This window comes from Monodon monoceros, unplaced genomic scaffold (genome assembly GCF_005190385.1).
Source record: "Monodon monoceros isolate NGI ecotype Baffin Bay Population unplaced genomic scaffold, NGI_Narwhal_1 Super_Scaffold_21, whole genome shotgun sequence".
NCBI lineage: Eukaryota > Metazoa > Chordata > Mammalia > Artiodactyla > Monodontidae > Monodon > Monodon monoceros.
In genome coordinates, this window is record NW_021703778.1 from 117,392,601 (window position 1) to 117,464,689 (window position 72,089).

Consider the following 72,089-nt stretch of genomic DNA (forward strand, 5'->3'; position numbering starts at 1 on the left):
GAAACAAGTATAAAATTGGAGGGCTTGGCTTTAGATGGGAACACAAATTTAGGGGACAGGCGTAGATATCATTAGGTGGGTTGATGTGAGATGAAATATGTAGAAGTTCTTATCGCTTGTTTTCTTCTTTTTGATTTTTTTTAACATCTTAATTGGAGTATAATTGCTTTACAATGGTGTATTAGTTTCTGCTGTATAACAAAGTGAATCTGCTATACGTATACATATATCCTCATATCTCCTCCCTCTTGCGTCTCCCTCCCACCCTCCCTATCCCACCCCTCTAGGTGGTCACAAAGCACCGAGCTGATCTCCCTGTGCTATGTGGCTGCTTCCCACTAGCTATCTATTTTACATTTGGTAGTATATATATGTCAATGCTACTCTCTTTCAACAAGTAAAAGGGAAGGTCATAAGCTCTAAGTGAGCCTGGCAAAGCAGAGAGAAATAAAATATGTAATAGTCTTTTGGGATAACTTTGTCATAGATCTATAGTGGGAAGAGTCATTCTGATTTTAAGCTTATTTTTCTAGTCACTTTTGGTAAGAACAAAAACTGGGAATGATGAGTGTTGTTTTTTTCCAGTTTTTAGGTTTTATACAGTATGGTAAAGGAAGAAAGGGGCAAGTGAGAGTAGGATATTTGCAAGGGAGTGATTTGAATAATTAAGCATATAGTTTAAGCTGTGTAAGGGTAGGGGAAAGACAAAAAGGAGACAAAGGATAGTGAAATAAAATAGAGGTCTTTGCAGTGTCAAGAGATCGTTGGAGTCCATGTTCTACAGGAAGTAGTCTGAGAATAGAGGACATGATCATCAATGAGAGTCACCTTTCGGAAGAAGTGATCACAATAAGCACTTACCACTTAACGGCAATTGAATTATATGCCTCCTTCATTTGTAGCTGCTGTGTTTAATGTGGCTTAATGAAGAGTTAGAAACATTTGAAGAGTTCATTCTATATTCAGTATAATTATGCTTTTTATGCTGCCTTAGAAATTACCACAAACTTAGTGACTTAAAACAGCAGTTTTTTATTATGAAACAATTTCTGTACATCAGAAGTCTGGGGACTGCATAGATAAGTTCTGTACTCAAAGTCTATCTGAAATCATGGTATTGAATACTAAAATCATGGTATTGGCCAGCTGCATGCTCAACTAGGCAAAAATCTACTCCCAGCCTCTCTCAGGTTGTTGACTGATGTCACTTCATTGTGGAAGATTTCTTGGCAGCTTTTTTTTTTTTTTTTTTTGGTTCATTTTTCAAAGCCAGCAATAGAGTCTCAGACTTCTATACCATCTTTTAAATGAGTTACCTAATTAGATGAGGGCCATGAGAATAATTCCCTTTAGATTAAACTCATTAGGGTATTTAATTGCATGCAAAATCTTTTACTTTTCCCATTTTCTGTTGATTAGAAGCAAATTACAGGTTCTGCTTGCACTCAAGGTGAGGAAATTGTAAAAGGGTGTGATTCATGACTGAGGTGGTGGTGGTTACTTTAGGCTATATCCACCACAATAATGAATATGTTGAACTACACATTATCTAATTAAAGGTGCTCTTTCAAGAGTTTTGCTTTCATCCATGGAGGATTAATTGCAATGAGAATCACCCTGCTACTATAAAATAGTAGAAAACCCAGGGGAGTGGAGGAAATAACTGTTTTCAGACATTGGATCAGGCAGCCCATGTCTGTGATTCATGAGAGAAGAGAAATAGCAATATGATCCTAGGATTTCCATCAGACTACCTAGGAAGATTCCATCCATGCCTCAGAAAAAAGCAAGGGGAACCCAAGCATAACCCAACTAAGTTGGAAAGACGTTGTTTGTAGAGACTATAATTTTCAGGGAGGAATACCAGAAATGGAGGAGATTGATGATGGATAGGGCGGGACAGAACAGGAGAAAAGAAAGGAGAGTATGCCATGGAGACCTGCAGAAGGATCCCCTCAAGTATTTGGCTAAGTATTGACCAACCTTCCAAGGAAGTCAGGGATGGGACTACTAGAAAGTGATACCAAAACAATTCATGGCGATCACATAGGGCTGAGAACTGGAATTCTCATCAGCTAGAATAAAAATACTTCTTAATACATAGGGCATCATGTAGTGTGGTCAAAACGGTCACCTCTTGGTTACTAGACTAAACTAATCCCAGAGTAATATCTGCTCTGAAACTATCCAAACTGAAATCAAGTAACTAAAGGAAGAAATTGAAAGAATGTAAGCTAATTGTGTGCTAGAACAAAGTTCAATTATCTTTATAAAAAAAATACAAGAAAATCCAGCATTCTACATAGTATGACTCACAATTACTAGCATACAGTCAAGATTACTAGGTATATAAATAAGTAGAAAAATATGAACCATTAACAGGAGACAAATCCATCATTAGAAACAGACACAGAAAAATCAAAGATGGAATTAGTATACAAGAATATGAAAAGAGCACTTATAAATTTAATGAGTCCAAGGATTTAAAGTAAAACATGAACATGAAGGAATATGATCTTTCCTGTTCCCTTCCTTTACCCAACGACACTCTCCTACCAATCTTTCTTTACCTCTAGACCTAATTTATTTCAGTGGCAACAATTGATTCTAGTGTAGAGTTTTCCATAACACTCTTTGAAATATCATGACCTAGTTAGAGGCAATCATATCGGCCAGCCAAATGAGCTCAATTATGGATCAAGTGGTATAATCACACTGAGACAAGTTTATTTCACATGACAGTCTACAGGACAATATTTTCTTCTTAAAAAAGTTAATAGCACGCAAAATAAAAATTGAAAGTTATAGAATAAAAAACTAGAGAGATAACTCAAAGAAGTGGTGGACAATCCAACCATAAAAAGGAAGTTGTGTGAAAATTAGGAAAATTTGAATATGGACTATGTATTGGATGATATTAAGAGATTAATTTAAAAACTTTATGTAGGGCTTCGCTGGTGGCACAGTGGTTGAGAGTCCGCCTGCCAATGCAGGGGACACGGGTTCGTGCCCCGGTCCGGGAAGATCCCACATGCAGTGGAGCAGCTGGGCCCGTGAGCCATGGCTGCCGAGCCTGCGCGTCCGGGGCCTGTGCGTCCAGAGCCTGTGCTCCACAACGGGAGAGGCTACAACAGTGAGAGGCCCGTGTACCACAAAAAAAAAAAAAAAAATTATGTATTTGTTTTACCTCTAAAATGTTTTTAATGTGTGCATTTTTTGACCTAGCAATTCCAGCTCTAAGAACTGATCCTACAAGTACTTGCACAAGTCAACATAGATATACACGTACATACACATTTACATATACATTCACATAATCTTGGTACATCTGCTGCAATGAAATGCTATTCAGCTATTAACGGATAACAAGGTAGATTTGCATGTACTAATGTAGAAATATATGTTAAGTGAAAAAAAGTAAATTGCAGACAGAATGTATAAGATGATAATTTACTTTTTAAATATATGTGCATATTATATATTGGTTATATTATGTGCAGGTCATTGAGCATAGAAATAAACCCAAGATTTGTGTGGTTTACATTAGAGAGAGAAAAAAAAGCCTTGTCAACAAGATACATACTTCACGTATTTACGGATGAAATGGCATGGTATCTTAGATTTGCTGAGAGGATTCAACCATAAAATGACGAGAGGTAAATGATACAAGAATAGTTATTAAATATTGAATCCAGTTAATAGGTACCTGGTGTTCATTATATCACTTTCTACTTTGTGTATGTTTATAAATTTCTCAAATAAAACATTATAAAGGGGAATGTTGGGATAGCATATCCTTTTTTCCTAAAGTTTTAATTATTTCACATAATCTCTAATTTTTCTTGAAGCTGTGATTCAAAAGGGCCTTGTAGTTTAAACCCTCTTGATAGCATCCTATTATTAAATAAATAATAAGCTCACAAGTATTGTAAGCACACCTTACCGTCTTAGAGAAAATTTTGCAAACTAGTGATAACTGCTTTAGCCACTGTAGATAAGCCAGGCCAAAATCTCAGTAGCTAAACAGTGTAAGGTTTTTATTTTATTTTTTTAGAGTTGACTCAAATATTTTTAAAAAGAAAAAAATCTACATTATTGAAAGCCTTAATATTTTGCCCAAGTTTTTAAAATTTTCTCAATCTTATTTTGAAAGAAATATGCTGAGTGATAATAATTCCCTATTTCTAACAAGCAGGTCTTGTTCTTTTAGAATAGAAATTCTTCTGACTTTTTTTTAAACACACAAAGTTTCATCCACTGTGTGAATCAACATCTAATGCAAGTTGGTGATGGTGATGGGAGACTCTACACAGTTATTAATATATTTAAACTCTTTTCCTTTCATCAGTCATGGAAGCACTGAGAGGTTGTGAAGGATCAGGGGGAAGTTTTAGAAGCCAGGTCTGCAAGTGGCATATATCACTTCTGCCCACATTCTATTCACCGCAAATCAGTCTTATGATCCCATTCAACTGAAAGGGAGGCTGGAAAATTTAATTTCCTGTTTGCTAGAATCAACTATGAGATTTATGGAACCCCAAATATTCTCTTTGCCACAAGAAATAGTTGGTTTAATAAATACGTTCATATGTTTACACTTATAAACAATCCATTTAGCCTACTTTAAGCTATCAAAAGATAAACTGTCATAACAGAAGTACGAATGGAAAGCTTAATTCATGAATTTGATTGGCAGTAAATGCTGTTGAGCCATAGGCCAGAATTAAAAGCCACCATTCACGTATTCATGAAAGAATTATTGAGTGCCTAACATAAGGTACTACACTAGGCACTGGCAATGCCAATCAGAGATCCTGGAACCTAGGATCACTTATTCTGCAAGGGAAAATAAGAAAGAATGCAGGTAATCACAATAGCGTGTGCTCTGAGAACAGATGGAGGGAACACCTACTTAAATATTGGTGGGTCAAGGCAAATTCCACAATAAAAAGTGAGGTGATATCTTTAAACTGAACCAGACTAACAAGAAATGAGGAGATAAAGGGGTTAGCCAGATGAAACTGGGGTTTTCATGTGTACCCCACCCCTAGGCTAAGGGAATGGCATATGTAAAGCCTTGAATGTTGGCAGAGTGTCTGAACATTTAATAAGCTATAAGGACTCAATGTTTCTGGAGTCTTGTACATTGGAGAAAAACAAAGAGATGAGGCTGGAGAGAAAGTAAAGGCAGCTGGTTAATTGTTTATTAGGAGAAGGACGTAAATGAAGTGCAAATCTAAGTTACGGATAAGACCGGCTGTTTTCTAAAATTTTAATTCATTTCGTAGAATCTCTAATTTTGTTAAAACTGTGTCTTGAGGGTCTTATAATTTAAAATTTTTTGATAGTGTTCTATTAAATATCACCTTTTCCTTACATATCAGACCGTATTTTCTTAGAGAAAACATAGGATAGAGAGTTTACCTTTTTCCAACAAGTTTATAAAGATTAGAACTCTGTGCCTGTTCCTTACCAAAGGGAAATAAAATACAACATTTTTCAGTGAAAGTGATTCTACAAAAATCATTTCAGCTTCTCTGAAACAAGTAAATTCTGGTCTTTTACTAGTATTTTTCATTCAAACTTTTCTGTTGAGATTAAGAATTTGAAATTAATTTGATACAAAGCAAACAATATAATTTTATAAGTAGTAATCTTTGTAATACTTTAGGTAATATAATGATTTTCTATTAGATTAAGAATTTTTTTATAAGCCTCTTGGATTTTTACATAGTCTTGTAATAATGGCATATCTACATTTACATTTCCTGTAATTTCTTACCTGAACTGAAATCACATAACACACACACACCCCACATCTATACATAAACATACATAGATTGAGATTTTTTATCTCAGATTTTAAAATATCACAGTATGTTAAATATACTTTAAGTTTTTACTGATACTGCTTGATTTATAAATATTTGAGATTTACAAAAAGTAATGACGGTATAATTAGAAAATACCATACCATTTATAATATATAGTAAAAATGTTTAATTTTGTTAATTTTTAATTTTACTTGAACATGATTATTACTGCTTATTGTCAAGTGCAAGCAGTCTTAAATACCCCCAAAAGGTTTTCAGAAATTTAGTATCATCATGTAGTGGAGACATAAGTAGGTTATCCATTGAATGATGCTGAATATTTTTTTCTAATAGAGTTTTCAAGACATTTGAGAAGATGTGAGTGCCAAAATATGCCAGTGTCAATTTAGATGATATGTTACTGATAACTTTTAGAAAATATTTTTCATAATGTATTATAATTATGAAAATCAGATAAGCCAAAATTATACCTGACTTATATCTCTTGAGACATTTACAATAAAATATCGGCATGTAATATGTACATATAGTAAGTATAAATGCATATACAAACATATACTACATATATATATATATTTTGGGGGGGGAGGCTATAGTTGCTTTTACAGTGTTGTGTTAGTTTCTGCTGTACAGCTAAGTGAATCAGCTATATGTATACTTATATCCCCTCTTTTTTGGATTTACTTCCCATTTAGGTCACCCCCGAGCATTAAGTAGAGACCCCTGTGCTATACAGCAGGTTCTCATTAGTTATCTATTTTATGCATATTAGTGTATATATGTCAATCCCAATCTCCCAATTCATCCCACCCCACTTTTCCCCCTTTGGTGTCCATACGTTTGTTCTCTACGTCTGTGTCTCTATTTCTGCCTTGCACAGGTTCATCTGTACCATTTTTCTAGATTCCACATATATGCATTAATATATGATATTTATTCTTTTCTTTCTTACTTCACTCTGTATGACAGTCTCTAGGTCCATCCACATCTCTAGAAATGACCCAATTTTGTTCCGTTTTGTGGCTAATATTCCATTGTCTATATGTACCACATCTTCCTTATCCATTCATCTGTTGATGGACATTTAGGTTGCTTCCATGGCCTGGCTATTGTAAATAGGGCTGCAATGAACACTGGGGTACATGTGTCTTTTGGAATTATGGTTTTCTCAGGGTCCATGCCCAGAAGTGGGATAGCTGGGTCATAAGGTAATTCTATTTTCAATTTTTTAAGGAATCTCCATATTTTTCTCCATAGTTGCTGTATCAATTCATATCCCCACCAAAAGTGCAAGAGGGTTCCCTTTTCTCCACACCGTCTCCAGCATTTATTGTTTGTAGATTTTCTGATGGACATTCTTACCAGTGTGAGGTGATACCTCATTGTAGTTTTGACTTGCATTTCCCTAATAATTAGTGATGTTGATCATCTTCTCATGTGCCTCTTGGCTATCTGTATGTCTTCTTTGGAGAAATGTCTATTTAGGTCTTCTGCCCACTTTTTGATTGGGTTGTTTGTTTTTTTGATATTGAGCTACATGAGCTGTTTGTATATTTTCCAGATTAATCCCTTTTCTGTTGCTTCATTTGCAAATATTTTCTCCCATCCTGAGGGTTGTCTTTTCATCTTGTTTATAGTTTCCTTTACTGTGCAAAAGCTTTTAAGTTTCACTAAGTCCCAATTTTTTATTTTTGTTTTTATTTTCATTACTCTAGGAGGTGGATCAAAAAAGATCTTGCACTGAATTATGACAAACAGTGTTCTTCCTATCTTTTCTTCTAATAGCTTTATGGGATCTGATCTTTCATTTAATTCTTTAATCCATTTTGAGGTTTTTTTTGTGTATGGTGTTAGGGAGTGTTCTAATTTCATTCCTTTACATGTTGCTGTCCAGTTTTCCCAGCACCAGTTATTAAAGCAACTGTCTTTTCTCCATTGTATATTCTTGCCTCCTTTGTCATAGATTAGGTAACCATAGGTGCATGGGTTTATCTCTGGGCTTTCTATCTTGTTCCATTGATCTATATTGCTGTTTTTGTATCAGTACCATACTGTCTTGATTACTGTAGCTTTGTATATACTACATATAGTTTTAACAAAGAGTAAAATATACATTACTGTGTTGTTACCAGTTTTTTAAAAACTTTAGTGGCATATCACAAACATATTTTCATGACAATCAATATTAATCTATAACTTCATTTTATTGACCAAAAACGTTTCTATTTTATGAGGATGACTCATCCTTTTACTGATGTTCACGTAATAACCAAGTGATGGTCAAGCCTTATTCCTTCTCCAACCTCCATTCCAAAATGAACACATGAACACATTCAAATACAAGTTTTCAGTAGTTTCCTATTGCTTACTAAATTTAATTCAGACTTGAGATCTTGCCATTTAACAACAGAAAGGGAAGTTTATGTTACCTTTGTCTTATTATTTATAACTCAGTTTCCTGCATGCTTAGTATGTGTTGGAACAAATAATTTTGTGTACTTAATTTATTTTAATTCTCAAATCTATGGAAAATTTACTCTATGAAGTAATGTACCTGTAGTAAAACCTAGACTTTTTAAATTGGAATTTTGTGTAATTGATTAAACAAGAATACTTGGTGCAGATCTTTGAGACTGTATTCTGACAAAAGAAATATTCCACATCCACATGCATACTAAATATTGTACAAATTATATACCCTGATTCAGATCTCAGTATCCAATTCTTTCTCACTTTGAGGAATTTCTAGCAATATTTTTATCAGTGAGATTAATAGAGTATTCTCTACACTTCCAAAACCGCTTTGTTGTGAGCCACAAAATCTGTGTTCAGATATCCACTTTCTCCTTTCCCTTGATTACTGAACTCTTACTTACATCTGGAAATGGTTAAAATGATCTCAAAATACACATCCTATGTAGGCTTTATCTCCATCCAATATACTCTGGAATGTTATAGTTTTATGTAACATTGCCTTGGCACATATAGTAAAAGTTGGCTTAGCCTAATTCTAAGGTATAGAGACAAAATTCACATCCTCCAAACACTTTCTGTGACTTTGACGTGAGAATGCATAAATAAAAGTAAAGGAAAATTTAATTGCTGATTATATGATTTATTACATTATGGGTTGTATTTTCTCCTTCTAACCTAAATACATCCTGTCCTCATGAGTATCGTTCTGCCAATCCATTCTCTGCTACAGTTAGAGTTTTGTGTGATAGGACAATGAGAGCAGAATTTTAAACTCTCCCTTGAGGGGATGAATTATTTCTTGTTTGGAATCTGAGTAGAAATCAGATTGCTTGTTTTGTTGTGCCATCTCATTTCTTGGCATTGAACTTTCCTTTGGCAGCAATATATATCGGGGATATAAGTTTAAACCTCTTCCTGTCTAATTTAATGAAAAGTACAGTCATTAAAACTGCTGTTTTGAAGGTAAGTAAACTGATATTTACAACAATCAAAGAATATTCTTTCTAAGGCAAAATGGCAAGTAAACAGTAGATTGTAACCCAGGAATCCTATTCTAAGTCCAGTTCCTTTTCTGCTACAAAAAAATATGACCCTGTCTAGCATCCACTTTCCATCATGGAGCACTGGGGACAAAACAGATCCTCCTTCTTAAAGACTTAATGTCAACTTAATTTCAGGGATTAATGTTTCTCCTATTCAGAATAAATTAACTAGGCCCTTGGCTTTAGGCCCAGCGATTTTTTTCTGATTTGCTTTCAAATATGATCTTCACTGTAGTGGTCAGACTAAGGACTCAGTTCTTGGGACCAAATCCCTGATCCTTACCCCAGTTCTAGTAATAAAACTAGTATACTTATTCATCACCGTTTGCATTTAATACACTGTGCTAGGATAATTATTATGCATCTAATTATAATATCTGACAAGACATAAAACAAAGGAGAAATAAAAATTGCTATTGATTTTAAATGCATAAACTGTCTCAATATTCTCTAGGTCTCCAAATTCCTTAATTCGAAAACTGCTTTGCTGCTCTGCTTTTACCATTCATACACTCATTTGATGAGCATGAATGGAGTACTTGAAATTCTGGCATTGAAAGTCAGAACACATTACACAGGAGATGGAAAAGTATCTCAGACTTACACCCTTCAAATACCCATATTCTACCTACTCATAAAAAATGTTACCCTAAAAGTGGCATTCCTCACTCTTGCCTGCCTGCCTTATATTTACTGGGACATAAGCGATTATCTAGTTTTTCTTCTCTGGAATGACATATTCTACAACTCTGAAACTTTGTCTCACTGCTAAATCTCTGCTTTTTAAAAAAGAGCCAGACTATCTTACGTAAGTCCAAACTTTATGAATTTGATTTTTTGGCATGTGTTCCAGTACATGACTGTGTCACACCAATTTACTAGTACCTTTAAACCCAGTTCAAGTAGCAGAGATCAAAGAGTTGTCACCATTTTATTGGGTGGACCAAAGAGTGCCTTTGGTTTTTTAAATAAAAATAAAAGACACAGTTTTCATTTTCACCAAGAACTTTATTGAACAACGTATTCACCCGTTTGTTCCACTACCTTCTGCCATTTTTCAGGCAACTTTGTAATTCCATCTTCCCAAAATTTTTTTATCTTTTTGAGCGAAGAACTGTTCCAGGTGCCTTTTACAGTCTTCCAGGGAATTGAAATTTTTTCCATTAAGAAAACTTTGTAAAGACCTAAATAAATGGAAATCTGAAGGTGCAATGTCTGGTGAATATGGCGGGTGAATCAGAAGTTCCCATCCAAGCTGTAACAGTTTTTGCCTGGTCATCAAAGAAACATGTGGTCTTGCATTATCCTGACAGAAGATTATGCATTTTCTGTTGACTAATTCTGGACTCTTTTCGTTGAGTGCTGCTTTCAGTTGGTCTAATTGGGAGCAGTACTTGCTAGAATTAATTGTTTGGTTTTCTGGAAGGAGCTCTTAATAGAGGACTCCCTTCCAATTCTACCATATACACAATATCACCTTCTTTGGATGAAGACCTGCCTTTGGTGTGGTTGGTGGTGGTTCATTTCACTTGCCCCACAATCTCCTCCATTCCACATTGTTGTACAGTATCCACTTTTCATCACCCATCACAATTTGTTTTAAAAACAGAACATTTTCATTACGTTTCAGTAGAGAATTGCATGTGGTAATATGGTCAAGAAGGTTTTTTTCGCTTAACTTATGTGGAACCCAAACATCAAAGCAATTCACATAACCAAGCTGGTGCAAATGATTTTCAACCCTTGATTTAGATATTTTGAGGATGCCGGCTATCTCCCGGTTGGTATAACGTTGATTGTTCTCAATTATTGTTTCCATTTGATCACTATCAACTTCAACTGGTCGACCTGACCGCGGAGTGATGTCCAGCGAGAAATCTCAAGCACAAAACTTCGCAAACCACTTCTGACACTTTTGATCAGTCACAGCACCTTCCCAATACACTGCACAAATCTTTTTGTGTTTCAGTTGCATTTTTAACTTTCTTGAAATAATAGAGCATAATATGCTGAAAATGTTGCTTTTTTCTTCCATCTTCAATATTAAAACGACTACACAAAAATTCACCAATTTTGATGTCTTTTTTTAAATGCATGCTGATATGACAGCTGTCACATACAATCTAACAAAATTGTTTTGAATGAAGTTAAAGACAACTAAGTGCTACTAGAGCCATCTTATGGAAAAAAACCAGACTAACCTTTTGCCCACCCAATAATATCAAACAATTACCTACCATTTTAGTCAAAGGAAAATGTCCAATATTGTTCTAAGGTATTTGTAGCTCCCCCCAAAACCTATGGTGATTGGAAGCATCAACCTCTCTGATTAAGTTATATAAAATATTTTAGACTGAGGAAACCATAGAGATTAAAGCCTTTAAATTAGGGCATGGCACAGTCTTTTATCTCTACAGTCACATAATATTTCCTGAGGTTCATTAAAAGGAGTCTTAGGACTTTCTCTATCCATGATCTTCATGTATACAAGGAAAAGAAAGGAAACCTCACATGCACATTAATATATCCAGTGACCTAATTTCTATTCTCAGATTTTCTCCTGGTTCTCTGTGTCAAGTCTGTTAACCTCTTATGCCTCTTCTTCCATCTGTAAAATAGGACAATCACCACCTCCCACATCACAGAAAAGGCGGATTAATGAGATGTCTAAGAAATATTTTAGCCATTTAGAAAATGTGTCAAGGAAAGGTACATTTTGTAAAAGCATTTTTAAAAAGTGGTATTTCCTATGGAATCATGGAAAGACTCCTTTGCTGAAAATACAAATATAAAGTTTTTGAGAAAATGCTTAAGGTAAAGCTACTTTTTATAAGACAATCTTAACATGCTTATATTTTATCTGAAATATGGTCATTGACATCGATAAGTTCAAAATTTTAAAAACGGTTTCTGTTCTTTGAGTTTTAACAAAATCATTGAAAAGGAGAAAATATTATCTGAATGAAGGCTTTAATGAATGAATGAGTGAATAAAGAATGATGAGACAGGGCTTCCCTGGTGGCGCAGTGGTTAAGAGTCCGCCTGCCGATGCAGGGGACACGGGTTCGTGCCTCGATCCGGGAAGATCCCACATGCCGCGGAGCGGCTGGGCCCGTGAGCCATGGCCGCTGAGCCTGCGCGTCCGGAGCCTGTGCTCCGCAACGGGAAACTATATATCTTATGATCCATGAAATGATATTTAAAAAGCAGGCAAAACCCTGCTATGATGATGAAAGTTAAAGTCAGGATGGTCATTACTTTGGGAATAAGAAAATGTACAGTGTTAGGGAAGGGTATGACAAGGGCTTTTTTCTTTCTTTCTTTTTTTTTTTTTTGGTGCCAACAATGTTCCGGTTCTTTATATGGGTAGTGATTGCACAGCTATTCTTACTTTCAAAAATATTTTTAAATATTCTGATAATACTAATGTTTTAATGCATAGAAATTTGAAATTCATGAGTATTTATTGTAAGCACTTGAACACTTAAAAGTACTTGACACATGAAGTGAAGAGGTACTCAAAAAACATTGGTTGAATTAGTGAAGGTAAACTATTGGCTACCAAAAAGACTTTAAATGCTGACATCTCACTTAAAACTGTAGTATAGAACCTCACACAGAGAGCTCATTTTAAAAATTTATATAAGAATAATACTCTATTTCCAAAGAAAAGAGAGTCATTCAGGTCCCTTACATTAAATAGTTTACTGTTAAATGCTAAATGAGTCTCTCTTTCTTTAGAAGAAAAAAAGAATTCATTTGTCTCTTCCCTTTTCATCCTTATTGTCAATCAATAAATTTGCATGTTTGGTGTATAGACTCTAGTGTGCTTAAACAGACTAAGTGAATTGAAACTGGAGCTGGAAGATGGCTAGGATTCCATTCTCATCTGGGGATTAGCTACTCTCTTTTGCATAGTGCCTGGCACTTTGGGAATGCTCAAAAACTCTTAGTGGCTATTTTTGTTACTATTGGTAGTCATATGCCTTAGTTACATATTGTATATTGTCATTCCCACTGGGCCTCTTTTTCATTGGAATGTCTAATCCATTAATTTTAAGCACATAACTTCTTCATCCTTTCTGCCTTTTCCATTTTAAATATAGGAGGTGGAAAACCTGACTGTCTTACTGAAGGAGCATCACTTCTAGCATCCCTAGTACACATAGCCTTTTGTAATTTGTTGCTTCTAGAATACTAACCATCCTGTCTGTTGATGGCTGCCCTAACTCTTCTGCAAACTGAAACAGATTTATGCTTCACTGACAGGTGAGTGCAAATAGGAGATTTGCAGTTAGAGAGGGAATTTAGTTTTTGATTGGAAGTGTAGCTAATATTTCTAAGACAATTCTCAAGTGAACCAGATACTTTCAGAAATTGAAAGCTCTTTCTCTCCCTATGATTAAACTCCACAGGAGCCCAAATATCAGCATGTCGATTTTTTCTTTTTTTTTCTGACAAATGTATATATTAGAATTGCTATATGCCAGGCACTGTGTTAGGTGTTAAGGAGGTAAGAATCAAAAGACAATCTCTAATCACATAGCGCTTATGTTCAAGTAAAGAGGACAGATATTAATTTTAAATGCACACACACAATTACCTCTATAATAAATGTAGGGCATTACAAAGTGTTAAAATCAGAGATTTAAGTAACTGGGGAAACCAAAGAAGGTATTCAGGAGGAGGTGAAGAAGCTAAGAAAACCTAGTTAGCTAGGAGGGAAGGGAGTGGGTGGAATTATTTTAGGTAAAAGGAAAATAACATGAGCATAAGTCTTGTGGCAGAAGAGAGAGGAACTGAAAAAGGCCATGGTTGCTGACGTGCAGAGAGCAAAGGGAAGCGTGGGTTGAAAGAAGGCAGCATGATATGAATTTTGATTTGTGTACTAACAAAACTAAGCTTTTGAAGTCTTTGCAGTGTTTTAACTGTGGGAGGTGTGGTGAGGTAAATTTGAGAAAAACTATCTGGCAACAGTTCAGTTTCTTGGAGAGTGTGGAGTTAGAAAAAAGGAAATTAGGGAAATATTTCAAATTTTAATGACATCAAATTAAGTTTGGTATACACAGTTCCACAGCAGGAGGTGCTGTCATCCAGACAATGGTCAGATGGGCTCATATGTGGAAGTTGTTATTTATTCTAAGTGTGCTTGGAAGTTACTGCTGTGTGTCAAGCCCAGGGGAGGTTTGATCACATTTGTATTTCCATATGATAATTACAGCTATAGAATGGAGTTCCAGAAACTTGGATGATTGCCTTTCCTACTTTTACTTTTGAAAGATCCTGTACTCCACTTATGATTGAATGAAATATTCTCCAGATTTATTATTGTATTCAGACATATCTCATGGACCTGGAAAATATTCTATTTCTCTAAAATTACTTTGCACATCACTAATATAGTCTATTTAAATATCAAAGAGAATCCTATATCTTGCTAATTAATTCATTATTTTTTTCATTTACTAACAGAAGTTTATTCTGTGCTTAGTTTACACCAGGTACTGCTTTAGGCACTATGGATATAACAATGAACAACACTGTGCCACCCGGGCTTACATGACATTTTTGTTAAGAATGGTAAATAGATGTCAAACAGCTACATAGGGATTTATCTAAATATGTGCCATGAGAAAACACTGGATGTGAATCCAGCAAATAACAGGAAATAGTAAAACCAAGACTTGCTGTGGTTTGAGAGGGATGGGAAAGGGAAGACTTCTCTCAGAAAGTTGCATTTATGACCATACCTGAACAACTGGATTTATCCAGGGTAAGAAAGTTCCAAGCAGAAAGAATAAACATGTACAAAGAGCCTGAGGCAGGGAAAAGATGGAATAGTCATAAATCAAACAAACAAATATGATTACTTGTGACCGAATCTGAGGCAGGAAAAGAAAGTTGAGGCTGATGATGTGAGCAGAGGACCATGTGCCTTATAGGCAATGTGAGGGATTTAGGTGACATAATGATGGAAAGGCAGTGAGGTATTACAGAATTTTCCTAAATTTCAGTTTTAGAGATCTTTGGTTCAGTTTCAATCTTTGTCATTAATTGCTTGTGTAACCTTGAAATATTTATTAAACCTTCTAAGCCTCAGTTTCATCATCTGTGAAATCTAAATAATTATAGAGTTGTTTGTATAGAATTATTAGGATTAGTTAGAAAATGCATTTAAGTATTTAACTCTAAAAATTTTAACATATATTAAAGTCATAGCTAAATTCTATTGAAAGATTTTTTAGAGGGGTAGTATATAGATATGTTTGAAATTTTTATTATAATATCCGATGTTTTACTCAGAATGCTAACAACTGACATATCTATTTTTTAGCTCTAATCGATAAACATATATCCAGTATGTGGATATGTTTACAAATCCACGTTTGTAAAATTCATACAAAATCAGGTTTGGAGTATAAATTCATTTTTTACTTGGGATTGTGGATGGCATTTGATTAAATTAGAAAAAAATACAAAATTATATTAATGCACATAAAAAGGGCAAGAACAGAATACTACTGGGGCAGTTACTATGGTAAATATTTCCCGAGTATGTTTTGTTTGGTCCTAAATTCTAAAACAATTTATCTATATTAGAAATAAGTTGTAAACAATTTTGTCTATGTGACAAATCATTCCTGAAAAGTTAACCAGTTTCTTTCATTCTCTTAAAAGTTTTTCTGACCTTTACTTAAATAGCTCTTTGGTAAACCAAGCTAATTTTTTTTCCCAAATAATTGAACTTTTGTCATGTCTCTACTAGGAAAGGTATCATGCCAGATGTATTTGTGAATTGTGTTCTCATTTATCACTTTCTTATAATTGGAGAAAGGAATAAATTTTTGTTTTCTGTGACCAAATTGATGAAAAGCCTATAAAAAGAATTGACAAGGAATAGGGCTATTCAGTGGTCTGGAGACTATCTTGCCGTGTTTAGATAGGTCCTGTGTTTTATTCCACCCTGCATCCAAATAGGACTGTTGCCTGGACAAAATACTGGAGGAATTCATTAGTTTTACTTTTTAAAACATGGATGCACTAAGGTTTGTATGCACCTTTGATAGACAGAAATGTGTATGTGATATATCAGGATTATAACCAGCATTTCAAAATGCTCACATGGAATAAATACTGTATGTTTGTATATGTGTGTGAGTATGAGGAGGGGGTTGTGGTAGAGGTTGCAGAAGTGGAAGTGAGACCCAGAAAAAAAATTCATATGACATATTGTACTCATTATCACATCAGGTCTAATACTATGAACACTGTATTTTTAAAATCTTTTACTATAAAATTCAATATACATTTATGACTCAATATCTTATATATATTTATGTATTGTATATATACAAATACATATTCATATATATAATATTGATGAGCCTATAGTTGTATACAGATATATTTGTATGAATTTGCTTGTATCTTTGGTTGTTTTTCCCAGTTGTTTTAGAGATTGAGAATTTGCCTAACCTGTGTTAACCACATGTCCTAATGCCCAGCCTATGGGTCAGAGGTATACTTTCGATCTGTCTCCTTGTGCTTTCTCTATTCAGCCAAATGATAAGGGGGAGATGCAATTCTTTCAAGGAAAGCTAATTAGGTATTTTTATGACCAGTTAGATTAATGAACATATGCATTGCATACTATTATTAAAGTTCACTCAATGAAAGAGTCTCGGATTTTCACTTAAATGATAAATTTTATCCTTATATTATTTCCTAATGAGATTTATCCTTATGTCTGTGATTAGTTTGTAGTCTAGAATTTGGAGAGGATATATTGTTCCTGGTTGTAGGAATACTGGGAATGTAAAAGTAAGTGCTGATATCATGAAAATATTGGATGAGAAACACAGGTTATAAAATACCATATAAAATTTTCAATAATATCACATAAATGTTTAAGGTCATTCATGGAAGGTACTTGATAACCTCAATAAATGGCAATGTTAATCACAACTATAACAATAAAATACCTGATGTTTAAAGTGATAACGTTTAGCTACACCTTCTACTAGGTATTTGAGGGATAGATTACTGTTTGGAATCTCTAAAACTTACTCTAGTTTACACTCAAAGATTCTAGGATTAAAAAAACAACCAGGTTACTTGAAGGGACATTTTTTAAAAAACAGAACTAAGTAGAAGTCAAAACTTGAAACCACTGTGAACTTGAGGCCTAGACTAAAGGATGCTACTAACCTAGTTTCCATTTTATAGGACCTGAATGTATCAACAGTTTATAGCTTCATCTTTCTGCATATAAATAATGATTCATTTCTGGTTTTCCCCACCTAATGTGACATAGCATGAAAAAATTGGGAAGTGGTATTCTTGGTTATTGATTATAACCTTTTAATGATACCTCCAATCATTCTGTACTTTCTTAAGATGTTAGTTTCCTGTCATCCAATGCATCTAATATTAGATGCAATAAAAAAAACTGAGGGCAATCTATAGAACAGAGAATATTTTTTGAATCAGAAAGATGATCTTGTGAACGAATAAACAAATCAGCCAGTTTATAAGGCCAAAATATAGGGAACATAAGTGTTAAAGCTAGGCTGGTATAACAGAATTAATCAAGGAGGCTATTAGAAGGGCATGTTGAGTAAGAAGTAATAGTCACTTATCTAGAATGAAAGACCAGTCCAGAGTAAGGCCTTTGAACTCTAGACTCTTGTATTAATGTTCGTTACTTTTGCAATCATCTAAATTCATCAAACTTGGGATGCCATCTTGAAGGGGCAAGTCTCCGCTGGATACCCTTGGTTTCACAAAATCTCATGGTCTTTGTGTACTCGTTAGATAGCTCATATTCTCTATTATTACCCATTGCCTAGGAATATTGACTAAATCTTCTGTTGATCTTCAGATTAATTCCTTCTTTTCAGTTGTCCTAATTTCCCATCTTAGCTAGTATTAACTAGGTCTTTCAGATGCTGGAATTTGTGCTTCAAAATCTCTAGGAGATGTTGGAAGCACTGAGCTTACTGAACCGTTTATCCTCAACTTTGGTGTTTAAAGCTCCTCCATGAGGAGAATTGCTTCCATTCTACAACCAAAAAAGCTAGAAAAACTGAAAATCAGTGACTTTTTTTAGACCCATAAAAGAACTGAGGTCACAGGGAAATCACCACCCAAAACCTGGAAAATCAGTTCCACCCAGAGAGAGACAGATGAGACCTGTCTACCTAGAGAAGAAGACTCTGGAACCATAAACTAGCTGGGATGTTTAAATAGTCATTTTGATGAATTTCTGGAGGCTAAGTTTGGAGCAGCTTGAGTCAAACACTCCTGTGTTCCTAAGTTTTAGGGACCTCCTCATATCCATGAGCTTTACCTCCAGGAATCCCATCAGAATCTCACATTGAAAATCCAAGAAATAACCCTTCCTGTCTCTGGCAGGAGAGGACAAGTAATCCTTGTGAAATACACTAAACCTTCTCCATAAAAATGGTCCACTATCTAGTGTTGGAACATTATCCCAGCTGGGAGAAGGGAGTACCCCCAGCTCAACCTCCTTTCCAGGCTTCTTGTCTCATCTCATGGAAAAAACAAAAACAAAAACAAAGAAACAATCAAAATCATAGTCAACAAATGACAGGGCTTCATGGAAACAGATTAAAAACACTATAGCCAGGGAAGGTAGTAGAGGACTAGGAAAAAAAAAAAACAGCCAAGCCACTAAAAAAAAAAAAAGTGTGCAAATTTGATATCCCCAAGATACAGGCCCTGAGAAGCCATCTGACATTTTTTAAATTATAGAACATTCCTTTTTCCTCACACAATACCAACAGGCCTCCAGTATAAAAACAGTGGGTTACAGCTGAAAGAGCCACAAGACTCAGACTTTTTTTGAGGAGGAATTGTTAACACCCAAAGTTAAGGGACAAAAACAAGGACACTAGAAGAATTCAAGCCCCTGGCACCTATAGCTACAACAAGCTTTAAACATAGACCAGCTCCTAGCTAGATTACCATAAATCCTCAAACCAAATATCTGTCAACATCAGCTCTTATTACCTAATACAGCATGCTTGGGTTTCAACCAAAAAATAGCAAGGCATGCCAAAGACAAGGCAAAGAAAAATAGGAATAGATCATCAGGAACAGTCACAAATTGGAATTATTAGAGAGGAGATCTACCATAATCATGATTAAAGCATTTAGAGCTCCAAATGAAAAAGTAGATCAAATGTAAGAACTGATGAGTAATGTAGGCAGAGTGATAGAAACCCTAACTAAGTATCATAGGAAATGCTACAAATCAAAAACACTGTAACAGAAATAAAGAATGCCTTTGATTGGCTCTTTAGTAGATGGGTCACAACCAAGGAAAGAATCAGCAAATTTGGTAAAAGATAAGCAGAAACTTCTGAAACTGCATGCCAAGAGAAAAAAACTACAAAAATCAGAACACAACATCCAAACACTTGGGGATAATTTCAAAAGGGGCAACATACATGTAACTGGAATACTAGAAGGAGAAGAAAGAACAAAGCAGAAGAAATGTTCTGAACTTTCTAAAGCACTTCTAGGAAATTCTTTAATGAAGGAATCCTTCAAAAGCTTCCTAGAGTTTCTTAGGGAAATTAGCAACTTATAGTTCAGTGATTTCCACCACCCCTTCTGATACCTTGTGCCTAAACACAGATCCACTGATATTTTTTTTCCTTTTCCCCAGTTTTACTATTTGAAGTTATTCCAACAAAGAGTGACAATGTAGAATGCAGTTATGCTTTATGTTTGATGAAGAAAGTAGCACTTTCCAGACTTAAAAAATCTGTTTAAAATATCATTTTGCTATTTAGTGTTTTTTTGACATTTAAAATTGTGTAAGAACATGTTATATAGAAAAATGCAATTGGATAAATTGTTTCCAAATATAGCTGACCGTACAAGCTAGTATTAGTTGTAATGGCTGTGCTTCTAACTACAGAACTTAGTATGGCAAAATAAAGCAATATAGACACCGCTTACTTATAAGTCCTTTATTTTATATTGAGGTATAGTTGATGTACATTATTATGATTCAAAAATTTTAAAGGTTATACTCTATTTATAGTTATTGTAAAATATTGGTTATATTTCCTGAGTTGTACAATATATCCTTGTAGCTTATTTTATAGATGATAATTTGTACCTCTTAATTCCCTACCCCTATATTGCCCCTCCCCACCCGTCTCTCCCCACAGGTAACCACTAATTTGTTATCTATATCTGTGAATCTGTTCTTTTTTGTTAGATTCATTAGTTTGTTGTAGTTTTTAGCTTCCACATCTAAATCATATAATCTAGTATTTGTCTCTCTCTGTCTGACTTATTTTGTTGGCATAACACCCTCCAAGTCCATCCATGTTATTGCAAATGGCAAAATTTTGTTCTTTTTTTACATCTGAGTAATATTCCATTGTATATATACACCACCTTTTCGTTATTCATTCATATGTTTATTGATATTTAGGTTGCTTCCATATCTTGGCAATTGTAAATAATGCTGCTGTGAACATTGGGGTGCATGTATCTGTATGAATTAGTGTTTTTGTTTCTTTCAGACGTACAGTCAGGAGTAGAATTGCTGAATCATATGGTAGTTCTATTTTAATTTTTTTGGAAACCTTCATACTGTTTTCCACAGTGGCTGCACCAATTTATATTCCCACCAACAGTGTACAAGGGTTCCTTTTTCTCCACATCCTCACCAACATTTGTCATCTGTGTTCTTTTTGATGATAGCCATTTTGACACGTGTGGGGCAATATCTCATTGTGGTTTTGATTTGCATTTACCTGATGATTTAGTGATGTTGAGTATCTTTTCACATGCCTGTCAGCCATTGTATGCTCTCTTTGGGAAATGTCTATTCAGGTCTTCTGCCCATTATCTAATTGGTTTGTTTGTTTTTTGACATTTAGTTATATGAGTTGTCCATATATTTTGAATATTAACTCCTTATTTTTCATATCATTTAAAAATATTTTCTCCCATTCAGTAAGTTGTCTTTTTGTTTTTCTGATGGTTTCCTTTGCTGTGCACAAGCTTTTAAGTTTAATTAGTTCCCATTTGTTTATTTTTGCTTTTATTTCCTTTGCTTTAGGAGACAGAGCCAAAACTCATTGCTATGATTTAATTCAAAGAGTGTTGCACAAGATTTATGGTGTCATGTCTTATATTTAGGTCTTTAATCCATTTTGAGTTTATTTTTGTATATGCTGTTAGAGAATATTCTAATTTCATTATTTTACATGTATTTGTCCAGTTTTACCAATACCACATTGAAGTGATTTTCTTTTCTCCATTGTATATTCTTCCCTCCTATGTCATAAATTAATTAACCATAAGTACCTGGGTTAATTTCTGGGCTCTCTATTCTATTTCTTTGATCTCTATTTCTGTTTTCATGCCAGTACCATACAGTTTTGATTACCCTAGCTCTGTAGTCTGAAATCAAGGAACTTGATTCCTCCAGCTCTGTTCTTCTTTCTCAAGGTTATTTTGGCTATTTGAGGTTTTTTGTGTTTCCATATAAATTTTAAAATTATTTGTTCTAGTTCTGTGAAATATACCTTTGGTCTTTTGATAAGGATTGCTTTGAATCTGTAGATTACCTTGTGTAGTATGGTCATTTAAACACTATGAGTTCTTCCAATCCAAGAACACAGTATATCTTTCCATCTGTTTGTGTCTTCAATTTCTTTCATCAGGGTTTTATACTTTGTGAAGTACAGGTCTTTTGCACCCTTAGGTAGGCTTATTCTTAGGTATTTTATTCTTTTTGATGCAATGGTAAATGGAACTGTTTCCTTAATTTCTCTTTCTGATAGTTTGTTGTTAGTGTATAGAAATGCAACAGATTTCTGTATATTAATTTTGTATCCTGCAAATTTACCAAATTCATTCATGAACTCTGGTAGTTTTCTGATGGTATCTTTAGGATTTTCTATGTATAGTATCATGTCATCTGTAAACAGTGACAGTTCTACTTCTTTCTTTCCAGTTTGGATTCTTTTATTTCTTTTTCTTCTCTGATTGCTGTGGCTAGGAGTTCCAAAACTGTTGAATAAAGGTGGTGAGAGTGGGCATCCTTGTCTTGTTGCTGATTTAGAGGAAATGCTTTTAGCTTTTCACTGTTGAGTATGATGGTAGCTGGGGGTGTGTCATACATGGCTTTATTATGTTGAGATATGTTCCCTCTATGCCCACTTTCTGGAGAGTTTTTATCATAAATGAATGTTGAATTTTGTCAAAAGCTATTTCTGCATCTATTGAGATGATCATATGCTGGTCACATGGTTTTCATTCAATCTGTTAATGTATCACATTGATTGATTTGCAGATATTGAAAAATCCTTGCATCCTTGGGATAAATCTCATTTGATCATGGTATATGATCCTTTTAATGTATTGTGGATTCATTTTACTAGTATTTGGTTGAGGATTTTTGCATCTATGTTCATCAGTAATATTGGCCTGTAATTTTCTCTTTTTATGATATCTTTGTCTGGTTTTGGGATCAGAGTGATGCTGGCCTCATAGAATGAGTTCAAAAACACTTCTTCCTTTGCAATTTTTGGAATAGTTTCAGACGGATAGGTGTTAACTCTTCCCTAAATGTTTGGTAGAAGCAAACCTGTGAAGCCATCTGGTCGTGAATTATTTTTGTTTTTGAGTTTTAAAATTACTGATTCAATTTCAGTACCGGTAACTTATCTGTTCATATTTCCTCTTTCTTCCTCATTCAGTCTTGGGAGATTGTACATTACTAAGAATTTGTCCTTTTCTTTTAGGTTGTCCATTTTATTGCAGTATAGTTGTTTGTAGTAGTCTCTATAATCTTTTGTATTTCTGTGGTATTGATTGTAACTTCTGCATTTTCATTTCTGATTTTATTGATTTGAACCCTCTCCCTATTTTCTTGATGAGTCTGGCTAAAGGTTTATCCATTTTGTTTATCTTTTCAAAGAACCAGCTTTTACTTTCATTGATCTTTTTAAATTTTTTAGACTCTTTTTCATTTCTGCTCGTATCTTTGTGATTTCTTTCCTTCTACTAACTTTGGGTTTTGTTTGTTTCTCTTTCTCTAGTTCCTTTAGGTGTAAGTTTAGGTTGTTTATTTGAGATTTTTCTTGTTTCCTCATGTAAGCTCTTAGCACTCTAAACTTCCCTCTTAGAACTGCTTTTGCTGCATTGCATAGGTTTTGGATTATTGTGTTTTCATTTCTATTTGTCTCTATGTATTTTTTAAATTTCTTCTCTGATTTCTTCACTTATCCATTCTTTGTTTAGTTGCATATTGTTTAGCCTCCAGTTGTTTGTTTTATGCAGTTTTTCTTGTAATTATTTTCTATTCTCATAGTGTTGTGTTTGCGAAAGACTGATATGATTTCAATTTTCTTAAATTTACTGAGGCTTGTTTTGTGGCTTAGAGTGTGATCTATCCTGAAGAAGGTTCCATGTGCACTTGAAAAGAATGTGTTCTGCTGCTTTTGGGTGGAATGCTCTATACATATCTATTAAGTCCATCTTGTCTAATATGTCATTTGAGGTCAACGTTTCTTTTGATTTTCTGTCTGGATGATCTGTCCATTGATGTAAGTGGGGTGTGAAATTCCCCTGACGTTACTGTTACTGTCGATTTCTCCCTTTGTGTTCATTAGTATTTAGTTGTTCTAGTATTGGGTGCACATATATTTAAGATTGTTATATCTTCTTCTTTGATTGATCCCTTGATAATTTTGTAATGTCCTTCTTTGTCTCTTGTAACAGTCTTTAGTCTATTTTTTTCTTATATAAAAATATATATATTTACTCCAGCTTTCTTTTGATTTCCAATTTGCAGGGAATATCTTTTTCCATCCCCTCACTTTCAGTCTATATGTGTCTGTGGATCTGAAGTGAGTCTCTTTTAGGCAGTATACATACAGATCTTGTTTTTGTATCCACTCAGCCATGTCTTTTGATTGTAACATTTAGTCCATTTACGTTTAAGGTAGTTATTGATATGTATGTCCTTACTGCCATTTTGTTAATTGTTTGGGGGTTGTTATCATAGGTCTTTTCTTCCTTCTTTTTTCACTTTTCTTGTGATTTGATGACTATCTTTAGTATTATATTTGGATTCCTTTTTTCTTTGTATATGTTTGTGTGTGTGTGTGTGTGTGTGTGTGTGTGCATGTCTATTGTAGGTTTTTGGTTTGTAGTTACCATGAAGTTTTTATATAGCAATCTATATACGTGATTGTTTTAAGTGGCTGCTTCTTTTAGTTTCAAATGCATTTTAAAGGCCCTGCATTTGTACTCTTCTCCTCTCATGATTACTGGTATTGATATTATAGTTTACCTTAATTGTTTCCTGTATCCTTTAATTGATTATTGTGCATATAGATGATTTTACTACTTTTGTCTTCTTACTAGTTTTGTACATGGATGATTTCCTACCTTTACTTTATGTTTGTTTTTACCAGTGAGATTTTTCATTTGGTAATTTTCTTGTTTCTAGTTGTGGCATTTTCTTTTTTGCCTAGGGAAGTTCCTTTAACATTTCTTGTAAAGCTGGTTTGGTGTTGCTGAACTCTTTTAACTTTGCTTATCTGTAAAGCTTTTGATCTCTCCATCAAATCTGAATGAGGGATATAGACAGAATATCTCTGGACAGAATATTTTTGGTTGTAGGTTTTTCCCTTTCATCACTTTAAATATAGCATGCCACTCCCTTCTAGCCTGCGTGGAAGTTTCTGCTGAAAAACCAGCTGATAGCCTTATGAGACTTCCCTTGTGTGTTATTTCTTGCTTTTTTCTTGTTGCTTTTAATATTCTCTTTTTATCTTTAATTTTTATCATTTGGATTACAATGTGTCTCGGTGTGTTTCTCTTTGGGTTAATCCTGTATGGGACTCTCTGTGCTTCCTGGACTTGGGTGACTGTTTTCTTTTCCAGGTTAGGAAAGTTTTCAGCTATTAAGTCTTCAAATACATTCTCAGCCCCTCTCCTCCTGGGACCCCTATAGTGTGAATATTAGTGCACTTGATGTTGTCCCAGAGGTCTCTTAAACTGTTTTCATTTCTTTTCATTCTTTTTTCTATTCATCTTCAGTGATTTCCATTACTGTCTGCCATTTCACTAATCTGTTTCTCTGTGTCATTTAGTGTACTGTTGATTTCTTCCAATGTATTTTTTATTTCAGTTTTTGTATTCTTCACCTCTGTTTGGTGGTTCTTTATATTTTCTAACTCTTAGTTAAAAATCCTAACTTCTTGCTCTGCTCATCCATTCTTTTCCTGAGTTCTTTGGTCATATTTAAGATCATTACCCTGAATTCTTTCTTTCTTTCTTGCCTATTTTCACTTTGCTTAGTTCTTCTTCTTGGTTTTTTCTTGTTCCTTTTCTGAAACATGTTCCTCTGCCACCTCATTTTGCTTAAGTTGTTCTTTGTATTTTTATGTATCTGGTAACTTAGTTATGTCTCCCAACCTTGGAAAAGTGGCATTCTGCAGGAGACATCCTGTGCATTCCAGCAGCACACTCCTGCTTTGTCACCCAAGCTATATGCTCTAGGGGTTCCCCCATGAGGTCTGCGTGGGTCCTTCTGTTGTGGCAGGCTGACTGTGTGCGTGGTCTGGTAAGCTTGGATGGCCCTAGTTGATTTGGTTGCCAGGACCCACTTTGCATGGAGGCTGGCAGCTGCTGGTTGGTGGGTCCTGGTCATGAGGCAGCTGACTGCAGAACCCCAGGAGGCTCCAGAGCTAGTGCTGGCCATGTCCTGAAGTCTAGCTGCAAGGCCCAGGGATCCCAGGACTGGTGTCAGATCACTGGCTGGGGGCGGTTCCAGACACAGTTGGGTACAGTTTCCAGGGTGTCCCAAAGCTTGTGTTGGTCTGCTAGTGGGCAAGGCTGGGGCCCAGCTGGCCCCAGGGCAGGATCTGACCTGCTGTGAGATTATGGTTTTCTTGAGTCTGAAGTCTTCCCTCTGGTTGGTGAGGCTGATCCAGAGGCAAGAGTAGGCTTCCTGGAGAGCAAGGTTGGTGTCTGCTCACTGGTGGGTAGAGCTGGGTCCTGGCCCTCAGGTGAGCAAGGTTGTGTCTAGAGGGGTGTCTAGAGGTGGCTGTGGGCTCTGGAAGTCTTTAGGCATCCTGTCTGCAAGTTAGTTGCTTGGCCTGAGGCATCCCATCACTGGAGCCTACAGGCTGTTGGGTGGGGCCAGGTCTTGGCACTAATGAGCTAGAGGGAGGTTTGCACAATGGCTCCCACCAACACCAGTGTTCATGTGGAAGAAGGATCTACCAGGAATGGCTGCTGCCATTGTCTATGTCCCCAGGGTGAGCTGCAGCCACCTCCTGCCTCTCCAGGGGACTCTTTCAGACCAGCAGGTAGGTCTGGCTTAGGCTCCTATCAAATTACTGCTTTTGCCCTGGTTCCTGGAGCATGTGAAGTTCTTTGTGCACCCTTTAAGAGGGAAGTCTTTATTTCCCCCAGTCCTGTGAAACTCCTGAAATTAAGCCCCACTGGTCTTCAACCTCCGGGGACTCATCTTTCCAGTGCAGCACCCCTGGGCTGGGGAGCCTGATGTGGGGCTCAGAACTCTCACTTCTGTCTGATTTGTGGGTCACCCACCTGGGGGTATGGAACTTGATTTATCATGACTCTGCCCCTTCTACCTATCTCATTATGGTTCCTTCTTTAGTTGTAGATCTTTTCTGGTAGGTTCTGGACTTTTTCACCAATGGTTGTTCTCCAAATAATTCTGATTTTTGTGTGCTCCTGAGAGGAGGTGAACTCAGGGTCTTTTCACTCTGCCATCTTGGCCAATCTCTCAATCCTCTAAAATAAGGTTATTATAATATAAAGAAATCTAAATTTTATATATAAAATATTTTTCCACAGAATTTAATATCTTAAATGTATACATTTTATCCTGACATGAAACACAATATTGCTACATCAGAGATCAGACCAACTCTTTACTCTTAGCAACAGTAGTGCCAGTCTCCCATGGCAAATGATGAAAACACATGTCACTTGCATGTGCAAGAGAGGGTTTTGCACCACAGTAGAGGAATCTGGAAGTATGAACACTGAAACTTCTATAGGGCAGTTTGCATAGCTACCCCAACCTTTGCTCCCTAGTATAAAAAAATTATCTGGAGGGAGGAAGGGAACATTTTTACAGCCATTTAGAATGTAAAGGAATGGGCCTGGGAGAATGAAATAAAAGCCTCTTAATACCTCTCCTGAGAGTTCTACCTTAGGGTTACCCTTCAGTCATCCTTTAACCCAGATCCCAACAACTTCTGCTCAGAAAGCCCTGACCATGCAGAAAAATATAAATATTCACATTGGTCCCCAAAAAATTTAGTATAAAAATGTTTAAAATAAATAAATAAATATATATATAGAGAGAGAGAGAGAGAGAAAGATGATAATAGGGGTATTATTTAACTATTAAAATACAGTTGAATGGTCAGTTTTACAGTTTCATAAAATTAATCTCTGCCTCATTATTTCTATACAATATCCCAGAAAGGCATCATGTAAAATAAAATATGTATCTTGTATATTAAAAGACAAATGAGAACATATAGGAGAAGGGCTTATGCTTGAGGGTCAAGTACTTAGGCTTTTGAAGATATGAGAGAACTTGTCAACTTATAGCAAGAAATATACATTAAAATACTTGAATTTTTCGTAAATACATTTGTAAGCCTTGGCTTTTCCACAAAAGTCCTGAAATGTGTGCCTTAGGTACTAAACATAGTTATTAACAGAAGAATCATCTGTCTTAATTTCCTTGGATGACATTTGTAATCTAAAGTCTTTTCCATTGTGAATAAAACTGGGGTTAAAAGTAGTCTGTTTCATTGAGGTGTATGTGCACAACATTGTTTTAAGACTTTTTATAAAAGCAAAGACTTTGAAATAAATGTGTTTATTATATTTCAGATATGCCTCAAAGAAAATAAGTAACTAGAAAAGGTCAGCTGTAGGAAACCAGCCTACAAACACCCCAGTGTAATGAATTATAACTTCTGCCTGCTGTAGATGCAGAGGATGACTCCTTCAATATCTGAAAACATGTGCCTTGAAGTTTTCAATTACTCTCAGGAAACTGAACATTTCTTCTGAAAAAGATTTAATAAGCCTGGCTGAATAATGTGATTCTGCAGAAGGAAGTGCCGTTGAATCACTGGAGTATATTTGGAAGAAAAGCAAAAAGCAGGGCCCTGGCTCCTCACAGATGAAAAACTTACTACTCATGGTATCAAGTCCCTGAAAGTAAAACTCCTGAGCCCTTTGTCCAGGCATCAAATGACATTTAATGCCAGAAAAAGAAAGAAAGGATCACTCTCTTAAATGAGAAATAAACACATTTTATAATTTACAAATTTCAATTTAAAAGTATATTTATGAATTCCTATATATAAAATTACATAATAACAGCTTTTAATAAGCAGAAGTTACAGAAGATACATGGAGTCAGAGACAGAGACATAGCCAAATCAGGTGCAGAAGAAATTAGAAGAGAGGTGTCCAATCAAAATTATCAATAATTTAGACCCGAAGTTCCTCAAATATCATTCCAAGACTGTCACTTGTACATTTTCTCAAAGCCAACTACATCCGCACCTTAACAGAATTTTTATCCCCATACAAAAACTCACAGTAACTTTATATAATATATAACTTAAATCTCATGCACTTCTGAGCAAGGGGAATCAGTGGAAGCTTGAATCATCTTCTAATACAGGGAAACCTGGAGTTGTTCCCAAAGCTAGAATGCCATCCCATCTTCATTCAGTGAAAGTATATTCTACCCATTTTGAAAACACAGTGGAATATAGTCAGTTATGTAATATTTTTATATGGGGACAGTTGGTAACTAAACTTATCATGGTGATCATTTTGAAATGTATAGAAATATTGAACCACTATATTTTGCACAGGAACTAGCATAGTGCTGTAGGTCGATTATACTTCAAAAACAAGCTCATAGAAAAAGAGATCAGATTTGTGGTTACCAGAGGAAGGGGGTGAGGAGATGGGGAATTGGATGAAAATAGTCATAAGGTACAAACTTCCAGTTAGAAATGGCACGATTTTTTTAAAAAGGTAAATAGTTCTAGGGATAAAGTGTGCAACATGATTAGCATAATTGACACTGACATATGTTATATATGAAAGTTAAGAGAGTGAATGCTTTTATCACAAATAAACAGATATATGATTTGTTGTTAGTTCTGTAATAGTTTCTTTCCTTATAAATGCAATTTTCTTTGAAACTTTGTTTTTCTTTTATTTGGAATATAATCTTCATGACTAAGACATTTGCTACACTAACTTTTCATTAATAAAAAAAAGAAAATACAGGTCAAAATACAAATGCATCCTTTTTTGTGCTAAAGAATGAAATAAATACCTTCTATTTCAGCTTCATCTTACCTTTTGGTTTTATTTCTTTTTACGAAGAGTAAACAGTACTAATGATTTTTGTCCTAATGAAAAGACATGTTTATCTTTTTGTTTATTACCTTTAAGCAGGATGGTTTTGAATGAATATCTACTAAAATCTTCAAGTTTTTTTAAAACAAATGTTAAAGTATATGTTAATGACTGATTACATACTAACCAAGACTACCTAATAACATATTGCTCAAAAGGAAGGAAAAAAACTTAATCTAAAAGAATTTTAAGGGTGTCTCTTTTCATTTTGGGGATACATCATAAATCTTATAGCCTTTCTAATGGTTTGTGTGTAGTAGGAAATTCAATGCCACTGAGCAACTAGGTCACAATTGGCTTATTGATATGGTTAAAAATAATTCCCAAAAAGACTGCAGCGAAATACAGCATTGAACTAACTGTGGAACAATGAGCGGTATTTCAGTCATCCTCTTTTGTCCACAGATGAGAAAACATCCTGTATTGTCACTACCTGTGACTGGGATGGAAAAAATAGGAAGATACTCATCAAAGAATACAAGACTTCAGTTAGAAGATGAATAAGTTCTGGGGATCTGATGTAGAGCACAGTGACCAGAGTTGTTAATATAATATTGTATACTTAAAATTTGCTGAGAGTAAATCTTAATTATTTTCAGCACACACACACACACACACACACACACACACACACACACACAGAGTAATTATGTGAGGTGATGGATGTGTTAAATTAACCTGATCATAGTAATCATTTCACAATGTATACATATGTTCAGTCATCACATGTATAATTTATTTATATATATGTGTGTATATATATATATATATATATATATACACACACACACATAAACACACACACATAAATATAAATTTTATTTTTCACTTATAACTCAAAGCTTGGGAAATTTTTTGAAAAGAAACTGTATAGAAATAAATGATTATTTCCATCTTATATTAAATCTTTACCTAAAACATTTATTTTTGCAGGTTAACATTATTAGAAATTACATAGGCTGTTTAATCACACAAGCACTATTTGCTAAGAATTATTAGGAATAATAAATGTGATTCCATTGCTTTATTGCATTCTTTATGCCAGGGTATGCCCTGTTTATGGCATGATTATATCATTCTAGCTTTTGAAACATTAATGCTTTATATAACTACATAAAAACAGTGCATATAATACACCACTAGATATTCTTAACTATTGAAAAATCTATTTAGGAAATTATCACTAAAGTGAGGAAATAGATATCTTTTCTCTCCATTTAATATTAGTAGCCAGAATTAACATAAATGTTAATTCAGTGAAATATTATCTCCTTAACAAATATACTTTTTATTGCATCAAAGGAAGAATAAAGTGCCATCTTTTTCAGTTACAGTTGGCCAAACCAAATATAATTTTGTCTTCTTGACTTAAAAGCATATATAATTTTCAACTTGAAGAAGTAAAAAACACTTCAAATCTACCATTTTGCTTTATTTCTCAGGGTAACTGACAATTCAAAAAGTGACCTACTTTTTCTGGAGGTTATAAAATTAAAATCATGCCTTTGCACATGTTAATGTGATTGCTGTGCATTAGAAAAACCAAGTTAAATTTTATACTCATGATTTAGTTGATTTCTTACCAGGCAAAGGAGATAAACTATAATCACTACCCTTGATGAAATGAAGCAAATAACAATGATGATGTGCTAATGTATACAGATGAACTGATGTAATAATTTCAGTAACATACTATAAGTGTGCAACATGCCAGTACATAGGAAATTCCTTTTCATTCATTCAAAACAAGTGAAATAATCCTCACTGTAGACTATCCAGATGAGATGATAGTGCTGAAAGAAAAGTTAAACTATTTTGAGAACTTTATTAATTGCATTTAAATTGCATTAATTCATATCAAATTATCCAACTAAGCCTTGCTTGGTCCTGAAAAGATTACAAACACATAAATTACTTTTACATGCATCTCTTAAGATGATAGTTAAACTAGAACTGGGAATTGCTGGTGGTCCAGTGGTTAGGACTCTGCACTCCCACTGCTGGGGACCCAGGTTCGATCCCAGGTGAGGGAAATAAGATACTGCAAACCACACGACATGGCAAAAAAAAAAAAAAATATATATATATATATATATATATATATGGCCAAAAACAAACAAACAAAAATGTGGAACTGTTTTACTGAAGTTCATTGTAAAAGAATGATGCAAACTGTTTTTGTGACTAGAGTCTTTCAATATTATATTTGTAACATACATGTTCTTTTATATAGTTATAGTTGATTTCTTTTCATTGGTAAGGATTTTTCCATCATATGAATATATGGTAACTTATTCTACTGTTGATCAATATTCAGGTTGTTGGCAGTTTGGTGCTATTATGGAAAATACTGTGGTAAACTAGCTTGTACATGTTTCTTGGTCACGTGTATGCATTTCTGTTGGAAATATATCTAGAAGTGGAATTCCTGTTTCATAGGTTATACATAGATTCAATTTTAGAAGTTAACGGCAGACGATTTCCTGAAGTAGTTGCACCGATTTATGTTCCCAGCTGCCTCTAGTGTATGAGAATTTCTGTTGCTCTGCATCATCACTAACACTTGGTACTCTCAGTCATCTTAACTGTAGACATTCTGGACTAAATATTGCATAATGTGTAGTGGTTTCTTAATGGGGTTTTAATTATGGTTTACTCAAATTAAAATATATTCTTCACCTTTTCATGTATTTTTGGCTCTATGGAAATCCCCTTCGTGAAGTACCTCTTCAAATCTGTTGTTTAGTTTTCTTTAGGGTTTCTGATCTTTATAATATGGGTCTGTAGTTCTTTATCTAGTTTAGATGTGAATATTTGTTGTTTAATACATTGTCAACTTCCACTTGACAACTTTCTTTTCACCCTTTACTGGAGTCAATTGATTAATACAAGTTTGAAATTTTGACATAGTTCAATTTATCAGTCTTTCTTTTTTGGTTAATTTTGCCCCCAAATATACTTACATAACTCAAGCTAGTTATGATATTCTCCTATATTATTTCATGGAAGATTTGTTGTTTCTCCTCTCAGAATTGTACCAACTGTAGACATGGAACTGATTTTTGTATGTGGTGTGAAGTTGATATTAATACAGCTTTCCTATATAGACATAATACAGTCCCAGAACTGGTATTGAAAAGACCATTCTTTCCCTCACTTCTCTGCAGCACTAAATTCTTTACAACTGAGATGCTCAAACATGAATTGGTAAGCATCTAGCCTCTCTATTCTGTCATGTGTCTCTTTGCTTATCATTGGACCAATAACACACTGTCAGTTACTGTAACTTAAAGCTGTTGGTACCTGTTCTTTTTCTTTCTTTTTTTTTTTTTTTTTCCAATATTGTCTTATCTATTCTTGGTCCTTTGCATTTCCATATAAATCTTAGAACTGGATTGACATTTTTAGAAAAATTATTCATAACATCAAGTTTACAAATCAATCAGAATTTTCAGAGAATTGATATTAAACTCAATCCAAGAGAAAGTCATATCATTCTTTTTTATCTTCTTTAATTCCTTACAATGCTGTCTTTAAACATTATTATTTAAAGATATAACACATAGAAATCATGTACATCTTTCATTAGTTTTTATGGGCACTTTTAAGCTATTTTAAATGGTATCTTTTCAAGAAATGTTTGTTGCATGTGTATAAAAATACAATTGATTTTGTCTATAGGGCTTATACTATCTTGTCATCTGCCATGGCATCTCCTTACAATCCTTTCATTTTATTTTTTCTTATATCATTGGATAAGACCTTCAACACAGTACGTACTAAAAATAGTCATTGTGAGCATATCTTACTTGGTCCTTGACCCAGAGAAAAAGCTTTTAGTGTTTCATTATTATGTACGATTACTACAGGTTTTTGTTGCTGTTGTTATTGTTTTGTTTATCTATATATGAACTTTATCAGATTAGGTAATTTGCCTTTCCTTCCTACCTTAATAAGTATATCTAATAAAGAAAACTAAATATAATTTACTAAGGCTTTAAAAAATTCATGGATATTAGATTTCATCAAATTCTTTCTCTTCATATATTCAGATAATCATAATTTTTCTTATATTTATGTATTAAATTACACTAGTTGATTTGGGACTATGAAATTATCTTTGCATTTTTGAGGTCATTGGCCTTGAGCCAAAGATCACCATGAAGACACCTGTGTTTGGGCAATTGGGTTTATTGATTCTTCCAGCAAGGGAGAACAAAAACAGTGGAGAACCACAGGATGCTGTAGTAAGGTGCTGTTAGAAAGAACATAAAGGATTTGAGTGGGTTAGGTGATTTTTCGGGAGTGTACCAGGAAGCCAGAACTTGTTATATATTGGATGGTTTCAGGACATGGGGACAATTTTATGATTGGATATTTTAATAAGTCTAATTTATAAAGTGAAAGGAATGAAACAAGTCTAAAGCCGTCAAGCTGTCGTCATAATGGAATGGTAAATACTCATATTAACCAATCTAGAGGAATGTTTGGCTATTCTGTGTTATGAACAATTGTCATTTTTAAACCACTTTATTGAGGCATGATTGACATACAAAAGCTGTATATATTTAATACATACAACTTGATGAGTTTGGAGATAATTATCTGTCAGACATGACAATGGAGTGGTTTTTTGGGGTGTTTTGGGGGGTGTTTTTTTGGTCTTGATTCACCATGATCACCGAGTGGCCTTTGTTTGATGTTGGTGTGCTGTGAAATTATTTATATTTAAAAAAAAAAAATCTAGCTCTTAGCAATATCAAGTCTTAGATGACAATGCCAAGCCAGCCCCTGGATGGCTGAGGCTGCTTTGCTCTTTCTTACTAAAATTAATTGTGTAGTACCGTTTAGAGAGTACTGAATTGGTTTGCTGATTTCATTTAGGGTGTTTGCGTCTGCATTCATGAATTGCGTTAACCTGTATTTTATAGAATGTGCTTGTCAGATTTTGGTATTATGCTTATGTTGGTCCTTGAAAAATAAGTTTGTGACTTTTTTTCCTTTTATTTTGTGGAAGAATCAGTGTAAGTATTTATTACATACCTTCTAGGTACATTTATATATTACATCAAAATATAAAATTTTCTAGTAAACAGTAAAGATAATGTATTATAAATAACAAAGTGAGTTAATAACTATAAGTAAACATGAATTGGTTTAAAGCGATACATTAAACATATCCTCTATGTTAATTTCCAGCAAGTAAATCCCATGTATTTCTCTCTATGTCATATATTTATTTGAATTGACTTTACATGCATTTTACTCTCAATTATAGCTGTCACACTGCAACTAGCAAAATCTGGAAATACTCTATTTGCAGAATAGCTACTTGTTTATTGGTCATTTTGCTCAGTCTGACGGAAAATACGATTGCTCTCAAAATTTACTAATAGAAAAATCTGTAAGACTAGCTTTTACCAAACCTATCTTCTAACTATTCTGTGGTAGGATAGTTCTCCTAATCAGTTAACAGAATGACTGGAGGAACATAGCTGGAGTTCTGCAAACTCCCTGGTGTGATTGTCTTTCACTGAGGATATTTTTCAGTTGATCAAGAATAACAACCCCATGCAACCTCAACACCAAGGCTTTAGTTTATTTGCCAAAACATAATATATTGCATATTTCAGCTGTGAAATGATCACTCCAAAATTATTTCCTTTTGAAACCAAGAGTGAGGAACTGCTAAATGATACCTATTAATAAGCAATGCCATGTAACACACTGATTATGATAGGCTAAAGTAAGATGACACACACAAATACATATATGCAAATGAGTGCATTGTTAACTGGTGAAATCCTTTTAAGGTTGATACATTGTATCAATGACAATGAAAGCTGTAGTTTAAAAATGACCTCTGAATCCAAGAGTTTTGACTCTATTTTGTAGTTAATTTGAATAAGCATTTAGTGATATGACCCTTCAATATTCTGTTACTTTTCTCATCTTATCATTTGCAATGTTTACCTCAATTTAAAAAAAATATTTCAACTATCTATATGCTAATTGACATTAGCTGTTCAAAAGTTTGGTAGGAAAAGCAGGAACAAAAATGTTCTTGAGACCCCAAAATATATGACATAGAGCATATTATATATATAATGTGTGTGTGCACATGTGTGTATAAAAATGTCTAATGCATTTTTGTTTAAGGGATGGAGTCACCACTTGAAACTTTCTCTTCTCTAGTATATTATTTTAACAAGTATAGGGTTTTTTTTTCAAAATTCACAGTATAATAGAAGGAGAAAAATAAATGTCATAGAAAGCAGGTTGAAAATAGTAAAATGTGAAAGCCAAGAGTGGGATAGCAAGAGCAGGGGAGGAAAAGTCAGAAAGGCAAAACTAAACAGCCTTTATTATAAAGGCAAGTAGTCATTAAAGGACGAATGAGAACATGAACACTTTACAATATGGTAAAGTTATGCCCACACTGTTAATCTTACATTATTAAAAGTTTAAATCATGATTAACAACTATGTAAGAAGACAAGTAAAATCACCTTTTTTGTGTAATACTTTTAATAATGACAAAAGTGTACAAAATATCTCAGTAATTTTTTAGTGCTTTTTCATTGTGTGCATATTATGTACCAGGAGGTTTCCATTTTTTTGGCCATAACAACTTTTTACGGCAGAATATGCAGATATTCTCACTCATTTTGAAGAAAAAAAAATTGAGAGAAGTTGTTCCACAAAATAACCCAGCTGAAAAGTTGAAACACTGGAAATTAAATTGTTTATAGATATAAATGTGTGTCAAATTAAAATTTTTAAACAGTTTTATTTTTCTTAAAGTACAGTGCTTCTGCACTGATTGAGATCTCACACCTGCTTGTTTTGGTCTTAGTATTAGTGCTTAAAGCTTAAAAATTCAGTTTAGTAGAAATTTTTATTCCAGTTATTTCTTATGATTATGGTCTTTGCTTTTAGTAATTCAGCTGGAAACTGTCTCAATTCATCTTGACTTTTTGTGTGTGATGAGAGCCCCCATGCCAAGACAGTGTTTTAGAAAAAGATTACCCATGTATGTAAGATTAGTACTAGATTACTGAGGAACTGGAAAACTGAAACAATTCAGTTTGAGTCTGAGGAATCATACTCAAAATTCCTGACAACCCAAGTCTCCAGTAGGTTTTACGTGGTTTAGGCAATACTATATACTCCATGATACAAAGCCAGACCAATGACTGGAGCTTTGCCTCAAACTGTTACATTGCAAGCTTTTTAGAAAGAGAAATATCTTTCCTCCTTGTTTATGGTTTCCTTTGCTGTGCAAAAGCTTTTAAGTTTCATCAGGTCCCATTTGTTTATTTTTGTTTTTATTTTCATTACTCTAGGAGGTGGGTCAAAAAAGATTTTGCTGTGATTTATGTCAAAGAGTGTTCTGCCTGTTTTCCTCTAAGAATTTTATAGTGTCTGGCCTTACATTTAGGTCTTTAATGCATTTTGAGTTCATTTTTGTGTATGGTGTTAGGGAGTGTTCTAATTTCATTCTTTTACGTAGCTGTCCGGTTTTCACACTACTATGTATGAAGTAGATGGCTGGCGAGGGCCTATGTATAGCACAGGGAAAAAAAGAAAAAATGAATGAGAAATGTCATCTCTGGTGAGGTAAGAGAGGGATTAGTATTTCAAAAGCAAAGAGGGAAAGAGCAGAGCTTTCACCTAGTCTTGAATGAATGTAGCAAGAAAGAATTATAAGAACTGAAACACTTCCAGACTGATAATGGCATTCCTGCTGAGAGTGTCAGTTCCTGGAGTGTGCAAAGGAACGAGCAAGAGTGGTCTCTCAGACAAGAAGATTGATTCTGTAATTCTCCATGAACACTACAGGCTGTCAGCATGATTGCACTTGTTTCTCTAAAAGTATTAGCAAGGCAATTACCAATTATTTCACCACAGCATTTACATGTTTGTGTCCATCTATCCCTGGAGCCCAGGGAATTGATTATGCACTGCAGGACATTTTTGCCATCCTATGTAGGGTATCAGGTACTCCAAGTAAGATCTGATGGCACAAGGGAAAATCAAGTGCTGCGAGCTTATAAATTATGTACACGATAAAGGAGAAATCCATGAAGTATGCTTGGCAAAGTTTAAGAAATCAGAGTAGGTTTTTCTTTGCTTAGAAGAGAACAGTGTTTTTGTCAAAAGGGAACAAAAGAATGTGCAGTTTCATATCTCATTCTTGTTAATGGACTAAACATTATAATCGCGTGTATTATTTTTTCTACCTAATTTTTCATTCTTTATTCTTTTTTAAACTACCAATTGATTGCCCAGCTTTTTCATACTGATTTGTTAGAAATGTGTATATATTTAGTAGATTAATGTTTTAGCTATTTTTATTGTTTTTTGCTTTAACTATTCATCATTAAATTTGATGTTAAAATTTAATGTGTATTTGTGACATCAAATCTATCAATATTTTCATTAATAATTTATTTGATTTTATGCTTACGAAAGTATGCCCTGTGTTATACATTGATAAATATTCACCTGTATTTTCTTGTTGTTTTTGTTTTAACTTTATGTTCAACACCTCAACATATCTGAAACTTTAAAACTTAGCTTATGCTATGAATAATCTAATTCTTTTCATATACGTTGTTAACAATGTAACCCAGTGCCATTTACTAGGGAGTCCATCATTTCACTAATTTGTCTTGTTCACCCACATTCGTCCATTATTGCTACTATTCGTCAGCTACTGAATCAAAACAGTAATGAAGTCCCCAGAACTGCTTTCAGATGATTAACCAACGCTCAGGGCTGAGGACTCACTCAGCACAAAGACTGGCAAATGGCCTGGAAGGAGCTGTGTCAGGCAATGAGCTGGCTTAGGCTTCCAAGGAGAAAAATAAAATAAGTGTTAAAAATTAAATTACTCCTATTGCCTACAGATGGACCACAAACAGTCAATTCTATATAAGATAGAGGGGACTTACTTAGTTACCCCTGGCCAGTATGGTGCTGAACATTGAGAAGTGACTGAATGGTGGCCCTATGTTGAAAAAGAATCACCCTGTCATCCACACTGACACCCAGAGTATCATAGAAGCAACAACTTGTCTGGAAGTAACAGTGCCCAGTTTTATAATGCCACATCATATCATTACTGGTTGGGACCTTCCTAGGTTACATGATTAGATCAATGTAGATATAGATACAGAAATATGTAGATATAATTGAAACTAGCATTCCTATTTCTTATACCTATCATTTCTAGTTTAACTGTTTTTAATTGGTTGTTACTTTTTAAAAAATTTATTCTGGAAAGGATGTCCAATTTTATCAAATTACTTTTTAGCATCAGTTACAATTGTATTTCTGAATTTATAGTAAATACTATTTAATTTACCAGCTCCTGTGTGCAATACAACTTGTACACTGAATCTTTTCTTCTTCCACATACTGAGAACTTCGCCCTTCCAAATGATCTCCCCTGACTTTATCATCTAGTTTTCTCTTAAAACTGTATGTACAGGAATAAAGACACAGACCTACTGGAGAACAGACTTGAGGATATGGGGAGGGGGAAGGGTGAGCTTTGACAGGGTGAGAGAGAGTCATGGACATATACACACTAACAAACGTAGTAAGGTAGATAGCTAGGGGGAAGCAGCCGCATGGCACAGGGATATTAGCTCGGTGCTTTGTGACAGCCTGGAGGGGTGGGATAGGGAGAGTGGGAGGGAGGGAGACGCAAGAGGGAAGACATATGGGAACATATGTATATGTATAACTGATTCACTTTGTTATAAAGCAGAAACTAACACACCATTGTAAAGCAATTATACCCCAATAAAGATGTTTAAAAAAAAAAACAAACAACTGTATGTAGAAGCTCTAGCTGACTAATACACTGTTATTTTTATCTTAACAACATCATGCTGTAATATCTTCCATCTTAAAATTAAAAAAAAAAACCTTTGACACTATGTCTCTTCAGCTTCACATTTGTCTATCCTGTTTCACAAAGTTTTCAAAAAGTGTTTGTAATCATTTTATTTCTTCATTTTCAATCTTTTTATATTTAAAAAAGAGTAACAATAAACATAGGTTAAACAGTTATGTTTTACTGCAAATCTTAAATTGAAAGCAGCTATCTCCTTGGTTATTATTCCCCACTCTCACGTCCCATTTTCAGTAGCCACAGTCTATTTCTGCTAGTAAGTTATCTCCATAATTGTGTATTTAAATAAACAGCTAAGCTTGTTTGATATGTTCCATATTCACACATAAACTCAAGATTACTGCCAAAATCTTTATGGAAAGAGTTTGTAAAATCAAAAAAGAACCTCAGCTTTCCCTAGGCTAATTAATACAGGTAAAATATCATTAATATAAATTTGTTACAGGAAGGATTGAAGGTCCCTGGAGAGGTGGCGATGTCCTTGCTGTCTTAATATGTTCTTGTTCTCAAGATAAATATTGGTCAAATCCTCATGAAATAAATCCCAGAAGATTATTTTACATTTCATCATTTGATACTGTTGATCACTGTATTGAGTTAATTGGAGTCATTAAGTCTTATCATTAACCGTTGGTGTTTATTTTTTTCTTGCGCTTGCCTGAATGTTTTGCTAAAAGCTGTAGGCTAGAAATTAAGTCTTCAACAAAGTGATACAGTCTCAGAGGGACTGCATCAGGTATCCTTAACTATTGATAACTGAAGAAATAAAGTCTTGGATACAGGCCTTGGGGTTCAAAGTGGCACAACTTAAACAGCTCTCAGGCTGTACCACAATACAGACTCAGAATTTCCAGGATTCTTGTTAGTTTAGAAATGAAAAACTTCATGCAAGCAGATTGCAAGCAGAATTAATTACACAGGACTGAAGGGAATGATAAACTGATGAGATATTGCTAGTTGTGGCTATTTGCTTTGGAATATTTTTTGTCATTTTTTAAATACTGTATTTTCTGTATGGGGGAAGCCTGCTCTCATCCTCCTTCACCTATATTTACACCTCAACTCAGTAGGCTATGTTTACTCAAACTACAGTGGAACTTCCTTTAAATGATAAATGGTTACCACTGACCCCTTAATATTTTGGAACAAATACAGTAGCCCCTCATTATCCACAATTTTGCTTTCCATGTTTTCAGTTACCCATGGTCAAGTATGGTTCAAAATATTCAATGGAAAATTCCACAAATAATTCATAAATTTTAAATTGCACACTGTTCTGAGAAGCATGATGAAATATCTTGCTGTCCCACTCCATCCCCGCTGGAATGTGAATATTCCCTTTGTCCAGTGTATCCCACCCGTTAGTCACTGAGTGGCCATTTCAGTTATCTGATTGGCTGTCATGGTATGGCAGTGTTTGTGTGCAAGTAACCCTTATTTTATTTAGTCGTCTCAAAGTGCAAGAGTAGTGATGCAGTCAATTTGAATATGCCCAAGAGAAGCTGTATAGTGCTTCCTTTAAGTGAAAAGTTGAAAGTTCTGGACTTATATAAAGAAAGAAAAAAAAATTATATGCTGAGGTTGCTAAAATCTATGATAAGAACAAATCTGCTATCTGGGAAATTGTGAAGAAGGAAACATAAATTTGTGCTAGTTTTGCTAGCATAAAACTGTAAAAGCTACAGCCACTGTGTGTGATAAGTACAAGTTAAGATGAAAAAGGCCTTAAATTTGTACAAGATATTTTGAGACAGAGAGAACACAATCACATAACACTTATTAGTTGATTGGTATAATTGTTTTATTTTATTACTAATTATGTTGTTAATCTGTTACCATACCTAATTTATAAATTAACTTTATCATAGGTATACATGTGAAGGAAAAAACATAGTATATATTGGGTTTGGTACTATCTGTGGTTTCAGGAGTCCACTGAGGTTCTTGGAACATATCCCCCATGGATAAGGGGGGACTACTGTACTTTGAGTTCTATGTACTTTTTGTAGCAATGTGGTTTTTTGCACAAGTTCATTAAGAAACTCTCCTCCTTTAATGAGCTAAGTATATATATGCACACACTCATACATACATGTGTATGTATACACACACACTTGAAATTGAGAGTCTGATTTTATGTTTGTATATAAAATCAGCCTCTCAGTTTCTACTCTGAACCAATTTTATTCTGCTGATTTAAAAAATCTTTGATACATACTCCTAAAATTTTTGTATAAGATTCATTTAAAAATTTTAGAAAAATATGCATATATTCTTTCTCTATATGTTTTCAAATTTCTTAATTCTGTTGATGTTGATGAATGTGTGAAGTGTGTATGATAGATATTGGCAATGTATGATGTTGGTGAAAAAAGTATATATATGTATATATTTTTTATTTATATATAATGTAAATAATATATATGTCATGTGAAGGGAGCTATTTAATTTTTACTTGTGGACTCATTTCTCCTAGAACCTTTCTACCCTTTGTAAACTGGTTTGTCCCTGAGCCTGTGGCACAGCTGTCACTGTTCTAGGAATTTTCTTTTCCTCTCACTGGAGTTATATCCCTTGTTTCCTACATCCTGTATATTCATCTTTCATTCTGATGGAGCAAGTCTAATTAATCTTTCAGAGTTTCCTGAGAACAGGTGAATGGAAAATATTGTTTCCTTGAGAAATTAATATAAAACATCTATCCAAATGCTTTATTTGTAGTTTGGCTTAGTATAGATCATATTCAATAATTTTTTACTCAAAATTTTAAATTACTTCTAGATATTTTAGTTATAGTGTCTAATGTTTCTGATCCTTAACCATAGAAAGTTTAATTATTTTTCTTTCTAGGAGCTTTTATGTTCTCTTCTTTATCTTTGGTGTGTATTCTGAAATTTCATGATCTCTGTGCCTTGTGGTGTGTGTCTTTGTATATGTGTGTGTCTGTTTTAATTGTAAACTTGGTAGATCGTTTAAGTCTATTCTGTCATTCATACATGTAATCCTCCACACTTACCTCTACTTTTTCTACAGCATTTATCACCTTATAATATAATTTTTATTACACATATAATTTTTGTGTCTGTGTCACTCAGAGCTAGACAGTAAACACAACAAGATGAGGATATCTGTCATTTCCTCTACTATAATATTAGTTGGAAAAATAGTGGGTACTCAATAAATGTGTATTGATTGGCTGAGTAGTTTCTCAACTTGCCTCCCTAATTTTATAATTGCTCCCTTACAATGTATTGTACTCAACTTCACAGTAAATTAACTTACCATTTAAAAATACAGAGCAAAGATAGGTCATTATTATTTCCAAACTCCAATGAATCCCATAAATCTTAACACTATCCACCAAATACTATACATATAGTACTTTACTTGGAAGTTACCACTTGCCTTTGTTAGGATATAAGTTTCCCAAAGACAAAGATGTGTTTTGTTTTTTTAAACTTAGATATCACAAATACTTGGAAAAAGGCCTGACATGTTGCGACTCCTCCATATTTTTTTTGAGAGAAAAGGAAAAGAAAGAATAATATATACAATTTAATACTTTAAGTAATTCCCTCCTTTTGGTCTTGTACTGGTCACAGTAGTTTTAATTCTACAGAAGAGAATTTATTGACCTAAAAATGTTTCCTGCTATAATCCTGTGGAATAAGTGTGATGTTCTGTTTAAGTATCTGAATACCATTTGTAGAATATTGGATCTCAGTTATCACTTGATCAATGAATGCAGAAAGTTACTAAGAACATTGAATGAATGCTTATGTAGATAATTTAATGGGAGCAATAACTGATACCTGATTTCTTTAAACAAACAAATGTTTTGCTTAACTAATTCTGCATTTAAGTGCCTAGTTTAGGCTTTGTTACTGATCCTTATTCTTTAGGATTTGTTAAAAGACAGTTCATTGACCAGAGAAATAAAGTCCATGTCTGAATTTTCCAGGTCTGTGAATGTGTCTCTGCCTTAGTTTGTGGACTTTGAGACAAAGACTTGAGTATAAATTGTTTGTTGGGAAGTGCTAGTAGTGGATTGGGACAGTGAGAAGGAATTGCAGGAAGCCAACATAGAATGTATCATCAGGCAAGTATCCACTGTGGGCACCCGGAGACTAGTCTCTCTGTGGAACTCTGTGGGTCTATCCTCATAGCATCAATTCCCAGTTAAATCTGACCTATGGGCCAAGAGAGAACCCTAAGGCAAAGTCCCAGATGCTGAATTCAGAAGTGGACTACATGTAGAGATATGTTATGCTGAGCAGACTTAGGCAGGGCACCTGCTGCTGCAATCCCCTGGAGTACTATCCACAGTTTAACATAATACTTCAGAATACTTTTGTTCTAGACATGCTATCTTAACTATTATCAGCTGGGGCCACAGAGCATAAAGAAGAATCTAATCAGTGCTATACCTTAAGTGAGTTCAAGTTGCACATTGGCAGGACACACAAGATAAGGCTCTCTCCTTCATAAGTAAGGGATGTTAGATCAGTCTTTGGAGCATAATGTTTTTGACCTTAATGTATGCCAATTTTCCTGAATTCATGTCATTGGCATATAAGCACTATTAAGTTTAATAGCTTAATCTTTGCCTTTACTATACTTCAGACAGCTTTATACTTTTAAACTGCTATACTATTAAACAACATCATTCTTCCAAATTCTTTATTGTACTACTTTTGTTTCCTTTTTTTTTGGGGGGGGGGTGCCACATGTATTCAGGATCTTCCCCCACCAGGGATCAAACCTGTGCCCCCTGCATTAGGAGCGCAGAGTCTTAAACACTGGACTGCCAGGGAAGTCCTATTCTACTACTTTTTGTAAGTGTAGCATAATCAGAATAATAATTGTTTGTAGAAAAACAGATGGTAAGTTCATTACAGGACTATTAATGTTAACATTTATTTGAAAGATCAGATGAATGTGCCTGTATTATTTTCTTGGTTTAGGCATCCACACAGTTTGTACTAGTTCTCATTCAAAAAAAAAAAAAATGTTGAGGGGGACCTTTAAGATGGTGGAGGAGTAAGACATGGAGACCACCTTCCTCCCCACAAATACATCAGAAATACAACTACGTGTGGAACAACTCCTACAGAACACCTACTGAACGCTGGCAGAAGACCTCAGACTTCCCAAAAGGCAAGAAACTCCTCACGTACCTGGGTAGGGCAAAAAAAAAAAGAAAAAGCAGAGACGAAAGAATAGGGATGGGACCTGCACCTCGGTGAGGGAACTGTAAAGGAAGAAAAATTTCCACACACTAGGAAGCGCCTTCACTGGTGGAGATGGGGGGTGGCAGGGAGGAAGATTCGGAGCCACGGAGGAGAGCACAGCAACAGGGGTGCAGAGGGCAAAGCAAAGAGATTTCTGCATAGAGGATCAGTGCCAAACAGCACTCACCAGCCTGAGAGGTTTGTCTGCTCACCTGCTGGGATGGGTGGAGGCTGGGAGCTGAGACTCTGGGCTTTGGAGGTCAAATCCCACGGAGAGTACTGGGTTTGGCTGTGTGAATACAGTGTGAAAGGGGCTAGTGTGCCACAGCTAGCCAGGAGGGAGTCCAGGAAAATGTCTAGACTTGCCTATGAGGCAAGAGACCATTGTTTCGGGGTGCGCGAGGAGAGGGGATTCAGAGCACCACCTAAACAAACTCCAGAGATGGGCGCAAGCCGCAACTATCAGCTCAGACCCCAGAGACAGGCATGAAACACTAATGCTACTGCTGCAGCCACCAAGAATCCTGTGTGCAAGCACAGGTCACTATCCACACCCACCCACTACCACAGGAGCCTGTGCAGCCTGCTACTGCCAGGGTCCCATGATCTAAGGACAACTTCCCTGGGAAAACACACAGCATGCCCCAGGCTGTTGCAATGTCATGCTAGCCTTTGCCACCACAGGGTCACCCTGCATTCCAATTATAGCTACCGTATCCCTCCCTCGCCCCAGCCTGAATGAGCAAGAGCCCCCTAATTATCTACTGCTTTAACCCCATCCTGTCTGGGCAGGGAACAGATGCCTGAGGGCGACCTACATGCAGAGGTGGGGCGAAAACCAAAGCTGAACTCCAGGAGCTGTGCAAATAAAGAAGAGAAAGAGAAATTTCTCCATGCAACCTCAGAAGCAGCGGATTAAATCCCCACAATCTACTTACGTACCCTGCATCTGTGGAATACCTGAATAGATAACAAATCATCCCAATATTGTGGCAGTGGACTTTGGGAGCAACTGTAGCCCTGGGGTTTGCTATCTGCAACTGATTTGTTTCTGATTTCTATATTTCTCTTAGTTTAGTGTTTAGTACTTGTTATCACTGGTGGCTTTGTTTATTGGTTTGGTTGCTCTCTTATTTTCTCTTTTTTAATCATTATATATATTTTTTAATTTTTTTATTTTAATAATTATTTTAGTTATTTCATTTATTTATTTTTTCTTTCTTTTTCCTCCCTTTTGTTCTGAGCCATGTGACTGACAGGGTTTTGGTGTTCCGCCCTGGTGTCAGCCCTGAGCCTCTAAGGTAGGAGAGCCAAGATCCAACCATTAGACCACCAGAGACCTCCCGGCCCCATATGATATCAACTGGCAAGAGACTTCCCAGAGATCTCTGTCTCAATGCTAAGACCCATATCCACCCAATGGCCAGCACACTCCAGTGCTGGATGATGCATGCCAAACAACTAGCAAGACAGGAACACAACCCAACCCATTAGCAGAGAGGCTGCCTGAAATCATAATGTCAGACACTCCAAAACACACGGCTGGATGCAGCCCTGCCAACCAGAAAGACAAGATCTAGACCCACCCACAAGAATACAGGCACCAGTCCCCACTACCAGGAAGCCTACACAGCCCACTGAAACAACATCACCCACTCAGGACAGACACCAAAAACAATGATAACTACAAACCAGCAGCCTGCAAAAAGAGGACCACAAACATAGTAAGTTAAACAAACTGAGGAGACAGAGAAGTATGCAGCAGATAAAGGAGCAAGGTAAAAAACCCACCAGACCAAACAAATGAAGAGGAAATGGGCAGTCTACCTGAAAAAAAATTCAGAGTAATGATAATAAAGATGATCCAAAATCTTGGAAATAGAATGAAGGAAATACAAGAAATGTTTAACAAGGACCTAGAAGAACTAAAGAGCAAACAAACAATGATAAACAACACAATAAATGAAATTTAAAATTCTCTAGAAGGAATCAATAGCAGAATAACTGAGGCAGAAGAATGGATAAGTGACATGGAAGATAAAAAAATGGAAATAACTACCACAGAGCAGTATAAAGATAAAAGAATGAAAAGAATTGAAGACTGTCTCAGAGACATCTTGGACAACATTAAATGCACCAACATTCAAATTATAGGGGTCCCAGAAGGAGAAGAGAAAAAGAAATGGTCTGAGAAAATATTTGAGGAGATTATAGTTGCAAACTTGAAAGGAAATAGTCAGTCAAGTCCAGGAAGCACAGAGAGTCTCATACAGGATAAATCCAAGGAGAAACACACAAAGACACATATTAATCAACCTGTCAAAAATTAAATACAAAGAAAATATATTAAAAGCTGCAAGGGAAAAGCAACAAATAACATACAAGGGAATCCCTATAAGGTTAACAGCTGATCTTTCAGTAGAATCTCTACAAGCCAGAAGGGTGTGGCAGGACATATTTAAAGTGCTGAAAGGGAAAAACCTACAACCAAAATTACTCTACACAGCAAGGATCTCATTCAGATTTCATGGAGAAATTAAAAACTTTACAGACAAGCAAAAGCTAAGAGAATTCAGCACCAACAAACCAGCTTCACAACAAATGCTAAAGGAACTTCTAGAGGCAGGAAACACAAGAGAAGGAAAAGACCTATGATAACAAACAAAAAACAATTATGAAAATGGTAATAGGAACATACATATCGATAATTATCTTAAACGTAAATGGATTCAATGCTCCAACCAAAAGATATAAACTGATGAATGGATACAAAAACAAGACCCATATATATGTTGTCCACAAGGGATGCACTTCAGACCTAGGAACACATACAGACTGAAAGTGAGAGGATGGAAAAAAGATATTTCATGCAAATGGAAAACAAAAGAAAGCTGGAGTAGCAATTCTCATAACAGACAACATAGACTTTAAAATAAAGACTATTACAAGAGACAAAGAAGGACACTATATAATGATCAAGGGATCAATATAATGATCAATGATCAAGGGGATCAATCCAAGAAGAAGATATAAAAATTGTAAATATTCATGCACCCAACATAGGAGCACCTCAATACATAAGGCAAATATTACCAGCCATAAAAGGGGAAATCAACAGTAACACTGTAATAGTAGGGGATTTTAACACCACACTTTCACCATGGAAAGATCATCCAAAATGAAAATAATTAGGGAAACACAAACTTTAAATGATACATTAAACAGAATGGACTTAATTGATATTTATAGGACATTCCATCCAAAAACAACAGAATACACGTTCTTCTCAAGTGCTTATGGAACATTCTCTAGGATAGACCATACCTTGGGTAACAAATCAAGCCTTGGTTAATTTTTAAAAATTGGAATCGGATCAAGTATCTTTTCTGACCACAAAGCTATGAGACTAGATATAAGTTACAGGAAAATAGCTGTAAAAAACACAAACACATGGAGGCTAAACAATACACTACTAAATAAACAAGAGATCATTGAAGAGATCAGAGAGGAATTCAAAAAATACCTAGAAACAAATGACAATGAAAATACAATGACCCAAAACCTCTGTGATGCAGCAAAAGCAGTTCTTAGAGGGAAGTTTCTAGCAATACAATCCTACCTCAAGAAATAAGAAACATCTCAAATAAACAACCTAACCTTACACCTAAAGCAATTAGAGAAAGAAGAAAACCCCAAAGTTAGTAGAAGGAAAGAAATCATAAAGATCAGATCAGAAATAAATGAAAAAGAAATGAAGGAAACAATATCCAAGATCAATAAAACTAAAAGCCAGTTCTTTGAGAAGATAAACAAACTTGATAAACCATTAGCCAGATTCATCAACAAAAAAACAGAGAAGACTTAAATAAACAGAATTAGAAATGAAAAAGGAGAAGTAACAACTGACACTGCAGAAATATGAAGGCTCGTGAGAGATTCCTACAAGCAACTCTATGCCAATAAAATGGACAACCTGGAAGAAATGGACAAATTCTTAGAAAAGCATAACCTTCCGAGCGGAACCAGGACAAAATAGAAAATATAAACAGATCAATCACAAGCACTGAAATTGAAACTGTGATTATAAATCTTCCAATAAGCAAAAGCCCAGGACCAGAGGGCTTCAGAGGCAAAATCTATCAAACATTTAGAGAAGAGCTAACACCTATCCTTCACAAACTCTTCCAAAATATAGCAGAGGAAGGAACACTCCCAAGCTCATTCTACGAGGCCACCATCACCCTGATACCAAAACCAGACAAACATGTCACAGAGAAAGAAAACTACGGGCCAATATCACTGATGAACATAGATGCAAAAATCTTCAACAGAATACTAGCAAACAGAATAAAACAGCACATTGAATGGATCATACACCATGATCAAGTGGGGTTTATCTGAGGAATGCAAGGATTCTTCAATATATGCAAATCAATCAATGTGATACACCATATTAACAAACTGAAAGATAAAAACCATATGATCATCTCAGTAGATGCAGAGAAAGCTTTCAACAAAATTCAACACCGATTTATGATAAAAACCCTCCAGAAAGTAGGCATAGAGGGAACTTACCTCCACATAATAAAGGCCATATATGACAAACCCACAGCCACCATCATTCTCAATGGTAAAAAATTGAAACCATTTCCTCTAAGATCAGGAACAAGAAAACGTTGCCCACTCTAACCACTATTATTCAACATAGTTTTGGGAGTTTTAGCCACAGCAATCAGAGAAGAAAAAGTAATGGAAGTAATCCAAATTGGAAAAGAAGAAGTAAAACTGTCACTGTTTGCAGATGACATGATACTAAACACAGAGAATCCTAAAGATGCTACCAGAAAGCTACTAGAGCTAATCAATGAATTTGGTAAAGTAGCAGGATACAAAATTACTGCACAGAAATCTCTTGCATTCCTATATACTAATGATGAAAAATCTTAAACAGAAATTAAGGAAATGCTCCCATTTACCACCACAACAAAAAGAATAAAATACCTAGGAATAAACCTACCTAAGGAGACAAAAGACCTGTACACAGAAAACTATAAGACACTGATAAAAGAAATTAAAGGTGATACAAAGAGATGGAGAGATATACCATGTTCTTGGATTGGAAGAATCAGCATTGTGAAAATGACTATACTACCCAAAGCAATCTAGAGATTCAATGCAATCCCTATGAAACTACCATTGGCATTTTTCACAGAACTAGAACAAAAAATTTCAAAATGTATATGGAAACACCAAAGATACCAAATAGCCAAAGCAAACTTGAGAAACAAAAACTGAGCTGGAGAAATCAGGCTCCCTGACTTCAGATTATACTATAAAGTTACAGTAATCAAGATATTATAGTACTGGCACAGAAACAGAAATATAGATCAATGGAACAGGATAGAAACCCAGAGGTAAACCCATGCACATATGGTCACCTTATCTTTGATAAAAGAGGCAAGAATATACAACTGAGAAAAGACAGCCTCTTCAATAAGTGGTGCTGGGAAAACTGGACAGCTACATGTAAAGAAAGAAATTAGAACACTTCCTAACACCATACACAAAAATAAACTCAAAATGGATTAAAGACCTAAATGTAAGGCCAGACACTGTAAAACTCTTAAAGGAAAACATAGGCAGAACACTCTATGACATAAATCACAGCAAGATTCTTTTTGACCCACCTCCTAGAGAAATGGAAATAAAAACAAAAATAAACAAATGGGACCTAATGAAGCAAAACTTTTGCACAGCAAAGGAAACCATACACAAGACAAAAGACCACCCTTAGAATGGGAGAAAATATTTGCCAATGAACCAACTGACAAAGGATTAATCTCCAAATTATACAAGCAGCTCATGCAGCTCAATATCAAAAAAACAAACAACCCAATCCAAAATTGGGCAGAAGGCCTAAATAGACATGTCTCCAAAGAAGATATACAGATTGCCAACAAACACATGAAAGGATGTTCAACATCACTAATCATTAGAGAAATGCAAATCAAAATTACAATGTGGTATCACCTCACACCAGTCAGAATGGCCTTCATCAAAAAATATACAAACAGTAAATGCTGGAGAGGGTGTGGAGAAAAGGGAACCCTCTCGCACTGTTGGTGGGAATGTAAATTGATACAGCCACTATAGAGAACAGTATAGAGGTTCCTTAAAAAACTACAAATAGAGCTACCATATGACCCAGCAATACCACTTCTGGGCATATACCCTGAGAAAACCAGAATTCAAAAAGAGTCATGGACCACAGTGTTCATTGCAGCTCTATTCACAATAGCCAGGACATGGAAGCAACCTAAGTGTCCATCAAGAGATGAATCGGTAAAGAATAGGTGGCACATGTATACAATGGAATATTACTCAGCCATAAAAAGAAATGAAATTGAGTTATTTGTAGTGAGGTGGATGGACCTAGAGTCTGTCCTACAGAGTGAAGTAAGTCAGAAAGAGAAAAACAAATACCAAATGCTAACACATATATATGGAATCTAAAAAAAAAAAAAACATTCTGAGGAACTTCAGGGCAGGACAGGAATGAAGACACAGGCATAGAGAGTTGAGTTAAGGACACGGGAAGGGGGAAAGGTAGGCTGGGAGGAAGTGAGAGAGTAACATTGACATATATACACTACCAAATGTGAAATAGCTAGTGGGAAGCAGCCATGGCACAGCGAGATCAGCTCCATGCTTTGTGTCCACCTAGAGGGGTGGGATAGGGAGGGTGGGAGCGAGACACAAGAGGGAGAGGATATGGGGATATGTGTACACATATAGCTGACTCACTTTGTTATACAGCAGAAACTAACACAACACTGTAAAGCAATTATACTCCAATAAAGGTGATAAAAAAAAGAGTTCCTTTAACATTTGTGTCATTTACACTACACCACTTTGAATACAAAGTGACATAATAAGAATGCTTTATAGAAGCACTGTTTCTTAGGCATCTTCAGTATTCTCCTCAGAGACCCTCCTAATTTTTCCCAAATTAGTGTCATGAATCCTGAGAGAACATGTCATATGTGCTCCAAAATCTCATTTTAGTTTTTTCTACATAGCATCTCTGTGTTCCTCTCTGCAGTTCACTGGCTTATGTCTCTTTTCATCAACAATTCCAAGTGTCAGTTATGCTATTAATAGCCAAAGAGGGTTCCAGAACTGCTGCTCTTGTTTATATTGTCTTGTACTCTTGCTGATTGCCTATGTTGTGGGCTCTGCTATCTATACCATCTCCTGTTGTTGGTACCGTTGACTAAAGTTTAGAACCTAAACCTAAAGTTTAGAACCTAAAGCCCCAAGTGGATACTGAGTACTTGAAATGAGGCTACTCTGACTGAAGCTCTGATTTTTATTTTGAAATTTTAAAACTGATCTTTGAGTGATTAGAAAACTCTTAAGTATGGAATAACTTGATTATATGAATTTATTTTTCACTTGTACATTTAAAAAATCTAAATACAATTATTTCCAAAGAAAATTTAACATTTGATTTGAGAAATGCTGTAAGTGTAAAATACAGACAAGATTTCCATTTCTTTTTTTCTTATTTTTTTGGCTACTATACAGTTTAAAATTACATATGCGGCTAGTGTTACAATTCTGTTGGATAGTGCTGTTTTGCACTAAGACTTTCAATATCCTTTTTAGCTCATTTTAAAAATAATGTTCTGTTGGGGAAATATAATTAAAAACAGCCTCTTGCCAACCTCTCCACAAATATAGAAGAGAAAGAAAAGTTCTATTTTTAAATAAGCATGAAATCAAAATACAATGTATTAATATATCATAGGCAATTGGCTAAAGAGATTGCAAGATAGAAGTCTCATTAGTTTGCACAGTGGAGCATATGCAACCCATTCCACACAAGTTATCAAAGTAAATGATAACTAGTCCTTAAGTAGGGAACTTCATGGAAACACTTGTGATACACTGTCATTCTAAATTCATCTGCCAATTGGGATAGTCTCATGTATTTGCTAATTACCTTTCTCTAAAAGAAAAACAAGTTTCTCATCTCTTAAAACAGTAGGTAGGTTTTCAACCTACAGCACAGCACAGGCTAAAGTTAGGCTCCTACCGTCCTAGGGGCAATGGGAGATATGGGTACAATCCTTTTTGATTACTTCTCAAAAAGATATTTCTCAGGTCCTTGAGAAAAAGATTTCTGGCTTATAAAGCTAGCTGGGGATCTATTTAGCCTTTTAAAATATTTATATACACCTCAAAGGGGCAGAGAAAGCATTACAGTTACAGGTTATCTAAAGTAAATGTTCAAAGAAAAAGCCCAGGGAGGGAAGCATCTTTGCTGTCTTACACCAGAGAAGCTCAATATTTTTGTTTTTAGATTTGTATTTACACTTACAGTTCTTATTTCATGTGAGTTATAACAGTAATATTAGTATATATATAGTAAAACAACTTAAAATAGGAATATTTAATAATAATTTGCAATATTATTTTTCCCCTTATTCCTAATTCCTCATCTTTTGTTATAGTTAAATCACTTGCTTTTCCAGAGATTAATAATGTATTGTTTATTTTCCCCTTTTACATATCACAGAGGATATTTCTTTCTTTTGGCCTGCCTACCTTTTTGGCATGTGCAATTCACTCACTCCATGTTTGGGTGGGGTTTTTTGTTGCTTTTTTATTGTTTTTTAAATCAGTTGGCTCCATCTTTCTTCTCCAGAGATGGCACAAAACTCAAGCTGTAGTAGAGTTTGTTTGTTTGTTTCCCCTAGGATTAATATGAATTCTTGGAAGAAATTACACTTCATCTATGAGACTACAAACTCTAAGGACAAGTTAACCTATAACTGAGGGAAGTGATTTTGCAGCTTCTTGGAGAGTTTACCTAAGAATGAATTTAACTCAGAGAAAAGCAGAGCTGAGTTGAAGGGAGAAAAAGAGAGGTCCATGTGTTATGGCTGAGCTCTTGGATTCAGCAGTGCCTGTAGTCAGACCCCATTGTGCATTTCCTAGGTAAGAGCTTCACATACTTCACCTCTGCTTAAGCTGGCTGAGGTTGGATTTTTGTTTTTTCAAGCACAGATTTCCAGCCTATACACATATATGTGAGACTTTGTCTTAATTTAATCAGAATGCAATGTATTATATAAGACAAATGATCATTTTAGAGTGCTCCTTTATGTCCAGTTTACATCCACAGTTTTTTATTGGTTTGACTGTCCAGACATAAATTTCTAGACTTTCCTTTAGACAATTTCAACATTCTATATAATTGTTATGGTCAGTACAGACTCTTTAAAAGGGGATCTTAAAAATAAGCTGTGGGTTTAATTGAATTAGTTTTATTATGATAATATTTAAAATATACAAAAAATAGTATATAAACTATTATTATAGTAATAGTTTAATACCACTTATAACAGTATTAAACCAAAACAAATTCTGATGCAAATACAAATTCTAAAAAGTCCAATAATACATAAATTATTTACATATATTACGTATGTTTCTGGGGTCGGAATCCCTAATCATAAGAAAAGTCCTCTACTTTGTTCCAGCATTTTCATAGATTTGTATCCGTGTGTTTTGGGTGATATCAGTAACTTAGGTTGATTTATCTGAGTTATATAAAGTAGAGATTCTTTTTTTTAATTAGACACCCAATTGTCCCCAAGGCATTTATTTAGCAGCCTACTCTTCCCATTAATTTGAAATAGGCACCTTTATAAACTTTCAAATACAGCATTTCCCCCTCAGTAGTTTGAAAACATTTTGCCCTATTTTTCTTTCTAGACCAGCAAACTTATCAAAATCTTCTTTATTATATACTTACTACTCTTTTTACTGCTAATAAAATATTCCAGTTTTGTTTGTATAGATCAGAATCTCTTCAACATACCTACCTTCAAGCTGAATTTATTACTTACTAGTATGACAGAAATTTATGGAGTTTGGCATATCTGTGCTATTCTCAGCCAAGTGATAACTCAATTGGTATTATTCAGATTCATCTGACAGTAACTTGGCACCTCCTGTGCCAAACTTTTCTCTTTCTCTCTTCTCTCAATGGATAGAAAGATAGACAACATCTCTTTCTCTTTCTTGAGCTCACCTTTGAAATTTTCTCTTTATCGTTATTTGTATTCTTCTATGAGATGGTCATTCAGGTGCAGCCACGAGATGAGACAGAGAGGCTCGGGAAAAGAAGTTTAAATACTCACAGATCCTCAAGACAGCAGGCACTGCATGCCATGCAAGGCCACATGAAAAGCATCAGGGTGGTCAGGAGGCAGAATACAGAGGGAGGTGAAAGCATTAGGCCAGAGCCTTCACTGGGGTTTCCAAGGGAAAGGCCAAAAAGGGTGGGGTAACAGTTTATGATTGGCTAGTTTGAATGATTTTGGCAGGCTCTAAGCTATGGGGGGGTGGGGGTGAGGGTGTGCCTAGTTGCCTGGTCCCTGGCCCTGGAATGATTAAGGCAGAAGAATATTGGCTCTTGGGGTGCATGGGACAGATTGAGTAAGTATGGCTCTGGATTGGTTAGGCTGCACATCAAAGGCATACTCCAGAGGCCCTTTGCCCCTGGAAGCGCAGACTTCCCAAGCCAGAAAGTTTTTTTTTTTTTTAATGTCAAAACACAATAATATATACCATTTAAAAAAATACATTATTACCTCCAAATTTAATGAGGATATATTTCATACTATCAATTTTATATTTTTGCAGCCTAGCTGGATGTTCTTTCTAGGAGAGTACATTTTTTGTTATTGTTACCTTAATGATGAATCTGCTTCTCTGTGTGTTTATGAGTATGTTTGTGTTGGGGAAGGTGGTCATACGGAAGGGGTTTTAAGCCCAGGGTAATTAACTCTTCTACACGGGATTTCAAATAGTCTGTATCTGTTGAGTTTTAATGGAATGTTCCTATCTGCTTTATATGTTACAGAAATTGTTCTAATATAGTTATATCACTGCTCTGAGCCATAACTACTTTCTGATACACACACATATATATGTATATGTATATATGTGTATATGTATACATACATATGTACATGGCAAAATATATGTTCTATATTTAAACATATATAAGTATACCCTGTAGTTGAGCATACATATATGGAAGTAAAGTATTTGTGTGTTTAAATACTTTTTACCAGAAATTCCAACATACTATGTTTGTTGTACTTAGATTTTTCAGCTCAAATTGAACCAGAAACTTTTGTAGTGTTTCTTTACTTCAGAAAGTATTTGTCTTCTAAAGAAACCCTAGTGTTTCTGCCCATCATGCTCCAGACTTGCAGGAAGGTTTGAAATCTAGCAGTTCCATATTGTGGCTCAAAGTTGGATCACTGATATCCTCTTCATTACATAGAAGCTACAAAAATCATTGAGCATTGTTTTCGATGTTTAATAATATTTTGACTGATGCTTTTATACTTCCTGTCAAAAACATTCATCTGCTCTGTCAATATTCTGAAAAAAACTCAATTATTTTATTTTCATTTATTGATGTAATTTAAGCAAACATTTTAGTAGGCACATATTCACAATAGATTGGTTTTGAACTTTCTACCTTGCTTTTGTATAGATTTTATGGAAGTGTGTATTCTAAGACACAAATTCACAGGACATGCAAGGTGGTATTTGTTAGTCCAGGAAACATGGATTTTTATAAAAATTTAATAGCCAATAAATGTAATACCATGAAAATGTGGGAAGAGGATAAAATATTTATGTAACCTTTTGTGTGCCATGGAAATAATCCATTTCCAGGTTTCATATATCATGACATGATTTTTTTCCTCAGATCTTTCCTTAAGCATAGATTTTTTTTAATATGATGATTTGCCATCAATTATGTCTATGGTCTATAATCATAGTCAATATCATTAAGTATATAAGAACAGATAATATCTTATGTAATATTTTGAACTCATTTTAATAAGTTTTATTGATTTATCCTTGAGTTAACCATTTTCCATATAGTTAAATATAGGATGACAGATAAGTAGTATAATGGATATGCATCACAAAAATGGATATCATACTTTAAAAGTTTACAATCTATAGGAATAGATTGAAGGATGGAAGAAAGAGTTTTTATAATTTCTAAAGAAATCACAATAAAGCAGCCTGATTTCAGATAGCATGGGGTGTGAAAGATAGTTTCAAAATGAAAATTAAAAGTATATGCAGTGGGGCTTCCCTGGTGGCGCAGTGGTTGAGAGCCCGCCTGCCGATGCAGGGGACACGGGCTCGTGCCCCGGTCCGGGAAGATCCCACATGCCGCGGAGCGGCTGGGCCCGTGAGCCATGGCCGCTGAGCCTGTGCGTCCGGAGCCTGTGCTCCGCAGAGCGAGAGGCCACAACAGTGAGAGGCCCGCGTACCGCAAAAAAAAAAAAAAAGTATATGCAGTGAAAATTCTATAGAAATAAGTTATAGATTAGTTAGAAATGTATGAGAAAATAACTATACTCTTCATAAGAAAACATTGCAAATAGGAGGGGGTATTGAAACACATATTTCTGATTGACTGAGCTGATTTCAGGAGTAATGACTAAATTTACAGCTACTTTTTCATACCCATATTTGTTAGGTATGAACAGTATGGGCACTCAGAAATTACCTTATCATGGTTTCCATATGTACACTCTGTGCCAGTGAATAAAGAAATCATTTTTGTATCAATCTAAGGCAGTAAGTTCTGCAAAAATGTATCTAGTAGAGTTATACTTTTCTAGGATTAATATTTTTCTTTTCAGGTAATTTTTATTTTTTATTAACTTACAGTTGATTTACAACATTAATTAGTCTCAGGTCTACAACATAATGATCAAATATTTTTATAGTTTATATTAAACTCCATTTATAGCTTTATAACATATTAACTGTACTCCCTTTGCTGTACAATATATACTTGTAGTTTATTTATTTTATATATAGTAGTTTGTACCTCTTAATCCCCTACCCCTATTGTGCCCCTCACCCTTCCTTCTCCCCACTTGTAACTAGTAGTTTGTTCTCTATATCTGTGAACCTGTTTCTGTTTTGTTACATTCATTCGTTTTATTTTTAGATTTCATATATGTGTTAGCATACAGTATTTGTCTTCCCTCTGTCTGATCTATTTCACTAAGCATAATGCCCTCCAAGTCCATCCATGTTGTATAAATGGCAAAGTTTCATTCCTTTATGGCTTAGTAATATTCCATTTTGTGTGTGTGTATGTGTGCTTGTGTGTGTGTATGTGTGTGTATATATATATATATATATATATGCCACATCTTCTTTATCCAGTCATCTCTTGATGGACACTAAGGTTGCCTCCATATCTTGGCTATTGTAAATAATGCTGCTATGAACATTGGAGTGCGTGTATCTTTTCAAATTAGTACTTTTGTTTTCTTTGGGTATATACACAGGAGTGGAATTGATGGATCATATGGTAGTTCTATTTTTAGTTTTGTCAGGAACTTCCATACCGTTTTCCATAGTAGCTGCACCAATTTACATTCCTACCAACAGTGTAGGAAGATTTCCTTTTCACCACATGCACTTCAGTGTTTCTTGTTTGTGGTCTTCTTAATGATTACCATTCTGACAGATGTGAGGTGATAGCTCATTGTGGTTTTGATTTGCATTTCTCTGATGATTAGCTATGTTGAGCATCTTTTCATGTGCCTGTTAGTCATCTGTATGTCTTCTTTGGCAAAATGTTTATTCAGGTCTTTTGCTCATTTTTTATTGGGTTTTTTGTTGTTGAGTTGTATGAGCTGTTTATATATTTTAGATATTAACTCCTTAACAGTCATATCACTTGCAAATATTTTCTCTCATTCTATAGGTTGTCTTTTCATTTTGTGGAAGGTTTCCTTTGCTATGCAAAAACTTTTAAGTTTAATTAGGTCCCATTTGTTTATTTTTGCTTCTGTTTTCTCTTGCCTTAGGAGACAGATACAAATAATATTATTGTGATTGATGTCAGAGTGTTCTGCCTGTGTTTTATACCCTTTTCCCTCCGGGATGCCTATTATGTGAATGTTAGTATTCTTGATGTTGTCCCACAGGTCCTTTAAAATATTCTCATTTTTTAAAATTTGTTTTTCTTTTTGCTGTTTTGTTCGGGTGATTTCTATTCTATCTTCCAGAACACTTAGGCATTCTTCTGTATCACCTAGTCTGCTGTTAATTCCTTCTGGTGTGTTTTTCATTTTAGTTATTATATTCATCAGCTCTGACTGGTGGTTTGTATTTTCTGGTTCTCTGTTAAAATTCTCACTGTATTCATTTATTCTTTTTCCTAGTTCAATTAGCACTATTATACTAATGCTCTGAACCCTTTACCTGGTCATTTATTTATCTCTATTTTATTAGGTTTTTTTAAAGTTTTTTTCTTATTCTATTAATTGAAACAAATTCCCCTATCTTATGTTGCCTACCTTACTCTGTCTCTATGAAATTCAGTGAAACAGTTACCTGTCCTGGTTTTGAAAATATATTCTTGGGTGGGAGCTTCCCTCTGCAGTGTAATTGTGCCCACTGGCTTTGGTGGGAGTGCTAGATCTGAAATGAGCATAGGTCACATCTCCCCCCAGGGTTTGCTGACAGCTATTACCTTCGTGGGACATTGGGCTGGAGATAGAGGGGCTAGAGCTAGAACAAGGTGTGAGCCAAGGCTTCTCCTATGATCGCTGGCTGACAGTGTTCTATTGGGGGTAAGAGCAGGACCCAAGGTGCTGGAGCTGAAGAGGTGAGGGTTAAGTCTGAGCTGGTTCTGTTCCCTCTAAGTGTACACTCTATTTCCTCCCAGCCTCAGCACCTTCACTCCAGAGGGGATCAGTGCTAGAGCATAAGGGGTCTGAGCCAGCACCTGATGCCTGCTGGGGCACACACTGATGCAATCCCAGCACACCAGTCAGAATTCCAGACCACTCTCTGTCCACTGCCTCTGGGAGCACCAGTAATGGCCACTTTTGCCCAGTTCAGGTGCAGTGCCGGGTCCAAGCCAGATTTAGCTCCCACAACTACGCACTGTCCTTAGCAATGACAGCCTTCACCCTAGTGGGGAGCTGCACCAGAGCAAGAGGGGCTGGAGTGGGCATTTGGTGTCAGCTTGTGCATAGGCTGGGATAGTCCCAGCATACCAGTGAGAGCGTGAGACAGCCCCGGATCCACCGCCTCTGCAAGTGCCAGCAGCCACAGCCCCCACCCTGTTCAGACGCAGCGCCAGGTCCGAGCCTGCTCCATCCCCCTTGACTGCAAACTTTCCTCTGCAGTGCAGCCTTCACCCCAGTGGGAAGCCATGCCAAAGCTGGAGGAGCTGGGAAGTTGCAGGAAACTGGCCAGAATCTTGAGCAGTCTCAATCTACTCCCTCCACCTTGTTCCTGGGTATAAGCAAGCAGGTTCTTAATAAGCAGTCTAGGTTTCGTACACTCCTCCTGTTAGTCCCACTGGTTTTCAAGCCAGCTAAGGCGATTCATCTTCCTGGTGTTGGATATCAGGGCTGGGTTGTCCAACATGTGGTTCAGACTACTCTCTCCCAGGGAGGATCTTTGAACCCATGCAATTCCCCTTCTTTTCTGTGTTCTCTCCTAGAGGTACAGGTCCTGAATTGATTGCTTGTCTTCCCTTCCTACCTGACTCCATGTAGATCATTCTTTATAACTTTGTTGTGTAAGGGTCTTTATGCCAGTCTCCAGTTTGTTTTCAGTGAGAATTGCTCCATATGTAGATGTATTTTTTTTTTGTTTTGTTTTTGCTGTACACGGGCCTCTCACCGTTGTGGCCTCGCCTGCCGCGGAGCACAGGCTCCGGACGCACAGGCTCAGCCGTTCTGTGGCATGTGGGATCCTCCCGGACCGGGGCACGAACCCGCGTGCCCCTGCATTGGCAGGCGGACTCTCAACCACTGCGCCACCAGGGAAGCCCGTAGATGTATTTTTGATGTGTTCGTGGGGGAAGGTGAGCCCAGGGTCCTCCTGCTCTGCCATCTTGATCTCCTCCTCCCAGATTATTTTTAAATCTAACTTAGGTTTCTGCTTATAACTATATTTAAACATATTTGGAAACATGCTGAACATCATTTCCTAAATCATTTTAGGCTCCCAGGAATTGATTCAGTGCTCATAAATAAGTGCTATTGTTAGAAGAGTATTCCAGTTCCATATTAGTAAAAATAAATTCAATGATCACCAAGCTAGTATTTCCCATTTGATCCTGATATTTGTGTATCTTCTAGTAAGCTGTTTGGAAATTAAATTATTCTATGTGAGACATTCTAGAAATTTAACCAGAAAAAGCATTCTTTATTTTTCTGAGTAACTAGAAAGCTATTTCAATTATCAAATTCTCATCAATTTCAGCTTTGTTCCAAGATGAATAGAGAAAGCTAGAATATCTCAAAACTGAAATTATAGTAAGCTACAATTTTATAATGAAAGTGAATTATCTAATATAAAATTCTGTATACTTCAGATTTTCAAATAATTTTCCCGAACTCCATCTTCTTCTCATAATATACTTTAAATGCACAGTTTAATTCTCCAGCATAAATTAATTAAATTGTAGCTTTTGAATGTCTAGGTCATTCAATACTTTATAAAAAGCAATGAAAGATGAGAAGAGCATGTTCAAAGACAATTAAGACATGTTGTTTGGCTTAAATGACTTTCCAAATTAATAACAAGAAAAATAACTACACAGGTAGTAAATAAATGCAAATGTAATATTGAAGGAGAATTGCCATCAGTATATCAAGTACTTTGAGAGTACTGAGGATAGAAAGATTTCTTCTGGTTCAAGGAGAAGGTGGAGGGTTTTTTTGAGGAAAAGGCATTTGACTCAGACGGCCCAATAAAGGTCCCACTAAAAATGGCATTTCTAGTGCCATTAAATAAGAGAAGGAATTGTTGCACAGAAGGAATATTTTGAATCAAGAAAAGAAAACAGGAGAGTTTAGAGGACATTGGGGCTATTACATTTTTCATTTTTGCTGCATAAGTGTTTCAATTGTCATTTTGGGTCAGACAATTCTTTGTATGCTGTTCCATGCATTGTAGGATGTTTAGCAGCTTCCAAGATCTCTACCAGTAGCACTCATCCTCCAGCCTTGTCATCCATGAATGTTTGCAGACATGCCAGGTACCTCGTAGGGAAAAATTTGTCTCCAGTTATGAACCACTGGGCCACAGTGCAAAATGCATGAGGGATTGTGCTAAAGTATAGGTTGCAATAACTTTTAATGAGTACCTTCTCTGGAAAGTCATTGGCTAATCATTTTGTGTTCATTATCTTATTTAATCTTCACCCTGACCTTATGCCATTATTATAGAAACTAAGAATGAGATGTCTAATGACTTCTAAAATCTCACATCTAATTAGTAGTAGATCTTGGCTTTAAACAGTTATTTGCCTCCGTAACTTGTACATTTGGATATAATGATATACTCTCAACAGACCATAAACCTTGACATTCCTCCCATCAAGAGATGGGGTTGGCTTCCCCAGTCTTTGAATTTGGGAGGGCTTTATGGCTGTTTTAACCAGTATAATATGGAGTAAATGAAGTTGTGCTAGTTTCTGGGCTTATGCCTTGATGGAATGGTTTCCATTTTTATTCTATAAACTCTGGATTTTTGTAAACAGTGGCATTATATAAATTATGGCTTTGTTTTAGTAAGAATTTTGGGGTCAGGAGCTTATATTTGAGAATTGAAATGGAATTGAATACAAGAAAACAAAATACAGTTGTAGTTATTATGAACAAAATTGATGACTGAAATAGGAAAGAGAGAATTTGGAAAAACTGTAATAATGCCATCATATCTTGAATAGATATATTGTAGGATTACAGGAGGAGCAAACTGATTCAAAGCCCCTATTAACTTTGAGTTCATGGAAACTTGACTCTGTATGTTTCTGTTTCCATTTCCCTAGTGACACATCTCCAGCTATATCCCATAGCCATTCTCCTTCCCAGGAATACAGGCATTTGAGGAACAGAATACTAAATAACTGAGCAAGGGGAGGATATGCTTGTAGCAGGTCAGGAGGTCACTAATTGTACTGGAATCTCTGTTGTCTTTGGTCTTTTGGCTTTTTTCCTCAGCCCAGCCTGCTTTTCCAGTAATTTTCTCACTCGTGATGATTTTGATCAGGGGCTATCATTTGTGCTTATCATCACTAGCTGGTCAGCCTTGTCAGTATATATCTGATCCCTTCTTATGGACAGTTTAAAAATTTTCTGTTTCCCACAGAGGTCCTAGGTTCTATGCAGAACTGACGACATATCAAAACAGCTGCTTTAAGTGTTCTTGAATTTTTGGTAATGGTAGTTTCTAAAATATTATATTACAATAAGAATCTTATCTCCTCAGAGATGGAGAAAACCTTTAGATGGAAATGTTGCTTTATTTCACACACATTTTATCCAAGGCATAACTCTGGCCTATGTATTCAATATGAATTCAATGTATTCAATATGCATTCAATGTATTCAATATGCATTCAATATGTATTCTTAGATTGGAGATAATGGTATTAATATTTAAGGGAAAAAAGATAGATATGAATTAGAAAATCTTATGAATATAAGTAATAGGAAATGTCACCATTTCCTGTGTTTTCAATGATGACCTATCCATTCATTATACAGAGTGACATAAGTTCTAGTTTTCTCTGGACAATGTCAATTTATGCCTATTTCCTGATATAATCAATAGCACCCCTCTTTAATCTCAATAGAGGACCTTATTTGGATAATAAATTATATGGAAACCATATAATAAATTATATTAACCAAAATTATATAAATGTGCAAGTGACTAAGGGGTCTCATATAGGGGTTGTCATAGATTCAACCCCCCCCCTTCTTTTGCTGTGCAGAAGATTTTCAGTTTGATGTAGACTCATTTGTTGATTTGTGCTTTTGTTGCTTGTGCTTTTTGTGTTGTATCCAAAAAATCATTGCCAAGATTAGTGTCAAGGAGCTTCTTCCTTATGTTTTCTCCTAGGACTTTTATGGTATCAGGTCTTAAACTTTAAGCCTTTTATCCAATTTTGAGTTAATTTTTGTGAGTGGTGTAAGATAAGTGTCTAATTTTATTTTTCTGCAAGTGTTTATCTAGTGTTCCCATTACCACTTGCTGAAGAATCTATCCTTTCCTCATTGGGTTTTCTTGGCTTGCTTGTCAAATACTAGTTGACCATATATGTCAGGGGTTAATTTTGTGCTCTCTATTCTGTTCCATTGGTCTATTTTTTTATGCTAGTACCATACTATTTTAATTAATGTTTCTTTCTATTCTGTGAAAAATGACATTGAAATTTTGATAGGAATTATGTTGGCTCTATAGATGGCTTAGAGTAGTGGAACTTTTTAACAATATTAATTCTTCTTATCCATGAACATAGGATGTCTTTCCATTTGTTTGTGTCTTCCTGAATTTTTTCCAACAAAGTCATAGAGTTTTTGTTGTACAAATCCTGCATTTCCTTAGTTAAATTTATTCCTAGATATGTTATTGTTTTTAGTGCCATTGTGAATAGGATTGTTAACTTCTTTTTCAGATGTTTCATTATAAGTGTATAGAAATGCAATTGATTTCTCTATGTTGATTTTATATTCTGCAACTTTGGTGAATTTGTTGATTGTTTGCAACAGTTTTTTGGTTGAATCTTTGGAACTTGCTTTAGACAAAATCATATCATCTGCAAATGAAGAAAATTTTACTCCTTCCCTTCTGATTTGGGTGACTTTTATATCTTTGTCTTACCTAATTGCTCTAGCAAGGACTTCCAGTACTATATTGAATAGAAGTGGGGAGAGTGGGCATCCTTGTTTTGTTCCTGATCTTAGAGGAAAAACTTTCAGTTATTCTTCATTAGATATAATGTTAGCTGTGGGTTTGTTGTATGTGGCCTTTATTATGTTGAGTTTCCTTCTTTCTACACCCAATTTGTTGAGGGTTTTTGCTGTTTTACCATAAGAAGATGTTTTGTTAAATGCTTTTTTGCATCTATTGTGATAATCATGTCATTTTTATCTTTCATTCTATTAATGTGATGTCTTATGTATATTAATTTGTGTATGTTGAATCATCATTGTATCTCAGGCATAAATCACACTTGATCATGGTGCATAATCATTTTAATGTGTTCTTAATTCAGTTTGATAATACTTTGTAGAGAATTTTTGCATCTGTATTCCTCAGGGATATGTTAGTCCATAGTTGTCATTTCTTGCAGTTTCCTTACATGGCTTTAATATTTTATCTGGCTTTAAGGTAACGCTAGTTTCATAGAATGAATTTGTAATTACTCCCTCTCTTTAAATTTTGGGAAGAGTTTGAGAAGAATTGTCATTAATTTCTCTTTAAATGTTTGTTGGAATTTTCCAGTGAAGCCATCTGGTCCTGGGATTTTCTGGTCTTGGGGTGGTTTTTGATCACTGAGTAAATTTTCTGACTCATTATTTGTCTGCTCAAACTTTCTATTTCTTCCTGATTCAGTCTTGGTAGGTTGTGCTTTAAGGATTTTATCCATTTTTTCTAGGTTATCAAATTTGCTAGCATATAATTACTCATAGTATTCTCTCATGATTCAATATACTTCTGTAATATCAGTTGTGATGATTTCTATTCTAATTTTTTCTGACGTTTTTCTTAGTCTAATTAAAATTTTTTCAGTTTTACTTATCTTTGAAAATCGAGCTCTTAGTTTTGTTTATAATTTCTATTGTTTTTCTGGTCTCTATTTCATTCATTTCCACTCTAATTTTTATTATTTCCTTTTTTTTCTGCTAACTTTGGGCTTAATTTTTTCTTTTTCTAGTTCCTGAGGTATAAAGTTAGGTTGTTTATTTGAGGTCTTTCTAATTTCTTAATATATGCATTTATCACTATAGGCTTTCCTTTAAAAACTGCTGTGACATCATCCTATTGTATTTGGTATGTTTTCATTTTCATTTGTTTTGGCATATTTTTTATTTCTCTTTTGACTTCTTATTTGACCCATTGGTTGTTTAGAAGTATTGTTTAGTTTCCATGCATTTGTACATTTTTGACATCACTCATGTTGCTGACTTTTAGTTTCATACCATTATTGTCAGAAAAGATAGTTGGTATGATTTCCTTCTTCTTAAATTTGCTAAGATTTTTTTTGTGACTTACTATATAATCTATCCTTGAGAATGTTTCATGTATGTTCGAGCAGAATATGTATTCTGCTACTGTTGAATGAAATGTTCCATATATATGTCCATAAATTCCATTTGGTTTACAGTATGGTTTAATTCTGTTTTCTGGTTGATTATCTGTCTGGATGATCTATCTGTTGCTGAAAGTGGGGTATTAAAGCCCTCTACTAATATTGTATCATTTTCCATTACTCCCTTCAGATTTGTTGGTATTTGCTTAATGTATTTACATGCTCTGATATTGGTTATGTATATATTTACAGTCGTTATATCTTTTTGATGTACTGACACCTTCATCAATATATAATGACCTTCTTTGTCTCTTGTTGCCATTTTTGGCTTCAAGTCTATTTGTCTGATATAAGGATGGCTACCCTCATTCTTTTTTTAGTCTCCACTTACATGGTATATCTTCTTCCATCTTTTTACTTTGATCTTATGTGTGTCTTTAGAGCTGAAATGAGTCTCTTGGAGGCAGCATATAGTTGGGTGGTGGTGTTGTTGTTTTGATTCATCCAGCACTCTGTGCCTTTTCATTAGTGAATTTAATCTATTTACATTAAGAGTATTTATTGATAGGTAAAGACTTACTACTGCCATCTTATTAATTCCTTTCTGGTTGTTTTGTGCTTCTGTGTTGCTTTTTCCCTCTGTTTATGCTTACCTTTTTAAGTTGGCTAGATATTTACTCTGTGGTTACCATGGGGCTTACATAAAGCATCTCACAGATAAAACAGTCTGTTTTGTGGTGATAACAACTTATCTTTGTTTTCCTATGAGGCTCCACCCTTTACTTCTCCCCTTTTATAATTTTGACCACAATTTACATGTTTTTATGCTGTGTATCCTTTAACATATTATAGTAGCTAAATCATTCTAAATACTCTTTTTTTGTTAACCTTCATACTATAGTTAAGTGGTTAACATACCATTGTAATACAGAGTTACAGTTTTCTAATTCTGAATATCTATTCTTTACCATTGCCAGTGTGTTGTGTACTTTCATATGTTTTCATGTCGCTAATTAGCATCTTTTTATTTCAGTTGAACTCCTTTAAGTATTTCTTGCAAGGCAGGTCTAGTGATGGTGAACTTCCTCAGCTTTTGTTTGGCAGGAAAAGGCTTTATTTCTCCTTTCTATCTGAATGATAACTTTGCCTGATAAATTATTCTTGGCTGGCATTTTTATCTTTTAATACTTTGAATATGTCATTCTACCTCTCCTGACCAGTAAAGTTTCTGCTGAGAAATCTGCTGGTAGCTTAATGGGGTACCCTTGTTGGTTATTTTCTTTTTTCCCTGGACTGCCTTTAAGTTTCTTTCTTTATTGTTGATTCTTGACAGCTCTTTTATAATGTGTCATGGAGAAGGTATTTTTGCATTGAGATCCTAGGGCCTCATGGACTTTTATGTGCAAGTTCTTTCCCAGATTTGGAAAGTTCTCAGCTACTATTTCTTTAAATAAACTATCTACTCCCTTCTACCTCTTCTTTGGAATTCCCGTTATTCTAATATTTGCTTTTCTGAATAGCACTCATGGGTTTTATTTACTTTTTAAAAAAACTTATTTCCTTTCTTCTAACTGTTTTCCTATATTCCTATTCTTGAAGTAATTTATTCATTCTTCTATCTGGTTTACCCTGCTACAGGTGCTCTCTACTGCATTCTTCATCTCCTTCATTAAATTTTTCAACTCCAGAACTTGTTTGGTTTTTTTTTATAATTTCTATCTCTTTGATTAAAAAAACCTCCTTCTGTCCACTCATTTTATTCTGGATTTTATTGAATTGTCTTTCTGAGGTTTCTTATACCTTGGTGAATTTCTTCATAACAGTGATTTTGAATTCTTTATCATTCAGATTGCAATATTCTATGCCTTTGTTTTTGATTGTTGGAGAATTATCTATTCTGCAATATCATATTTCCTTGATTTTTCATATTTTGAGGTGTGTACTTGTGCTTTCACATTTGAAGTAGCAGATACCTTCTTAACTAAGCTTTTATGTTTTTTTTGATTCTTATAATTCATTAGGATGACTATTAGAAACCTTTTTTTGTATTCCAGAAGGTGGTGATATATAACTTTCAAATATAAACAGAGGCTACTCAGGTAAGAGAAACCAAAAACTTGTGTGAAAACACCACCAACAAGAAAACCAAAAAAAGGAATCTAACTCCTAACCTGACATTTAATATCAGATACACATGCAGAGGAACAAATACACAAACACATAAATAACCATAGTATACTATAAAAGGATAATGACAGTTCTCCAGAAACCAAACTTAAAGTCATGGGATATTGCAATCTAACTGATAGAGAATTCAAAATAGCTGCCATAAAGCAACTCATTGAGATTAAAAAAAAAAAAAAAAACCTCAGAAAAGGCAGTTTAATGAGCTCAGGAATAAAATAATAAACATAAGGAATACTTTACCAAAGATATTGAAACTCTAATAAAGAACCAAACAAAAATTTTTGAGCTGAAGAAAACAATAAATAACATGAGCATGTTAGAAAGCATGGGAAAGAGAGGAGACCATATGGAAGAGGGAACTAATGAGCTCAAAGACAGAAATCTAGAAATGATAAAATTAGAAGAGGAGAAAGAAATAAGATGTAAAAAATGTGAGGAAATTATATGAGAGTTATCTGACTCTTTTAGGAAGGATAATGTTAGTAAAATGGGTATCCTAGAAGAAGGAAAGAGGGAAAGGGAGCAGGGAAATTATTTAAAGAAATAATAACTGAGAACTTCCAAAACTCAGGCAAGTAACTAGATATAAAATTCCATGAAGCTAAAAGAATACCTAATTACCTTAAATTTAAAAGTCCTTCTCTAAGATACATGATATTAAAATTGTCAAAAGGCAATGACAAAGAATTTTAAAGGCAACCAGAGAAAAAAAGGATGATAACCTACAAAGAAACCCCCATTAGTCTATAAGCATATTTCTCAGCAGAAACCATACAGTTCAGGAAGGACTGGAATGATATTCTCGAAAAACTGAAAGACAAAAACTGTACACTGTCACCCAAGAATACTCTATCTAGGAAAATTATTATTCAGATACAAAGGAGAAATAAAGATTTTCTCAGACAAACAAAAGCTGAGGGAGTTCATCAACATTAGGCCTGATTTACAAGAGATTTGAAAGGAACCCTTCTACCAGAAACAAAATGGCTAAAATACACAAAACTTTGAGCAAGGTCAAAAACAGACAGAACCAGAAAATTGGAACTCTATCAGAATAGGTTTTTTAAACACTTTTATAAAGGTTAAAGGTAGGAAAAAGAAAGCAGAAAAATAACTATAGCTATCTCAGTTTGGTAAGAAATTCACAGCATAAAGAGGGATAATGTAAGACAACAAAAACATAAAAGGGGAAGAGGAAAGGGGCAGAACTTGTATAGGTAAATGAGGATAAGATTCTATCAGCAGAAAAAGGACTACTTTATCTATGAAATATTTTATACAAACTCCAGGGTAACCACAAAACATAAAGCAGAGACAGGAAACATAAAAAAGAGGATACTGAGAAAAATATCATAGAAAAACCACCAAACCAAAATGGCAGACAGAAACACAAGGAAAAAACCAGTGGAGATATAGAAAACATAAGATAAAATGGCAGTACTAAGTCCTCATCTATCAATAATCACCCTAAATGTTAATGGATTAAATTCACCAATCAAAAGACCCAGAGTAGCTGGATGGATTAAAAAACAAAACCCAACTATATACTGCCTCCAGGTGACATATCTTAGCTCAAAAGACAACCGTAGGCTAAAAGTGAAGGGATGGTTGATGACACTACAGCAAATAGCAATCAGAAGAAAGTGGATGTAGCCATACTCATATCAAGCAAAATACACTTCAAGCTTACACAGGTAAAAAGAGACAAAAATGAACAGTATACAATAATAAACAGGACAGTTAATTCATCAAGAAGACATAACCATGACTAATTTATACGCCTAACATAGGAGCAACAAAATATATAAAACAATTAACAACAGATCTAAAGGGAGAAATTGAAAGCAAAACAATAATAGCAGGAGACTTTAACACCCCACTTACATCAATGGATAGATTATCCAGAGTCAACAAGAAAAACAAGTCTTAAATGAAACATTAGACCAGATGGATTTGATAGGTTTGTACTGAACACTCCATTCAAATGTAGCAGAACACACTTTCTTCTCAAGTACACATGGAACGTTCTCAGAGACCGTATGTTGGGACACAAAACAAGTCTCAGTAAATTTACAAAGATTGAAGTCATATCAAGCATTTTCTCTGATCACAATGGAATGAAACTAGAAATCAACTACAAGATGAGAGTGAGAAAACTCCCAAATATGTGGACACTGAACAATATGCAACTGAACAACTATTAAGTCAATGAAGAAATCAAAGGAGAAATCACTAATTACCTGAAGAAAAATGAAAATAAAAATATGATACACCAAAATCTATGGGATATAACAAAAGCAGTAATAAGAGCAGAAGTTTATAGCAATATAGGCTTACCTAAGTAAACAAGAAAAATCTCAAACAATCTAGAGTTACACCTAAAGGAACGAGAAAAAGAATAACAAAAAATAGTTCAAAATTAGTAGAAGGAAGAAAATAATAGAGATCAGAGCAGAAATAAATAACAGAGACTAAAAGGACAGTAGAAAATATCAGTGAAACTCAGAGCTGGTTCTTTGAAAAGGTAAACAAGATTGGCAAACTATTAACTAGACTAAGAGAAGGACCTGAAAAATAAAATCAGAAGCAAGAGGAAAAGTAACAACAGATACCACAGAAATACAAAAGCTTGTAAGAGAATATTATGAACAGTTATACACCAACAACTTGGACAATGTAGAATAAATGGACAATTCTTAGAATCATACAACCATCCAAGACTGAATCAGGAAGAAATAGAAAATCTAAATTGACTGTTCATTAGTACAGAGATTGAGTCAGTAATAAAAAGCTCTTCCAGAACAAAAGTCCAGTACTAGATGGCTTCACAGGTAAATTCTACCACACATTCAAAGATGATTTAATACTTACCCTTCTCAAACTCTCCCAAGAAACTGAAGAGAAGGGAATACTTCCAAACTCATTTTATGAGGCCCACATCACCTGGATATCAAAATGATGCAAAGACAACACACAAAAAAGAAAACTATAGGCCAATACCTGATGAACATAGATGTAAAAATCCTCAACAAAATATTAGCAAACTGAATTCAACAATACATCTAAAAGATACACCATGATCAAGTGGGATTAGTTCCCAGGGCTGCAAAGATGGTTCAACATCCACAAATCAATCAACATGATATACCATATTATTAAAATAAAGGATAAAAACCATATGATCATTTCAGTAGATGTAGAAAAAGCATTTGATAAAACTCAACACACATTTATGATAAAAGCTCTCAATAAATCATGTATAGAAGGGATATGCCTCAACATAATAAGCTGTATGACAAGCTTACAGCTAACATCATAGTCAATGGTGAACAATAGAAAGATATCCCTCTAAAATCAGGAGCATGACAGAGATGCCCACTTTAACCACTTTGGTTTAACATAGTATTGGAAGTCCTAGCCACAGCAATCAGACAAGAGAAAGAAATAAAAGGCATCCAAATTGGAAGGGAAGAAGTACAAGTACTATTTGCAGATGACATAATACTAAACATAGAAAACCCTAGAGTCTCCACCTAAAAACTTTTAGAAATAATAAATTAATGCAGTAAGGTTTCAGGCTATAAAATCAATATACAAAAATTTGTTGTGTTTATATATGCTAGCAATAAACTATCAGAAAAAAGAAATTAAGAAAACAATCCCATTAACCATTGCAAAAATAAGAATAAGATAC